Source organism: Odocoileus virginianus, chromosome 3, assembly GCF_023699985.2.
Source record: "Odocoileus virginianus isolate 20LAN1187 ecotype Illinois chromosome 3, Ovbor_1.2, whole genome shotgun sequence".
In the NCBI taxonomy this organism is placed as follows: Eukaryota; Metazoa; Chordata; class Mammalia; order Artiodactyla; family Cervidae; genus Odocoileus; species Odocoileus virginianus.
Window position 1 is genome coordinate 39,473,702 of NC_069676.1, and position 70,950 is coordinate 39,544,651.

At 45.3% G+C, this 70,950-nt stretch overlaps 2 protein-coding genes, 1 long non-coding RNA gene, 2 other non-coding genes and 1 pseudogene across 16 annotated transcripts in view; 4 read left to right on the forward strand and 2 right to left on the reverse strand.

Annotated features, from left to right (window-relative positions):
* The window catches only part of ZNF672 (zinc finger protein 672), an 8,967-nt gene extending 4,182 nt beyond the window's left edge, over window positions 1–4,785 (forward strand). For all 7 annotated transcript variants that reach the window (XM_020891914.2, XM_070465223.1, XM_070465226.1 and 4 more), the window contains 2 exons: window positions 633–739; window positions 2,237–4,785. In XM_020891914.2, coding sequence (XP_020747573.1) covers window positions 2,464–3,861 — 1,398 coding nt within the window. In that variant the 5' untranslated portion in view covers window positions 633–739; window positions 2,237–2,463 and the 3' untranslated portion in view covers window positions 3,862–4,785. The remainder of the gene's footprint in view (window positions 1–632; window positions 740–2,236) is intronic.
* Window positions 4,786–5,305: 520 nt separating this feature from the next.
* ZNF692 (zinc finger protein 692) lies at window positions 5,306–13,609 on the reverse strand. Of its 6 annotated transcripts, none has more exons than XM_070465222.1 (13): window positions 13,499–13,609; window positions 12,637–12,824; window positions 12,323–12,354; window positions 11,782–12,045; window positions 11,189–11,237; window positions 10,969–11,091; window positions 10,465–10,686; window positions 10,300–10,377; window positions 10,125–10,203; window positions 8,607–8,721; window positions 6,279–6,380; window positions 5,926–6,025; window positions 5,306–5,783 (listed from the first exon to the last, which is right to left on the reverse strand). In XM_070465222.1, exons 2-13 carry the CDS (start codon window positions 12,810–12,812, stop codon window positions 5,486–5,488), a joined length of 1,638 nt encoding a protein of 545 aa, XP_070321323.1. In that variant the 5' UTR covers window positions 12,813–12,824; window positions 13,499–13,609; the 3' UTR covers window positions 5,306–5,485. The 6 variants fall into 6 exon arrangements, with proteins under 6 accessions (XP_070321323.1, XP_070321322.1, XP_070321321.1 ...); XM_070465221.1 differs by lacking the exon at window positions 13,499–13,609 and adding an exon at window positions 13,323–13,425; XM_070465220.1 differs by lacking the exon at window positions 13,499–13,609 and having other exon boundaries at window positions 10,465–10,683; window positions 12,637–13,267.
* A 16,332-nt stretch (window positions 13,610–29,941) lies between these two features.
* On the forward strand, window positions 29,942–54,549 carry LOC139032378 (uncharacterized). The gene is made up of 3 exons (XR_011484902.1): window positions 29,942–30,354; window positions 46,094–46,225; window positions 54,248–54,549. It is a non-coding gene; the product is annotated as an uncharacterized lncRNA (long non-coding RNA).
* TRNAL-CAA (transfer RNA leucine (anticodon CAA)) lies at window positions 30,317–30,422 on the forward strand. The gene is made up of 2 exons: window positions 30,317–30,354; window positions 30,377–30,422. It is a non-coding gene; the product is annotated as a tRNA-Leu (tRNA).
* TRNAE-CUC (transfer RNA glutamic acid (anticodon CUC)) lies at window positions 30,705–30,776 on the forward strand. Its single transcript has one exon. It is a non-coding gene; the product is annotated as a tRNA-Glu (tRNA).
* LOC110132582 (nucleophosmin-like) lies at window positions 38,508–39,461 on the reverse strand (annotated as a pseudogene).
* Window positions 54,550–70,950: the final 16,401 nt, after the last annotated feature.

The following is a 70,950-nucleotide window of genomic DNA, read 5'->3' on the forward strand; positions in this document are numbered from 1 at the left end:
GAAAGCGGTAGACTGGTAGAGGGTTTGATCCCAGAAATTTGGCCTGAGAGGTGCCAGGGTCTCCAGAGACACTCAGGTGAGGGGGAACACTCACTAGGACATAAGCCTTGCTTTCCTTGGCATTTGGGATCAACCACTGACCCCTGAGAGGTTTTATTCACACGAGAGCAAACATTCCTTTGATTTTGACCAGTTAGAATCAGCAACCCAAGCAAGTGTCTGGGCTGAAAACTCCTTCTAGGAGAACCAAGAGACTCACTCTAAAGTCTGCTCTCAGGTCTGCAGAGGTCTCTTGCTCCTAATTACAGATTTTGTTTAAAACTCTTTGAATAAGATGACAAGGATTTAAAATATTCCTGTGCACCCCTCCCCCACCCCATCTCCAAAAACAAGTATGGGCTGGGGCAAGTTGGGGGGATGTCATAGATGAAACATAATTTAGAATGTAAATAAATGCTGAAGGTGAGTGAGTGATCTGTGATATTCTTCTGTGTTAAGTTTTTTATACTTGAAAATATCCGTTTAAAAAATACTTCTCTTCCAGGAAATGTTCCCTTCTTCTCTCTTCTTGCATCTGTCCTCTCTGCTCAGTTTAAAATCACATTGTCCCTCTTATTTTATCCCTCCTGCAGGGCACAGCACACCCTGCTCCAGAGGCACAGAGAGAGAACATCCTACATCAGCCACTCCTGCCCAGTAGTACGGAGGGGAGCAGAAGCTTCAGAGCCCACTCCTGCAGGTCTGTAGCTTAGCTTTAAAGGCTTTTTTAAATTGACTCCATTTGCATCCAGAAGATTAGAACCCCATCTGTGGGGTGTTTTAACCACAGCTCTGGAAATTTAGAGTTGCCATCTGCTAATAAGAAAATGACTGATGACTATTGTTTACTTCCTATCTCTGATCTGTTGGGTGACATAGCTGTAATTGATAGTGGCTATACCTGTCTCCCATGTCCCACTGAACTGAACTGGGGACAGAGCCATGGGTCTTGAGGCAGTCAGTGGTGAGGCCAGTCAGGTTAGGAGAGCAGCCCCATTTGTGCTTTAGATAGAGGGCACAGGAAGTTCTGTGCACAAATGCTGATCCTGCTCAGGGACAGCCATCTGGGCCAACTTGTCAGAAGGATTCAGGGATACCATTTGAGGTAAAGAGAATAGCAGAGCAGATTTCATCCCCATAAAGGGGCTTCTTTGCTACTTCAGGTTCTCAGACCCTTGGAGCTGGGGTAGTGAGGAAAGTCTGCAGAATGTTTGCAAACAACTTGGATGCCCTAAGAATTAGAAAGGATTTTCCTTCTTCCTTCCCCACCCTCCCTAGAAATTTGAAAGGCACTTCTTCAGTAATGGGCTGTCCTTGTGGCTCAGCTAGTAAAGAATCCGCCTGCAGTGTGAGATACCTGGATTCAATCCCTGGGTTGGGAAGATCCCCTGGAGAAGGAAAAGGCTACACACTCCAGTATTCTGGCCTGGAGAATTCCATTGACTACAGTCCATGGGGTTGCAAAGAGTTGTACATGACTAAGCGACTTTCACTTCATTTTCTTTAAGAATACCATCAACTTTTGATAATATTCTTTTACCCCTTTCCTGGGTCCTGAGTTGCTTCGCTTTCTTAAGGTTAGGCCAGGGAACTTGGAGACTGTGCCCTGGCGTGGAGTGACTGCTTATCAGGTGCTGTCCAAAGCCAAGGAGCAATACTTCCGTTTTGTCAAATACCTTCCCTTGCTCAGGTCCCAGCCATTCCTGAGCCTGTTGCCTGGGCTGCTGCTGCTTGAGGGGGTTATGCTTCACCACTTCCAGTCTAGGCCTGGCTCAGTTCACATTGGTTACTCAGGAAACCCTGAGTCTTTGGAAGAAGGCTTTGATTGGTTTAGGCCTAGGGGACTTCTCATTGCCCATCCCTCCTTGGTCATTTCCTAGTGCATCACCAGGCTAGGATCCCTGGTCTAAGGCTATAAAACAAGCTGGACACTCTTCTTCCTCTTCTGAGCACTGTACTGGAGGCAAACTTCCCTCTGAGTCCCTCCTGCCCTTCCTAGTGGCACAAGGACACACCCCTCCCTGGCCTATATTTCTAGGACTCCCATGGTTTTGCCTCCTCTCTTGGAGAATGGAATTCAAGAGATGACCTAACTGAGGGAGCTACAGAAAATAGGAAGCCTGTGCTTGACCCTCCATCCCCCAGGGTGTAACTGTCATAAATGTTGCTGGAGCTCACAGTGACCTTCTCTCTGCAGGCCTCATGGTACATGGTAAACCTAGCTGCGGCCCACCTCTGAAACAGCCACAGCACCTGCCATGAGAGAAGGAACCCTGGAATCTACAGACCAATTTTCCAGGTCTCTCCCCTTTCCCTTTGCTACTGTTCCCTTTCTATGCCTTAAAAATAACTCAGATGGAGAAGGTGGACTCCAGAGTATGAGTGGCACTCTGCACCCTGAGGGCTCCCAGCCTGGCCCTCACCATGTTCGCTGTCTCAGAGGTGGCAGCGGGCAGACCTTATGGGTGCAGTGAGTGTGGCAAGAGCTTCCGCTACAGTTCAGTGCTGCTGCGGCATGAGCGGGCCCACAGTGGTGACAGCAGCTTCCGCTGCCTAGAGTGTGGTGAGCGATGCGCAGAGGCCTCAGACCTCCGTGCACATAGACGCGCTCACGCGGGCCAGACGCTCTACATCTGCAGTGAGTGTGGCCAGAGCTTCCGCCACAGCGGCCGCCTTGACCTGCACCAGAGCGTACATAGACGGCGCATACGCTCCTGCCGCTGCCGAGCTTGTGGTGGATGCTTTCCACACCTCCCGGCTCTGCTGCTGCACCGGCGCCGCTGGCACCCTCCCGAGAGGCCCCGCCGCTGTCCGCTATGCCCTCGAGCCTTCCGCCAGAGCGCGCTGCGCTTCCATCTGGCACGGGCGCACCCATGGGGAACAACTACTGTGCCTGCTGACACACTCCACCGCTGCACACAGTGCTCTCGGGTCTTCCGCAGCGGCGCTGGACTTCGGAGCCATTTGCGTGTCCACGCAGCCAGGAGCCCCAGTGACTCCACACTTCGGCAGCCAGGTGCTCCGGACACACACCAGTGTGGTGTGTGTGGCAAGAGCTTTGGCAAGAGTTCCACGCTAACGCGACACCTGCAGACGCACTCCGGTGAGAAACCTTTCAAATGCCCGGAGTGCGGCAAGGGCTTCCTGGAGAGCGCCACACTGGTGCGCCATCAGCGCACACACACGGGCGAGAAGCCTTACGCCTGCGGCGACTGCGGGCGACGCTTCAGTGAGAGCTCCACGCTGCTGCGCCATCGGCGCAGCCATCAGGGAGAGCGGCCACATGCCTGTGCCACATGTGGCAAGGGCTTTGGGCAGCGCTCTGACCTGGTGGTGCACCAGCGCATCCACACAGGTGAGAGGCCCTTCCCATGTACTGAGTGCGGCCGCTGCTTCAGCGACCGCTCAGACCTCACAAAGCACAGGCGCACACACACAGGTGAGAAACCCTACCGCTGTGAGTTGTGCGGCAAGTGCTTCACATGCGTCTCCAACCTCAATGTGCACCGGCGCAACCATGCTGGCCACAAGCCCCACAAGTGCCCTGAGTGTGGCAAGGCCTTCAGTGTGGGTTCCAAGCTGGCACTGCACCGCAAGACGCACCTGGGCGAGCGGCCAGCGGAATGTGCAGAGTGTGGCAAATGTTTTAGCCACAGCCGCTCCCTGTCACAGCACCAGCGAGCTCACAGGCGTGCTCATGCCTCCACTGCTCCTGCTGCCGCTGCCACTCAGCCCAAGGCCGGCACTGCACTCATAGTTGCTGGGCAAGCAGGACAGGAAAAGCCAGGGCTTTTTTTGCCTCAGTTGAGAGAGACTTATTGAGACTTCTCTGGAGTGGGCTAGACAAGCACTCATACAATGCCACAGAGACGGTGGGACAACTCGCAGACAGAGGTCTGTGGAAAGACAGCATGGCCTATCACCTTTCTCCATCTCTTGGTAGAACTTCACCTGGCTTCTCACAGCGCCCCTACACCTACGACCCTTGTCAGCTCTTTGCCTGTTCTCAGTCCTTCCTTCTCCCCCTCTGAGGTGTAGGTGCAGTGAAAACCTCTCAGACCCCACGAGTAGCACAGCATCCAAGTATTGGTGTAACGAATCCCTGCTGCTGTGCTCTCAGGTCTTGCCTGTCTTCCCATCATTGTTCTGTCTTCTCTTATTCCATCTCCTTTTTGCAGCCTGAGTCCCCTCTACCTTTTCTTTCTGGGTACTTTTGGTATCCTATCTCTTCAGGTAATGACTATAGATGTGGCTAGTCACATTCCACCAGCCTTGTGGTCTTCTCACCTCTTCCTTTCACTTGGCTGTTAGTCTCTTGCTGCTTTTTCCCTCAGCTTCTGAGAGATGGGAAATTTGCAGAGAAATAGTGGAAGAGCTCACTTTTCTGAAAGATATCTCCACATCAGAAGCACTTAGAGAAGTGCTTCACAGCATGTAAAGGTGGGCATGAGCCCTCAGCATGGCTGCCCACCTGTCTCATGGGACAGACCTGTTGGTGTACAGATCAGGGTGCTTCTCAGGATAGTGTTCTCCAGGTAGGGGACATTAGCCTGGGATCTAAGACAAGACCACATGGGTCCACAAAGCTGGGCACTGCCAAGTGGAGTGAGAGTGCTATGTACAAGTCACACTTGGAACCACGGGGAAACAGCTCCACAGAGGCCACAGTGCAGGGTTGAAAATTCCCTGGAATTGGCCATTTTTTTTTCTTGCAGGTGGTGAAATAAAGAATTGTTTTGAGTTCTAGATGCCAAGAGCTCCCTTTGTTAAACCTGAGGCTGCTGTATTCGCAGACACCAAGAGTCACCCAAGAAATAGGCCCTTTCAAAAATCAAGGTGTCTGGTCCCTTCCCAGGCTACCTCAGCAACCTTGGATGTATAGGCCCCTCATTTTTTCACTGGAAGGCAAGACTCTTCAGGGGTCCCTATACATCTGGTTGTCTTGGTTGACAAGGAATACAAATGTGGCCCAGAATCACATACCTCTAATCCTTCTCCAGCCCATCCCTCTGGAATGACCTAGTGATCACACCCTGCCTTACTTGAAGGCAAGAGTGTGTGTGACTCTCCACAGAAAAAAGGGAAGCCAAAGTGAATTCGGAAAGAAAACTGGGTCCTCACAGTGGGGGCCGGTGGGGGACTGCAGAGAGAGGAACAGGGCCTGCACTTAGGGTGCACTCAGGCACATTCCAGCAGAGCCTGTTTCTAAAAGAATCAAGATTTCTGTACCTCAGGTGCCAAAATACTCACTCTGCCCACACAGGTCTATGTAAAATACTGGGTTTATTCTGTCCTTTAGAAAGACTCAAGTAGCCTGGCTCCCCTAAAATCCGGTCTTGCCCCTGCCCTGCATTCCCCATCACCCCAGTTCCTGGACACCAGGCATCTGGCCCTTCTTGCTCCTTTCCAGTCCCTGGATCCCCCAAATTCTGGGGAATACTTGCTGCTAAGGGAGCAGCATGGGAGCCTGGGGAGCCAGAGAGGACCTGGATCCTTCACTGGTCCCCAGGGATGCAGAAGCCAAGATGCTGGAACAGGACTCCAGTGGACCAGATAGTTCTTGTGGGGCCAAGAGCAAGGCTGGGTGGCTTTTGCTGCGATGAGCTGCAACACTGTCTGGCTTCTCAAAGCGCTTGCCACAGAACTCACAGGGGAATCGCAAGGCAGCCACTGTCTCTGCGTGCTTGCGCCGGTGCCAATTCAGGGATGCCTTCTGGCGGCAGGTAAACCCGCAGATCTCACACCTAAACCAGGGGGAGCAGAGTGAGAGAAGGTGCCTCAGCCCATCTTGACTTCCCCAGGGGTTCCTCCTGGTCCTAGCTTCCCAGGTGTCCTTCCAGCACCTCCCCACTTCACCCCACACCAGGCTCCCTTTCCCACACTCACTGTAGGGGTTTCTCTCCAGTGTGGATGCGCCGGTGGATGACCAAGTTGCTGCTGGTGCGGAAAGACCGGGCGCAGAACTCACAAATGTAGTCTCGGGTGTCTGTGGGCATATAGGGTATAGCCAAGCATCCATCCCCAAACTGAGGCCCTCCTTGGCCCACCCCTTCCAGTCCTCCAAAGGAGTACTGTCTCTATTTAGTCTGCATGTCTCACTCCTCCCAGCCCCACAACAGTGCCCTGTGACCTGACAGACACCCTGTGGGTATCAAGAGCCAATCCCCTCTCCTTTCTCCCTGAACCCGCCTGCCAGCTCTAACAGCACCTGCCCATTGCCCATCTCCAGCAGTTCTCACAGGCCTGGTATGGTTTTTCTCCTGCACCTCCTGCAGCAGAGGAGACAGCCATCCTTTCCATGGCATCCTGTAGTCTTCTGCCCAACCACTGCTCTGTATATCCTGCCATCAGACCACACACACATGTACCTATAGCCTTCATCCCCATCACTAACTTGTACTCCACGCAACTCCTGCTCCAGGCTCTCTCCTCAGTCACTACCACTGATGTCAATTTGTTTTCTACATGTCCAGCCCTCACTCTCCTGGTTCCCAGACCCTTACTAACCTGGCCTCCCCACTCTCCTCAGCCACCACTCCCAGGTTATGCACCATCACTGCACCATGTAGAAATCACAATTTCAAGCATCCTAGTTCCAGTCATCCTTTGTCCTGTTACAGTAATCCTACAACTCCAGGCTGCCAGTTCAGTGGCCCACTGCCTTCCCACTGTCTCCCTCCCTTCTCTGTGACGAGTCCATTTCCAAGGCATCTTCATGGCCTTCCTTCACTTCACCTGTCTCTCTTTTCCTCAGCTACATTTTCCTGGTTAAAACCCAACTCAGGATAAATACAACACTTGGTTGCTCCAGGCCTGCATATGTGTGTTGAGCAGGGCAGACAACCAACTCCCCGATACCCCACCTTGGGCTCTACTTTCATACACAACTACAAGTCTCAAGCCTCCCCACTGCCCTATCACAGTACCCCTGCATTTCCTTGGTCAGTTCACTCTCCCACTTTCTAGAGTCCAGAAGGGCATTTTGCACATGACCTCCTCTTTCTACCAAACTCACTCAGCAATAACCTCATTTTATAAGTCACCCAGAAGAAAAGAGCCAGGAAAGAACGCCCACATCCTCCCCTCACCTAATCCACCAGGCAACTTGCTTTCTGTGCCCATATATGTGAATAGTTCCTGCTTCCCTGTGGCTGCCTTCCAACTGTGCCCAGACACACCCCCTCCTCACTGACTTAAGGATGCCCAACCCTGGCATCAGCAAGCCTTTCCTCTCTGTGGGATCATCTCTGTATGATCCTGCCCTCCAGCTTATACCTACTTCTCTGCTTGCCTTCACAGCAAAACTCCAAAGAGCTGTCCGTACTTGCTGTCCTCACTTCCTCAGCTCTTCTCTGCTCCAGACCCACCCCCTGCTGGCTGCTATCTCCCTTGTCACATGCCATTTTGTCATCTGGTCAAGGATAGCTTTCCACTACCCTATCTGGTGGCCTGTCCGCATCCTCATCTCACTCAGCTTGGCAGCACTGGCATAGGTCACCCGTCCCTCCTCCCTAGAGCACTTTCTCCACTTGGCTCCTCGGATACTGCTCTCCAGCGGCCTCCCCGGCCCCTCTGTAGCTGACCTTCCCACCTGCCCTGCTCAGACCTCTTCGCTACCTATGTTCACTCTCTCCCTGTAGAAACACTCCACCCACAGCTCTAAACACCACTCAAGTGCTCATGATGAACATTTTTTTCTTTTTTACCCAACAGCTCTGAACTTCAGATTCATGTTTTCTAGAACACCTGATTAGCATGTCCCAAATAAAATGTCATGTCCCTTTCCTGAAGCCTGCTTACGTGTCATTTTCAGGGAATCACATCACCTTCTATCCAGGTGCTCAGGCTCGAGGCTTTTTCCAAGTCCTCTGACTCTACAGTCCTACCCATGGACAATCTGTTCTACCCACAGTAGCCCGAGCTCCACCTTCACTCACTCGTCAGTCTCCAGCTACTTCTCACCAGGTTGCCATTACTGTGCTGCACATTTCTGCAGTCCCTCTATTCTTCACATGGCAGTCACAAAGCTCCTTTTAAAATCAGTTGTGTCCCTCCCTCCAACATACCGGTGCCCATCACACGTGGCCAGGAGCCAAGCCATTGTGAAGATGGTTTTGGAGGCCTCTACTACCTATTTGACCTCTCTTCCTTTCTAACCTCCTGTCTTCCTCTCCATCCTGGATCATGCTTGGAGATGGCAGTTTAGGATCCTCTCACGAGCTGCCTGTGGGTATGGCTAAGCCTCCATTCTCTCTTCACTTAGGTCTTTGCTCAAAGCACCTTTCATAGCTCTTTGTGGCCCAGTGTCAGTAGAGTAGACATCTTACAAGGTGAGTACTGCCTGCTTTACTCACTGCCGAATCCAAGCACTTATAACAGTTTAAAGCAGGCAAGATCTCAACAGAAAGAGAGTGCGGGATGAGTGTGGGAATGAAGAGTTATCCCAGGGCAATGTGACAAAACCTGCAGATAAGAGGTGATGGGCCTCGTGGGGGAGGGGAAGGTACCCACAGGGGGAGGTGACAGGACCCACAGTGGGGAGATGAGAAGGCATTTCCACAACTCACCACTGTGCAGCTTCACATGCTCCTTCAAGTGTTTCTTAAAGTTAAAGGACTTTCCACAGGCCGGCTCTGGGCAGGAGAAGGACTTTTGGTGGATGTGCTGGTATTTCTTGTGGTGCTAGGGAAGGAAGCACATGGTTTTCTCAGGGAGACCACCAGAGCTGACCCAGAAGGCAGGCTTTTCTGCCCTCTTCCTTAGCAGTTCTTGTCACCGCCTCACCTATGGTCCAGTCCTCACCTATACGTGAGCACCCCAATCCCATCCCTTCTTGATACCACCCTGCCCTTACTCTGCCCTGCCCTCAACTTCCATTATCTCACCTTCTTGTCACAACGTCACCCTGCAATGCCCAGTTCCCTGAACAAAATGCAGTTCTGCTGACATTCCTGGTTCCCTAACTATATATTTGCCATCTGCCAGGGATAAGAACACATTTTGGGTGGTTATGATTACTCTCCTTGATATCAATATCAATGCCCAACAGTGTCTCTCAGATGGCCTACATTTTATTAATAGCTCACCATGGGATTATATCATTTTCTCCTAAATGTGCTTTGGAAACACACTCTCTCTCAACTTGGAACACTTTTAAGGGTAGTGTGTTCTTCAACCTTAACTCCCCAAGTATTTCTAGGAAATATTTCTCTTTTTATCTGGTCTAATTTTCACATCCTGGCTCACTAAGCTGCATGGGCTTTCCCTTTCTCCATAATCCCATTTCCCCATATTTAAACTACTGCTGGGAGCTACTTCAGTCTCCTTCATTAATAGACTCAAATATGTTTGACTAGCCCTGCTGTTCTTATCAAAGGCCTAGAGCTTTGCAACCACCTGGGAACCTTCCCCTTCTCCCAAATCCCATCCACCCAGGCCTCACCACCCCTCTGGTCTAGGGCCCCCCAGCCTCAGAACCCTGTGAGAGCTCTCGCTGAGTGTGGGGCTTGGACCCTTCCGTCTCTGTGCCTCAAACCTCTCCTGTAGTTAGGCTGAGGACAAGACTGTCTCCTAAACCACCCACATGAGCGAGCAGAGCAAGGCAGCCCAATGGACTGAGGAACCCTAGCACCTTGACACATTAATGAGAAGCCTTCGGCAAGGCTTAATCTTTCCGTGTTCCTTGGTTTCCTCATCTGCAAAGCAGGAATAGTATCAGCGCCCACTCCACAGGAATGTTGAGAAGATCAGGAGACTCGACACATATCAAGTGCTTAGAACAGTCACCAGCACCTCAAAAGCCTGAGGAATGCCACCATTATCTCCGTGTGGCCAACAGAGGGCCTGTGCAACAAGCACAGTGGCAGCAGCTGTGCCCCTGAGGCTTGGTTTCCTGCCTTATCTCCCCGTCACCTGGACTAGTGGTTACAACTGTAGGCGAGCTCTGTACATCCATCCCAACCCCTCTCTCCCTGGCTCTGAATTCCCTCCACACCCCAGGTTTCTTTACCTCAGTTTCTCCTTCAGCCCTCCTCCTCCACCCACGAGGCTACACAGAATCCAACCTGTACCCCTCACATGCTCACATTCAAATACTGCCGGTTTGAGAAGATCCTTCCACAGCCAGGGAAGTCACAGGGCAGCAGCTCTCTTCTGGCAGCTTTCCTGAGGGAGGAGGAGAGGAAGCGGGAGGACTCGTGCAGGCGCTCCCCCACCTCCCTCCTCACCCTTCCCTACCCAGGACCCTTTCCCCAGTCCTACCTAATTCTCTTGGGGCCAATCTGAGCAGTGTCCTCATCCCATGCCGAGGCCAGAGCAGACTGAGCCTGACTCCCAGGGCTATGGGCAGCAAAGAGGGAGCGGAGGGCCTCGAGGGAGGGCCATGTCCCAGGACGCCCCTGCCCTCTGTCTCAGCCATCAGGTTACCTGGCCAGGGGCTCAGTCTGCTGGTCTGCTTGAGGGGTCCCCCTGAGCTCTGGCTGTATCCTGACTTCTACAGGCCTAGGAGCTCCAGAACCCAAGGAGGATGCTGAAGAGGATGGCGAAGCAAGAGGAGCTGGGACGGCTGCAGGGGCCGGGGGTATCTCCCCATCATTAAGTGCATGGGTGACAGGGGAAGGGGGTGGTTTGGGGACATCTGGCTCACTGCTGAAAGGAGAATGAAGAGGAGGGCATTATCTCATGGATCCTCAGCCAGCCCCAGCCCAACCCCAATCCCTAAATTGCAAAGATCCCAAAGTCACTTTCCACCCAGTTCAAAATCTCTAGTTCTTTCTGCCTTCCCCAAAGCCTACCCTGCCCTCTCCACCAACAAGCCACTCCCTGATGTCTGCAAAGCAAAGCTCTGAGTGCCCCCTGCCCCAGCTACCACCCACCCCCCACCCCCGACTAGCCCACTCTGTTCAGCATCCTCCCTCAGCCCCAACTTGCTCATCTGGGGAGGAGCTGTAGGTCCAGGGACTAGCATCACTGAGCATTTCCTCTTCATCCTCCTCTTCCTCTTCCCCATCTTCTCCGAGGGATGGGAAGGTCTCCGGTGGGGGTCCCGCACCCCTGCAGGTCCAAGGAAGGCAAGTGTGAAGTCCTGCTCCCTCACTTCCATTGTCCACCCAGGTCTATCTTGTCCCCCTCTCCCCAACCCCAGACTCACCTGGGCATCCTGGCCTCCTGAGCCCTCTCATCACAGTTAGATTCCAAACCTGTTGGCACAGATAAGGTGAAAAGGGAAGGAATTCTGTACGGGAGGGATGAGGACAGGTGAAGTTCTAAGACCTGAAGTGGTGGGAAGACTCTTAGGAAGAAGGAAGAAGGGGCACAGGCTACTGGAGTGGGAAAGACTGTTTGATTTTAGAGATGGTACATTTCACATGACCCAAAAAAAGAAACAAGTATAAAAAGGTAAACTGTGAAAAGTCTCCTTTCCAATCCATACCCCAGCCACCTCAGTCTTCCTGTAGGTAACCTGTTTTCCTATATGCCCTTCCAGAAATTTTTATACATTCATAAGCACATACAAATAAACTCCTTTCTTCTCTTATTTATCCACCAATGGTGACATACAATACATCCAATTCTGTATTCTGCTTTTCATACCTAAAAATATATTGAGGATATATTTCCTTATCAGCATAGAGTTTTTCCACTGAGAAAGGATCATTTTTGAAGAATGGGGTTCTGAGTTACACAATAGGGTTCTGAGTTCCCCTCTTTTTTTCTCCATAACTCTTCTTTCCCCCAGCCTACCTGCAGGCTCCTGCCCACTCCTGGCCTCTGGGCACCAGCTCCTCTCGTCAGTACTTGGAAGAGGGGTCGGATTTGGCTCCTCTGGAGATTTGGGGCCTGAAGAGGGGCCCCAGGAGAAGGTGTGGCCGGCTGAACACTCCCACACAAGCCCCCCATCTTGGCCCCCAGGTCCCCGCAGCCCAGGAACCAGGCTGCACTCTCGGCTGTGAGCGTGAGATAGAAGCACCAGATACTGCAGTCCCTTGGGGGCCACAGGCTCAGGACCTAGAGCAGTAAAGGCAACAGTCAAGGGTGAGCTGGGAGGCCCTCTCCTCTCATCCTGAAGGGCCACATTCACAGCCCTGTACCCCAACCCCCTGCTCCCTTCTCCACAGGTGGCCCCTCTCAGCTGTCCAACTCCCCCCATCTCTTCCCAAACTCACTCAAGGCGCCCTCTGATCCAGTCCCCTTAGGGAGGGTGTTTCTAGGTCACACCATTCCCTGTTGCCCCCTCTTCCCCCTCCGGCTCCTAATTCTCTACCCCCAGCCATTCCCTACCCACCTGCACAAAGAACACAGCCTGAAGAAGTGTACCTGCCAGGGGGACAAGAGGCAGGTCAAGTGAGGGCCCATGTGGCCAACTGCCCCCGGCTCTGGCCACTCACACACTAAGGGGTCCTCTATCCTCTGGGGACCAAGAGGTGGGGGAAGACCGTGGGAGCTCACAAACCACCCTGGCCTTGTTTCTGAAACGAGAAATCTGCCAGTGGCAAGGAGCAGCAGGACCACACTTGGTGTCGGGGAGAGGGGACGGGTAAGGTGCTGGGTGTTGTAGCCTGGGTGCCCTCCCTCAGAACCCCTGACCCGGGCCCTAACCGGTCCAACAGGAACTTGGCCAGCTGCGAGTGCAAGGAGAAGCCCAGCTGCTCCTTGAGGAGGCACCACTGCTCCATATGGCCACCCAGGCGGATGCGGCACTTGCTGCGGCGCGCATCCAGCTGCCGTCGCTTCTCCCGCCGCCTGCGGGACGCGTCCGCAGGGGAGGCCGCCATGAGTACCAGGCCCTGCGGGGTGGAGGAGATGCTGATCAGATACGGGTCCAGAGGCCCCAGCTCCACCCTCTGCCGGGGCCTCAGTTTCCTCATCGGTGAATTGGGGCAGAACCAAACCACTGCAACAGCATTCGCCGCCACCGGGTCCAAACCAAGTCTGCTTACATGTCAGGGCGTATAAACTAGTGCTAGGGAGTGGGTATCGTGGGGGTGGGAGGTACGTGGACAGCATCAAAGTCAGAACGGCCTGATCCCCGGCACACTGAGGGCAGAACTGGAGCTATGGGGTAAGAAATTTTCAACCAGGGCGGAGTCAAGGGTAAGGTAACAGTTTTATATTGAAAAAGGCCTGAGTCTTTACTGGTAAATGAGGGACGAGGTCGTTTGCACTGGAAGAGCTCCTCACAGTTGGGACGACTTGGGTAAAGCCAGGGCGGGGGGCGGGGAGAGGGGCGGGGGGTCTGGAGGGCACCCCCCATTCCGTTCTGGGCCGCCCCACTGAACACTCACACTGCGTCGGATGGACCAATTCCTAAGGCAGCTTCCCGGGCGCCCAGAGCTCCCGCCGCGACCCACCCCCACCCCGGCCTTACCTGAGCGCCCCCACCCGCCCTCATCCCGACTGCGCCTGCGCCTCTCCCATGTCGCGCGCAGGCCCGGAGAGCGGCGGGAGGACAGGGGCCCACCTCGCGCGCGCCGCCGGTGTTTCTCTTTTAAGAGGAACCCGTCCCCCTTCGCGTCGGTGACTCTAGCCTGGAACTGGCTCCGGGGCTTGCGGGGGAAGGGAAGAGAGGGAAGGCTGATTGCGCGCGCAAGCGCATTGGCCGCTCAGCGCAACGCCTGCTGGGAGCCGTGGTTCCCATACAAACTGTTCACGTTCCTGGCTAACCGTGCAAAGGTTGTGGAAGGTCGCTGCCCCGGCGAGCTCCTGTGTTTGGTGGCCAAAGACTTAGGGAAATGGAGTTTATAGGGCCAAGCCCTCCTCCCGTGCGCCGACTCCAGCCCCTTCAACTAGCCCAGGGATGTGGCCTCTGCAACCATCTGTACTTTGTAGTTCTTCTTTCTCCCGCCCAATTCCCTGTTCCCCGACAGAAGTCACCTGGAGATGGGAATGGCAACCCACTCCACTATTCTTGCCCGGAGAATCCCATGGACAGAGGAGCCTGGCAGCCTGCAATCCATGGGGTCGCACAGAGTCGGACATGACTTAAGTGACTGAGCACGTACGCACGACAGAAGTCATCCGAAAATTTGCCCAGATTTGCTGTGGACTATTCCGCACTTCCGTTCTCTTTTCAGTTGACTCCAGTGGAGCTTTTCTCTCTACCAAGCTATTAGAACGGGCTTTGTCGACGTCACCTGGGGCAGTCACTTTGTTAAAGGCAGTGGTCTGTTCTCTGCTTCTCTGCTGCTGCTAAGTCGCTTCAGTAGTGTCCGACTCTGTGAGACCCCATAGACTGCAGCCCACCAGGCTCCTCCGTCCCTGGGAGTATTCTCCCTCCAGGCAAGAATACTGGAGTGGGCTGCCATTTCCTTCTCCAATGCATGCATGCTAAGTCGCTTCAGTCGTGTCTGACTCAGTGCGACCCTATGAACAGCAGCCCACCAGGCTCCTCTGTCCACGGGATTCTCTAGGCAAGAATACTGGAGTGGGTTGCCATTTCCTTCTCCATCTCTGCTTCTCTACCCTTAAAGCAATATCTGACAATGTAGATACTTCCCTCCATGACCCCTCTCCCCTCACAGAAGTTTAGCTTCTGTGACTTCACACACACCTGGTTTTCCTCCCTCCTCCCTGGCTCTTCCTTTCCTTTGTTGGATCTTCTTCAGAGGATTAGCTTGGGGTTTTTCCGTGGACCAAGTCCTCTCTCTTCTGGCCTTTTTTCTTCTTGTTTCATTTATTTGGCCCCTCAGCTTTAAAGGGCTTCCCTGGTAGCTCAAATGGTAAAAAGTCCACCTGCAATGCAGGAGACCCAGGTTCCCAGTAAATGTTACCATCATCCACCCACTTGTTCAGAACAAAAACCTCAGAATCATCCTTGACTACATCATCTAGTCCTGCTGATACTATCTGCAAAAATTTGTTGTGAATCCGATCATTTCCAGCTTTTTTCACTGCTAAAACCTTACTCCAGGTCACCTGTATTAGTTTTCTGTAGTTGCTGTAACAGCTCCACAAACTTGGTGGTTAAAAACAATAGACATTTTTTTCACTCATAGTTATGAAGGCCTGAAGTTAGTATGAGGTTGTCATCAGGGCAATATTTCTGCTACAAGGATTCTAGGGGAAAATCCTTTCTTGCCTCTGGTAGCTTCTGGTGATGAACTAGCAATCCCGAGCCTGTGGCCACATCATTCCAATCTCTCTCTAGTCATGTTGCTGCCTCTCCTTTTGTCTGCATCAAATCTCCCTCTATTTCTCTTTTATAGGGACATTTGTGAAGGTGTTTGGACCCACCTAGAAAATCCAAAAAAAAACAAAATCTTAAGACTCAATATTAAAAAAACTAAGATCATCTGGGGCCATGACTTCATGGCATATAGAATGAGAAAAAGTGTAAGCAGTGACAGATTTTCTCTTCTTGGGCTCAAAATCACTGCAGATGATGACTACAGTCATGAAATCAGAAGATGCTTGCTTCTTGGAAAGGCTATGACAAACCTAGACAGCATATTAAAATGCCAAGACATCGCTTTCCTGACAAAGGTCCGTATTTGACTATACGGCTATGGTCTTTCCAGTAGTCATGTAAGGATGTAAGAGTAGGACCATAAAGAAGGATATGCGAAGATGAATTGATGCTTTCAAACTGTGGTGCTGGAGAAGACTCTTGAGAGTCCCTTGGACTGCAAGGAGATCAAACCAGTCAATCCTAAAAGAAATCAACCCTGAATACCCATTGGAAGCACTGATGCTGAAACTCCAATACTTTGGCCACCTGATGTGAAGAGCCGACTCATTGGAAAAGACCCTGATGCTGGGAAAGATTGAGGGCAGGAGAAGAAGGCACAGAGGATGAGATGGTTGGATGGCATCACCAATTCAATGGACCTGAACTTGGGCAAACTCCAGGAGATAGTGAAGGACAGGGAGGCCTGGTGTGCTGCAGTCCAGCAAAGAGCTGGAATCAACTTAGCAACTGAACAAAAATAACAAAGATAATCCAAATAATCTCTCCATCTCAATATCCTATAACAATCATATCTACAGAGTGATTGCTAGATTGATTTGCTTCCTTCTGCTCTTACCTGCACAAGACAGGAAGGAGGAAATCTCCTGCTTAAAACATTTCATGGTCACCAGTGCAATCCAAAACCCTTACTATGACATTAAGGCCTGTGTGGTCTGACCTTTGGCTGTTTCTCTGGCCTCCCCCACCTTTCCTCACTTTGTCCACTCTGTCCTACTAGTCCCACTTTTTTTAAATTTTTTTTTTACTATTTCTCAAATGTACCAAACATGCTGGAGAGAGTCGCTTCTCTCTGGAATACCCACTCTCCATCTCTTCATGTGGTTGTTTCCCTTATGTAAATCTCAGCTCCAAGATCACCTACTCAGATCCTTTTTGTCATTCTCTGCCCACTTTGTCTATTTCCTTCACAGCACTTCTAGTTCTCTGAAATTATTTATTTGTGTGTTTGTTGTTGGTATATGGTGATTGTTGGCTATCCCAGGCTTCTCCTCTGCAGCTTAGACAGTCAAAATGACATGGTATCCAATCATAAACTACCCTTTAGGATGAATCCAGTATGTCCTGCTTATATCATACTCTTGAATTATGTTACCAATGACTCAACATGGTATTTGTCTGCCTAATATAAGGTTGGAGGAAAGATCACTCCTATATTCCAGATACTTTACTAATTCATAAAGATCCTTCATTAATCCAAAGAACAGGACTCCACAGGGGACAAACAGGAAAAAAAATATTTTCTTTCCTTTCATGGTCCCTTAGTAGACATCTGCAAAACACTATTTTCTCTTTTCCATGGATGAAATTACAAACAAGTTTAATAATTCTTGGTTACTCTTAGATAATAATAATAAAAAGTCCCTTACTTGACTTGAGACTCAGGCACACTCTTGGTTCTCTCAGTCTGATATGGTTCAAAATTACAAAGCTCTAAACCCCTTAATCCTCCAGTAACCCTCTCCAAACAAATCCTTTTTTTCCCCTCTCAATCTTGCTTCAGTTTCTTATATCATTGAAGTAAGGGATGAGCCAAGCCTCTCAACAGTCACCCTCCATTGTAGGTACTGAAGACAATCACTAACTACTTTGGCATGGATGGGAAGAGGGGATTCTCTATATTTCTTCTCTGCCTTTATTTCTTAGCCCAATCTGCCTTCAGTATTTAGCCCAATCTAAGAATTCCATTTTATCACCCCATTTCAAAAGTCATGATTAAATTTGAGCTTTTTGTTGCTTTAGCTCTGTTGAGTTACATAGACTTTACAGCCTCTTGAAACTGCCAGTTGCTTTTTTCATGTTAAGTTCCTAAGTCTCCCAATGAACTTGTGAGGAGGCTTAGGGGTTCATGTGGGGAGACATTACATTTATCCTCATGACGTTTATTTTTTTCTGGATTCTAGATGGCACCATTACTTCCTTTTTATCTCCTGCTTTGGGAAAAGCTCTATCTGATATTATTATTGTACACTCTGAGTTCTCAATATCTTCTTCTTTCTAAATAGAAAAATCACCTTCCACTCCCCTGGTTCAAGGAGAGCCAAATTGCTACAGCCTTGATCTGAAATCCTGGCTCAAAGTGGAGAAGGGAGACTTCCCTGGTGGTCCAGTGGTTAAGAATCCACCTTCCATTGTAGGGGATGTGGGTTCCATCCCTTGTCAGGGAACTAGGATCCCACATGTCTCAGAGCAACTGAGCCCACATCCTTCAACCAGAGAGAAGCCTGCACGAGCAACTAAGACCCAACGCTGCGGCTGCTGCTGCTGCTAAGTCACTTCAGTCGTGTCCGACTCTGTGCGACCCCATAGACGGCAGCCCACCAGGCTCCCCCATCCCTGAGATTCTCCAGGCAAGAACACTGGAGTGGTTTGCCATTTCCTTCTCCAATGTGTGAAAGTGAAAAGTGAAAGTGAAGTCGCTCAGTCGTGTCTGACTCTTAGCGACCCCATGGACCGCAGCCTACCAGGCTCCTCCATCCATGGGATTTTCCAGGCAAGAGTACTGGAGTGGGGTGCTATTGCCTTCTCCGAGACCCAACGCAGTTATAAATAAATAAACTTAAAAAGTGGAGAAGGAGCACTCCACAGGAAGTTTATGCCCTAAATTTCAGAAGACCCACCGACACTATTAGCCTATTCAGGCCCCAAGTCTGTGCTAGAGTCCTACACCCCACCCTTTGTCTCTCTCTCATCCAATCAGCGTCTGGTATCTGTTTTCTTCAGCCAATTAGCTTCTCCAGGAGCTCTATCCGTTTGTCTTCTTGATCATCAGTGGGCGGTGCCTTTGTCCTGAGCCCAATCACACCAGAGAGTGGCCCGCCACTATCTTCTGTGACGGCAAGTGGGCGGGGCGGGACGATTCATAAGAAACCAGCCTGCTATCTGGAAACTTAGGTCGCAGCCCAGGAGGGCTGAGGACATGAGCCGTAAGAAAGCTGGCACCCGGGATACTTATCCTCTGGAATGTTGCAGCAGCACGGATGGTTTCCGCCGCTGCGGCAGGGAGCGCGGCGGAACACACAACGCCGGTCGCGGAGAGACATTGTGTTGCAGGTGCTGAAACAGCCCCTATCCAGGGACGCCGTGGTGATACTGCACGTGTTGGAGCGGGATCTTTTCAACCAGATCGCGCGCGAGGTGACCCGACGAAGTCAGGAGGGTGCGGACCTACGAGGCGAGCGCCGGACAACTGCGACTGCTGAGATCGGCTCCACCCTCCGGTCGCTCCTGTCCTCGAGAGCTGCGCTTCGTGCCCGCACCACCTCCTTCCTGATGCGTGGCCGGCGGGTGGCCCGCGCGCTGCCCGCGCTAGTCCGAAGGAGTGGGCTCCGCTTGGGGTCCCCCTAGGACAAGCCCCGTTGCCGAATGCTTGCGGAAAATCGTGGTTTTACAGACATAGCTAGCTTATCATCCAGGCTGTAGCAGATATACGTGCACCTAGACCTTTGGTGTGTTGCTGAAGAAATGAAGGTGTTTCCAGAGTAAATACCAGGAAAGGAAGAAACATTTGTAAATCAGGCAAAAATGTCATGGACTCGGGAAAAGTTCCAAGCAAACGTGAGGTTAGAACCCAGGCACCTGTACCAACCTTATACCTCACCCCCTGATGAAGATGGAAATAAAGGGAAAATCTGAACTTGGCGTTTTATATGCTTCTTTGTGGGGTGGATGTGATGGGTGAGGAAAGCTCAGATAAAGATAGGGTTCCTCTAATAGAGGAAATGTCCTGTCTCCTCCTCTCCATCCCTAGAGAGGCTCCCTCTAGTTATCTTCATCCCTCTTGGTTATCTTCATCCTCTGTACCTGGATGTGCTGTTGCACTTGTGTATTCAAATGTAAATGAGAGATGAAGAAGCCAGAATGGCAAGTAGAGGATGCTGATTAAAGCACTAGCCATCCAAGTCAAGCTTACTAGCAGAAGAGGAGCCTAAAATTAGGACTGAAGGGTAAAGAAGAGTCTTTCCCCACCCCTAGATAGGCCCCCTACATGTTTCTACTGTTTCTTGGCAAGCTAGGACTCTCCATTTAGAATTCCCTTTTGATTTTCTCTCATCCTACTTCACGTCATGGGTTTATTCTTTCTCTCTCATCTCTGTCCTCTTATTCCTATTTTATTCTCTCCACTTACTATCACTTCTGTTTTACTTCTAATTACCCATTTTCCTTCCTTTCTGGCCTTCAGCTTATTCTTGCCCCCTTTTTCTTTCTGTATTTTCACCTTTTCCTTGTCTGTCTTTCATCTTTTTTCTCTGTACCGAGAAAGTTTTACATTTGGGCTGAAAAAGTTTTACATTTGGGCTGAAAATGTAAAGCCCTATTTATTTAAAAGGCCTGGTAAATGAGGAAGAGAGGTAACCTGCTAATAACCCCAGGAATAAAATAATGTGAGAAGTGTCTTTGGTAGGTGAGGATATGTGTTGGGAAAAAATTTAGTTGTAAGGCCTGTCTCTGTTTATTCCAACCCTTTCCCTGGGTTGTACAGACACCCAGCATGATGTCTAAAACAAAATGCTTGCTCCTCAGCCCTCTCCACAGGAAAACCCAAGTCTGGCTACAGCATCTGTTGAGATGACTATTTCAAGATAATTTGTTAAAGTCTTGATATTTTGAAGACATTAATTTCAGACTAGAAGGCAAAATGAGCTCCTGGTGAACACTGGATAAAGCAGATAGGATCCGAAAGTTGCTTGGCAGCAAGAAGTGAATGGTGTTCAAGGAGCATACATGAAAATTTTTGGAAACAAATGAGGTGGTTCACATCTCCACTGAGACTTAAAAATAAGTCTGTATTTTCTTGGTACACTCTAAGATCATGATGACAGAATGAACAATGACATGGGGTTGGGGGGCTGTTGCTTATGGGGAATGGCTTGTAGTAAACATTCCCTTGCCATGTACCCCACTGTAGTATGACATGGAGAGAGCAGGAGAGATGGCAGAGCACTGTGGGAGGCTTTTTAAAAGTTATTATAAGACTCTCTTTGTAACCTGAGCACCTAGACCTACTGAGCCCCATTTGTTTTTCCATTGCTAAGTCACGTCCAACACTTTGTGACCCTATGGACAATAGCCTGCCAGGCTCCTCTGTCCATGGGGTTTTCCAGGCAAGAATACTGGAGTGGGTTGCTATTTCCTTCTCCAGGGGATCTTGCCGACTCAGAGATCAAATGTGCATCTCCCTCATTTCCTGGATTAGCAGGTAGATTCTTTACCACTGAACCACCAGGGAAGCCCAATGAGTCCCCTACTCCCTGCCTACACCATGTACTGGGACCTAGGAGATAGCAGATGTGATAGTGGTGAGTCCTCCAGGATCTCCAAAGCCATTACTAGCTGAAGGTCTGGGCCTTGCTGATATATTAAAGCTCAGTTTATCTTGGAAGAATATTGTCCTAAGAGGTGGGCAGGATACGGGAAAGAAATGTCAAAGGAGAGCAGAGAAACAACTGGAAAGCTTGAGGGGAGGATCCTAAGGCATTAAGGAGGCAAAGTTCCAAGATCAGGAAAAAAAGACCCCCTCTAAATCGGATGACTCTGACCCTTCATTATTGTTCCATCCTCCACCCCATAAATCCTACCCTGCCCTATGCTCACACCACCTCCTCCTTAGCCTGCCCCCAATTCTTGCTCTGCCAATCAGCTCCACTTAACCCAGCTCCCCATAACAAGGTAAGAAGACCCCATAAGTCCCATGGCATTGTTATCTTGTATTTGTGTATCTACTTCTAGGAGGTCAAACAGCAAGAATGCAGCCCAGTGAAGCTAGAACCAGAGCCATAAAGAATTTAAATGCAAAAATAAAACCAAATAAATCAGTGCTTTTTAATTACAATTATACCCTGTCAATCATAAACAATGTCAGTGATAAAACACTTCTCCAAGGTAAAATCTCCTAGTAGTCTAAATTCTAAATAACTGTAGATTTATAGTTCAGTTTGTCTATCTCAAGATCCTTATGCGTCAAGCTTTTGAGTTGCTCTTTTGTGACCCCATGGACTGTAGCCTGCCAGTCTTTGTCCATGGGATTTCCCAGGCAAGCATACTGGAGTGGGTTGCCATTTCCTTCTCCAGGGAATCTTCCTGGCCTGTGTCTCCTGTATTGGCAGACAGATTCCTTACCACTGAGCCTCCAGGACTTCAAGTAGCACATTCTTATTTGTCCTTTAATAAACATATTGGGCTCCTCAGGTGGTGCTAGTGGTTAAGAACCCACCTGCCAATGCAGAATTTAGTCAAATAACTCTAAAGCCTTTCTTAGTACTGCCCAGACAGTCCTAAAAAATGCATCTTCTTGCTACCTGGTAATATTTTAGCTCCTCTCAGAAGGTATTCTAGGTATTTCAAGTATCTTGCTCTAACACCACCTCTCTTTCTAGTTCACTCCTGGTCCACTCTTGACCCTACTAGAATTCCAGCCAACACCTTGTCACTGACCCAATCCACCTCTATCCTCCCTCTTCTCTTTGCCCAGATTCCAGCCCAGGTTCTACCATTGTAGCCATTCCCTGGCCACACACCCTTATGTCCCTGTCCCCTTTCCTTCAGACTTAATCATTTGGCAAGAAGCCTTTGCTACTGTCCTTGTAGCATTTATATGGGAATGTGAGACCAACCCTTTCCTGGGCACAACAGCTTGCCACTTCCCTACACCTCCATCCCAGCCATGTCCCTCTTTTCTATAACCAATTTTCTCACAACTTTAGGGATTCTTAAGCTGAGATTCCAGTGGAGAGAATTCAGACACCTATGAGTTTTAAAGGGAAATAGTTTATATATCTATCTTCAATAAACTCTGGCTAAAATTGAGCATCTCCTTCGATTAACCATGGAGACAGCAAACCACAGTAGGACTTACTGTCATGAGTAAAAATCATAGATACTTTCATACCACATTACAGTTGCAGGTATTTCAGGATGTCATTTATACTTATCACTAACTCAAAATGCTCTGTATCTTGTTATTTAATGTGTTAATAAATAAGCACACATATTACTATACCACAAATTAATTTTAGCATTTTTATAACAATTCCAACATAATTAGTTTCCTTTGTAACCCCATGTATTTTGTCTTATGCATTTAAAATCAATGTAAGGGAACTTTCTTGACATGATCAAAGGCATATATGAAAATCCCACAACTAAGAACATAACCAATGTGGAAAGACTGAAAACCTTCCCCGTTATATCAGAAACAAGACAAAATGTCCATTCTCACCATTAGTCTTCAATATTGTGCTAAAAATTCTTGCCAAAGCAATTAGGCAAGACAGAGAAATAGAATGCACCCAAATTGGAAAGGAAGAAGTAAAACTTGCTGTCATTACATATGACATGATCCTGTATGTTAAAAATCCCAAAGAATACACACACAGAGAAAGAGACACTACTAGAGCTAATAAAGTTTAGTTTGGCAAAATTGTAGAATACAAGATAAAAACACACAAAATTCAGTTGCGTTTCTATATACCAGCAATACCATTTACAATAACCCCCAAAGAATAAAATACTTTTACATAAATTTAACTAGAAAGGTGAAAGACTTTTTACATTGAAAACTATAAAACATTGCTGAAAAAAATTAAAGGCTTAAATAAACGGAATGATACCTCATATTCATTGCCTGGAATACAATATTGATAAGAGTCAAAACCACCCATAGTGATGTAATCTGTAACAAAATTTCTTTTCTTTTCTATTTTTCAGAAATAGAAAAGCCAGTTCTCAAATGTATCTATAATTACGAGAGCCCTGGAATAACCTCAATACTCTTGAAGAAAAAGAACAAAATTGAAGGACTGATACTCCCTGATTTCAAAACTTATTACAAAAGTACAGTAAAGGTCATCAAAGCAGAGGGGTACTAGAATAAAGGAAGACATATAGACTGCTGGAATGGAACTGAGACACCAGAAATAAGCCCATCTATCTAGGGTCAATCAATTTTGAACTATGGGGAAAGAACAGTCTCTTAAACAAATGGTATTAATATAGCTAGACATCCAAGTACAGAGAATGAAGTTGAATCCCCTACCTCATACACACCAAAATTAACTTAAAATAGATCAACAATGTAAATATGCGATAAAATAATGAAACTATTAGGAAAAAACTAGGGATAAATCTCTATGACCTCAGATTTGGCAGTGGATTCTTAGGGTACCAAAAGCATGAGCAACAAAAGAACAGAAAAATTACTTGTAATCAAAATGAAAAAATTTGTGCATCAGGGACATTATGAAGAATGAAAAGACAGGGCTTCCCTGGTGGTCCAGTGGTTCAGAATCCACCTTGTAATGCAGGGGACACTGGTTTGATTCTTGGTCTGGAAAGATCCTGTGCCATGTAGCAACTAGGCCCATGTGCCACAACTGCTGAGCCCACACTCTGGAGCCTGTGAGCTGCAACTACTGAGGTCACACACTGCAGCTACTGAAACCTCTGTACCTGGAGCCTGTGCTCAGCAACAAGAGAAGCCATGGCAATGAGAATTCCACGAGCCACAATGAAGAATACTTCTTGCTCACCACAACTAGAGAAAGCCCATGTGCAGAAAATAAAATAATCAAATCTTTTTTAAAAAAATGAAAAGACAATCTACAGAATGGGGAAAAAAAAACACTTGCAAGTCATACAGATAATAAAGGTCTAGTATCCAGAATACACAAAGAACTCTTACAACTGAATAACAAAAAGACAAACAACTCAATTTTTAAAATGGACAAAGGAATACACATTTCTCCAAAGAAGACATACTAGTGAAAAACAAGCACATGAAAATATATTAATCTTTGAAAGTCACTCAGTGGTGTCCAACTCTTTGCAACCTGACTACAGTCTGTGGAATTTTCCAGGCCAGAATACTAGAGTAGGTAGTTTTTCTTTTTTTTTTTCCAGGGGTTCTTCCCAGCCCAGGGATTGAACCCAGGTCTCTCACATTATGTGTGGATTCTTTACCAGCTGGGCCACCAGGGAAGCCTGAAAATATTGGAGTGGGTAGCGTATCCCTTCTCCAGCAGATCTTTCCAACCCAGGAATCAAACAAGGGCCTCCTGCATCACAGGCAGATTCTTTCCCAGCTAAGTTACCAGGGAAGCCCATATTAATCTTTATGGAAATGCAAATCAAAACCATAGGAAGAACCACTTCATACCCAGTAAGAGTGGCCATACTTTTAAAAAGGCAAGGGGAAAATTGGAGAAACTGGAACCCCCATATGTGGCCAGTGGGAATGTAAATTGTTCAACAACAGTGGAAAACAGATTCCAATGACTCAAACAGAATTACCAATGACTCAGCAATTCTATTCTTAGGTATTTAGCCAAAGAGTTGAAAATAAGTACTTAAGCATGTGTACACACAAGTTTATGGGAGCACATTCACAAAGGCAAACATTGCTCAAATGTCTGGCAACGGACAAATTGTGATCTATCTATACAATGAAATATTATTCAGCCATAAAAAGGAATGAAGTACTGATATATGCTCCAATATGGGTACATACTTCCTTGGTGTGTGTGCTCAGTGAAAGAAACCCTGCCTGAAAGATCATATAAAATATGATCATATATAAATTCCACTTACATGAAATAATCAGAAGAGGTAAATTCACAGAGATACAAAGCAGATTGATGATTGCCAGGGGCTAGATGAAGGAAGGAATAGGGAATGCTGAGGACTGAATTGCACAATCCCAAATTTACATGTTGAACCCCTACTCCTCAATGTGATGATATTTTAAGATGGGGCCTTTGGGAGCTAATTAGATTTAGATAACATCATAAGAGTGCAAAAACTTCCCTGATGGCTTAGAGGGTAAAGTGTCTGGTCGCAATGCAGAAAACCCACGTTCGATCCCTGGGTCAGGGAGATACTCTGGAGAAGGAAATGGCAACCCACTCCAGTACCCTTACCTGGAAAATCCCATGAACAGAGAAGCCTGGTAGGCTACATACAGTCCATGGGGTCGCAAAGAGTTGGACATGACTGAGCAACTTCACTTTCACTTTCCCTTTCATAAGAGTGGGGCCCTCAGAAGCATAAGAACATAAATTTTTATTATGCCACATAGTCTTCAGTGTTTTATTGCAGGAGCCCAAGCTGACTAAAACAGGGAGTAACTGCTTAACAGGTACAAAGTATCCTTTTGGAATGATGGAAATATTTTGGAACTTAGAGATAGTGGTTGTACAACATTGTGAATATATTAAATGCTACTTTGAATAGTTAATTCTATGTTACTTCTATTTCTCCTCAGTTTTTTTTAAAAAAACCAAACCCTAGGGAAGTAGGCCTCACCACATGGCCAGAGGTGTCCAAAGAAATGCTGAGGAGAGAAACAACACTGGATCATTGCCATCAATACAACATGCCATGTAATGTCACACCATGAAATAAATCGAAACCTTGATTCTGTGGTTTCCTGCAGCTAGCATTCCATATTGCTGATCCCCTTTAAGGTAGAACATCTCCCAAAAGGCATCAGTATGTCCTGTCACCATCTCCAGTCTCTCCTCCAACCTCACCAGAACCCTCACCCACTGCATTCTCAACTTACTCCCCTTGGCAGCATTGGACTTTCGATCACTTTTTTTCTCCTCTACCTTATTTCTCCATGTGGCTTCTACAAACCACAGTCTCCTCTTTTTCTTTCTTTCTCACTGGCCATTCTTTCTCAGCTTTCTATGCAGTTTCTTCTTCTATCTCAACTTACTGGAATGTCCCAGGGCTCAGTCTTTGGCCTCACTTTCCAAGTGAGCTCATTCTGTTTTATGGGTTTTTTTTTTTTCTTTTGCCCTTTGCACACACAGTATCTCAGTTCCCTGACCAGGGATCCAAACCGTGTTCCCTGAAGTGGGAGCATGTAGCCCTAACCACTGGACTGCCAGGGAATTCCCTGTTTTATGGCAGGGATACAGATAAGTACAATTTATTGGCTAATGAGTTTCCACTTTTATATCTCCCACAGTACTTCAGATGCTTGTATCTATCTACTTGACACCTCTAATAGGCATCTTAAACCTGAAGATCAAAAACCATATTCTCCCTCCACAATCTGCCTCCTCCCTGGCTTCCCTACTGGCCAATTGCTCAGGCCCAAACACCTCTAATTACATGCCACTTCTTTCCTTCTTGTGCATCAATAAATCTTATTGACTCCACCTTCAAAATAGATCCAGAATTTGACTGCCTATCACCATCTGGCCTGCTGACCCTGGTCTGTCCGAGGGAACTTGCAGTAGCCTCTCTGTTCTCAGACTGTTCTCTCTGCTTCATTCTTGTGCTGTCTCATCTACTGTCCATGCAGGCCCTATCTTACCAACGTCAGCTCTCCTCTTCACTCAGTGTCAGTATACAGGCTGGAACCAAGCAGTCCCTGCCACGCTGTCTGTTTTGCATTCTTTGCTGGACTTTGCATATGCTCTTCGCTCTCCCCACAGATATTCTATCTGGTCGTTCACTGACAGTCTACTCAAAAGCCACATCCTGAGAGACCTTATGAACCACCTACCTCTCCCTCTACCCTTCTTTCTCTATTTTTCTTTACAGTACTTATTACCCCCCCACATGTAATTATTTTGTTTACTTTCCATCTTTCTTTCCTGGAATGTGAGCTTCTCAAGCACAGATAAATATTTTGTTTTCTTCTCTTGCTGCATCCACGGTCCTTACCCTCCAGGCTCTCAGGACTTTCTGGGTGAGCTGGAAGGAATGAAGGCTGATTAAGCATGCTGAGGAAAATTCAGCTAGCTCACTGGGGTCCATGAGAGACTGTGAGGTAAGGTCAGACTGGCCAGAAGTTCCTGAAGGCCAATTAGACCACCAAGAAATTAGAATATTATTGTCAGGGTTGTTGAAAGCATCCCCCCCTTCTCTCAGTGCTTATGTCCTCCCTTCAGTGAAGGCTCCAACATGAAAGAAAAGATTATCTAAAACTTGGAAATGGAAAAATATTATTAGTGACAAAAATTCCCACTTTGACCAAAATTTAGCAAGGCTCCTCTGAGCCCTCTTTTCAACTAAACCTTGATCTTGGGCTTCCAGGCTCTGCCTTGTAGGGTCTATTTTAATAAGAATCCTGTTAGGATTCTAGTAAAAATCTCCTTACCTTTAATATCTGATCACCCTCCCACAGCTAAACGAATTCCTCATCCCCCTCCCTATCTTCCAGGTAATATATGATGACCCTGGCCTGCCTTCAGCAGAAATCTTATTAAATCAGTTTAGCAAGAATCTCTCTACTCTTGATGTCTCCTCATAGCGATTTTCCATCCACTGACCCCACCCTGCTCCTTAGCTATAAATCCCCACTTTTCCTTGCTGTATTTGGAATTGGGCCCAGTTCTATTATATATGGTCTCTTTTCTTCTACTACAATAGTTCTTGGATAAAATGTGTTCTTACAGCTTTCACTGCTGTTCGGCTCTGATTCTCTTGGACACAAGGTACCCTTACAGTGTAAGGCTTGGCATTGTCTAGCACTTCTTTGGGGATTATCTGATTCCATGTGCACCTTTGACTGGCTTCTATTGACTATTTTAGAGTTCTGTATGGGTAGAAATTAACCTGTAGAAAATCGACAGTGATCCAAAGTGTTTCTGTGTGGAAGCAAGGCCAAAGATTCCTATGTATCACAATACAAATAAAATTTGTGAAGAGAGGCACCTGATTTATTTCTGGTTAAAAAACAAAAACAAAAACAAAAAACCAACCCCAAGGTAGAAACCATACCTTAAATATCATACCCTTGATAAATTAACCCATCTCACATCTGTTAGCAATCTCTTTTCAAATTCCCTTGTCTGACTATTAAAAAAAAAAACTCTTCAAAATCTCCTTTGAATTGGTTATAACATCATACAAAGACCCTCATTAATGAGTTGAGTAAAATCTTGATACATGCGTCACTCATTTATTTGCTTGGAATCATGTGTTTTACTTTTTGAAAATTATTTTTAGAAAAAGGCAGTGAGATCTTACTTGATCATCACAGTCTAAAAATAGACCTGCACCATGCCATTGCCCTGCTTTTGTTTTGTCCTCACAGCTTGTATGTTCCTTTGGGCTGACTATCCCCTTCACTAGCAGTCAGTTTGCCAGGGTAGGGACCTCCTCTTTGTTCACTGCTGTATCAATTTCCCACAAAGGACCATCTAGTCAAAGCTATGATTTTTCCAGTAGTCATGTATGGATGTGAGGGTTGAACCATAAGGAAAGCTAAGCGCCGAAGAATTCATGCCTTTGAACTGTGATGTTGGAAAAGACTCTCGAGAGCCCCTTGGACTGCAAGGAGATCAAACCTAAAGGAAATCAACCCTGAATATTCATTGGAAGGACTGATGCTGAAACGGAAGCTCCAATACTTTGGCCACCTGATGCAAAGAACTGACTCATTAGAAAAGACCCAGATGCTGGGAAAGATTGAAGGCAGGAGGAGAAGGGGATGACAGAGGACGAGATGGTTGGATGGCATTACCAACTCAATGTACACGAGTTTGAGCAAGCTGCAGGAGATGGTGAAGGACAGGGAAGGAAGCCTGGCCGTGCTGCAGTCCACAGGGCCGCAGAGTGAGACAGGACTGATGGACTGAACGACAAAAACATATCGATTAAGACTCAGTGAATAAATGAATGAATGAGTGATTGAATGGTATGTTGTCTGGAGCACAAGAAGCAGGACTTCCCAGTTGATGCTAACTTGATATCTTTGCTCTCTTTTGTTAAAACTGTCCCCCCTGAAATCTTTTTCAACTAGGCCTGACTTTGGACTTTCAAGCTTGTCTCTATAACACCCAATTTTAGCAGAAATCCTGCTCAGTATGTTTCACCAGAATACCCCATCCTTGATATATTATCACTCTGAATATATAATGGGGTTCCTGGTCCTCTACCAGGTGATATCTAATATCCTGGTCTACCTTCAGCAAGAAACCAGTTAGATATCCTTTTGGACAGAATCCTCCCCCCGCCCACCCCCCACCGCCGCGCCCTTAGTAATTTTTCATCCACTGAATGCACCCTACCTCTCTCTCTGGCTATAAATTTCCAGTCTCGCTTGTTGTACTCGGAGTTGAATTCAATCTCGCCTCTCCTACTGCAAGACCCTGATGCAGTAGTAGCCATACATATCTTGATTGCTATCCCCCACACCACCCATTTAATAAAGTTCTCCTTACAGTGCTTTAAGGAGTGTCGTGAATGAGTAGTGTTCTTCTTTAACACTGATAGCCCCCCATTATCTCTAGCCAGGACTGGGTGACTTGTTAGAGGAGGAGATGTGGGTCTTAAAAGGATGGGTATGCCAAAGACAACAAGGCAGAAAGCCCTAATAATTTGGAAGCAACAGCAATCACTGTTGCTTCCTCTGTGGCAAGCTATTTCCATACGCTTTCCTTGTATTCACTCAACTAGCCAGTTTTCCCCAGCTAGGGCCAGGCATGTGCGGTGGGAGCCTGGGATCTGGCAGTGGCGGGTCGCCCGATGGGCAGAAACCTGGCACTTTCTTTTTGCTTTTGCTATTGTAGTTTCCTTCCTTTGCTGGGTCGGATGGTCACTAAACCCTCTGGTTTTCTAGCGGGATTGTCCTTGCTTCTTGACTCGATTTTCCTGCCAACCGGAGAGGCTAGGCAGTCGGCAGGAACTGCAAACCCGGCATTTTCCAAGAGTTTTTTCGCAGGCAGCCGCAGGCGCCCAGCGAAAGGTTCTTCTCCGCCCGGACCTGGTGGATCCGCCGACATCCTGCACAGTGGGGCGGGGCAACGCAGCAGGCTGTCGCAGAAAGCAGGCCGTTCCAGAACAACTTCTTTCCAGCGTGTCAGGATGGCCGAGTGGTCTAAGGCGCCAGACTCAAGGTGTGTACCTTCCCCAAGGGCATTCTGGTCTCCGAATGGAGGCGTGGGTTCGAATCCCACTTCTGACAGGCGCGTTTTTGCAACCTTTCGCGAACGTATCCAAGACCATTTCCCGTTAGTGCTGGCGGTTTTTGTTTTCTGTTTCTGAGACAGCGGCCATATTCAGACTTTACGTTGCTCCGGTTCGTCATTATCTGTTTTCTTCGGCTTTGCAGCGGCCGAGAAACCGGTCAGGTGGAAGAGGGAGGCGGTATGAATACCGGAGTTTCTAGTAACCGCATTCAGCAACCCAGTTTACGTCACATTTTATACAGTTAGTCTAGCTTACAGTAGAAGGCTCTCCTATGTGTTCCCTGGTGGTCTAGTGGTTAGGATTCGGCGCTCTCACCGCCGCGGCCCGGGTTCGATTCCCGGTCAGGGAAAGTGCTTTTGTTGGCTTTTTTTCTTGTTGTTTCAACTTAATGCCAAAAATACAATATTGGTTACCTTTCTGTTCAGGAGAACGTAATTACCAGAGGCGAGGATTATGCTGGTTAAGGAGTGCCAGCTGTCTGTGAATCACTGTACTATACTTACGATACCTTAATTAGGAAAGGAAGAACAAGGCAGACAGCACTAACTGATCCCAAAAGAAAACTCTGATTCTGCCACAAGTGCCAGGTCTTCCAATGCCCAGGGTTAAAACAACAACAAAAAAACAAAAGTCCCCCGAATACTCAAAATGATATTAGAATGACCGATGTCACCTAGAGGGGGCTCACTGCTCACGACTCAGGCAAGTTTTACTATAAAAAGGAGTCAGGAAATTCTTCCTACCCCAACACGTTCCTTTCTATTTTGAAAGTAAACTGAAATAAGTAAAATAATGACATAACGAACACCGGTGTTCTTTCTACCTACATACGACATAGGTTAATATTTTGCCACATTTTCTCTTTCTCGCTAGACATAATCAGAGCTTCCTCAGTCTCCCACCCGTTTGAAAGTTGCATACATTGTTACACTACTGCATGTCACACTTGAGAAAATCAACATTAACTTGTCATCAGATGCCAGTCCACATTTGAATTTACCCTAATTGTTCCCAAAATATCCTTTATAGCTGCTTTTTAAATTTTTTTATTCTAGAAATTTCCACTGCTCATTTTTCTGTTGTGACTCCTGTGGAAAATAATCTATTTTAATAATAAAAACTCTTCAGCCATATTTAAGTTCTATCTTTTTAGTATTTGTATAATATTCTGACCCTCTATGCTTAATTTGTTCTTTTTGAAAGTATTCATTTCTCCCTGAGTATCTTTTCTAGACCTCCAAGCCAAACTGTTAGGATATAGCCTACCTCCATATTAGTTACAGCTTGGCTTACCAAACTACCCTTGAACAAGTAATTTTGCCTCTGCTTTTCTCTTTCCTAGCTGTTGGCTTTTATTTTTTTTTCCTTTTGGTAATTCAGTGTCGTGTGGAGTATAGCATAGCAAGTGATGACTGGTGGTCAGGTTGAGCTGAGTGCAAGTCCTGACTGGACTTTTCAGAAGGCAAGCTGTCTATTCTCTCTAAGCTTTAGTTTTCTCATCTGTAAAGCTGGCCAATCAAAGGATGAGTAAGAGAATGAAATTTCATCTAACCTTTAAGTTTCATTTTGAAATTTTCCCTCCTCTTCAAAAGGAATTGGAAGGAACCTAAGTATATATGTATACATATGTTATGTGTGTGTTTGTGTGTGTGGGTAAAGAATTTAAAAAAGCTGGGAAGACATATACTAAATGTAACTGATTTTCTATAACTGGTAGGATTATGAAAATTTTTAATTTTCTTTGTCCTAATGTCAGGCATTTGCTGATCTTTCTACCATGAGTATGTACAATTTATTAGTAGAATAATAATACAATTTATTTGAAAAATTTCTCACATGTTATACAAAAATCAATTCAAAATGAGTCATAGATTTAAATGTAACACTTAAAACTATAAAACTTTATGAGAAAACATAGGAGAAAACCATTAAGACCTAGTGCTTAGTGAAGAGTTCTTAAAAATGACATGTAGGAAAATATTAAATTGGACCTCATCAAAATGAAAAACTTATTCTGCAAAAGACCTTAAGATGATGTAAAGACAAGCTACAAACAGAAAAAAAAAAATTTGCAAACCACATCTCTGACAAAGGGCTCATATCTAGGATGTATAGAGAACTCTCAAAACTCCATGATAAAAAAGTAAACAATCCAATTAGAAAATGAGCCAATGGCAGGACAAGACATTGATGTTCAATGTTGTTGAAGTGCAAATTAAAATCACAATGAGATATCACCACAAGCTTTTCAGAATAGCTAAAATAAAAAGCAGTGATAAGCAAATGCTACTGACGATGACAAGAAACTGGATCACTTGTTCATTGCTAGTGGGAATGTAAATGGTATAGCCATTTAAGAACGAGTCTAGCAATTTTTTTTTTTTTAAGGAAACTAAACATGCAGTTACTATATGGCCCAACAGTTACATTCTTAGGCATTTATCCCAGAGCAATGAAAACTGATATTTACACAAAAACCTGTACACAAATGTTCAAAGCACTCTTATTTATAACAGCCAAAAAACGGAATTGAAATGCCCTTCAAAAGGTGAATGGTTAAACAGGTGGTAGTACCACCATACCATAGAATATTACTCAGCACTAAAAATAAATGAACTACTGATGCAGGATATAAGTTGGATATACCTCAGGGAGTTATGCTGAGTGAAAAAGTCAGTATCAAAAGGTCACATACTTCATGATTTCATTCACATAACATTTTTAAAAAGAAAAATTATAGTGATAGAAAACCGATTACTGATTGATAGGGCTTGGAGATGTTGGGAGGTAGGGAGTGGGGCAGAAGTGACTAAAGAGGCATAGCAAGAGGGAAATCTTTGCGTTGATGAAATAGTTCTGTATCTTGTTGTGGTTGTAGTTAGAAGAATATGCACATGTGAAATAATAAAATACCTAGGAATAAACCTACCTAAGGCGACTCAATGGACTTGGGTTTGGTGGACTCTGGGAGTTGGTGATGGACAGGGAGGCCTGGCATGTTGCAGTTCATGGGGTCACAAAGAGTCGGACATGACTGAGCTACTGAACTGAACTGAAGGAGACAAAAGAGCTGTATACAGAAAACTATAAGACACTGATGAGAAAAAAAATAAAAGACATTAACAGACAGAAGATATATCTTGTTCTTGGGTTGGAAGAACCAATATTGTGAATATGACAATATTATTCAAATCAATCTACAGATTTAAGGCTGCTGCTGCTGCTAAGTCACTTCAGTCGTGTCCGACTCTGTGGGACCCCATAGACAGCAGACCACCAGGCGCCCCCGTCCCTGGGATTCTCCAGGCAAGAACACTGGAGTGGGTTGCCATTTCCTTCTCCAATGCAGGAAAGTGAAAAATGAAAGTGAAGTCGCTCAGTCGTGTCCGACTCCTAGCGACCCCATGGACCGCAGCCTACCAGGCTCCTCCATCCATGGGATTTTCCAGGCAAGAATACTGGAGTGGGTTGCCATTGCCTTCTCCAGATTTAAGGCAATCCTTCTCAAACTGTGGCTCAGCCAGTAAAGCATCTGCCTACAATGTGGGAGACCCGGGTTTGATCCCTGGGTCAGGAAGATCCCCTGGAAGAAGGAAATGGTAACCCACTCCAATACTCTTGCCTGGAAAATCCCATGGATGGAGAAGCATGATAGGCTACTGTCCATGGGGTTACAAAGAGTCGGACACGACTGAGCCACTTCACTTTCCTTTCCTTTTATCAAATTGTCAATGGCATTTTTTCACAGAACTAGAACAAAAAAGGTCACAATTCGTATGGTAAAACAAAAGACCCCAGAATAGCCAAAACAATCTTGAGAAAGAAGAATGAAGCTGGAGGAATCAACCTTTCTTATTTCAGACTGTACTACAAAATTACCACAAGGGCTTCCCTTGTGGCTCAGCTGGTAAAAAAAAATCCGCCTGCAATGCAGGAGACCTGGGTTCCCACTCCAGTATTCTGGCCTGGAGAATTCCATGGACTATAGTTCATGGGGTCACAGTCAGGCACAACTGAGCAACTTTCACTTTCACAAAACTACAGTGATCAAGACAGTATGGTACTGTCACAAAAACACAAATGTAGACCAATGGAACAAGACAGAAAGCCCAGAGATAAACTACACCCCTATGGGCACCTTATCTTTGACAAAGGAGGAATATACAATGGAGAAAAAACAGCCTCCTCACAAAGTGGTACTGGGAAAACTGGACAGCTACATGAAAAAGAATGAAATGAGAATACTCCCTAATGCCATACAAAGGTAAACTCAAAATTGATTAAAGACCCAAATGGCTTCCCAGGTAGCTCAGTGAGTAAAGAATCTGCTTGCAGTTCAGAGGACCCAGGAGGTGTGGGTTTGATCCCTGGGTTGGGAAGATCCCCTGGAGAAGGGCATGGCAACTCACTCCAGTATTCTTGCCTGGAGAATCTCACAGACAGAGGAGCCTGGTGGGGTGCAGTCCATAAAGTCATAGAGAGTTAGACGCGACTGAGCACACAAGGATACTATAAAACTCTTAGAGGAAAATGTAGGCAGAACACATTTTCACATAAGATCCTCTATGACCCACCTTCTAGAGTAATGGGCAAGAGAGTTCCAGAAAAACATCTATTTCTGCTTTATTGACTACTCCAAAGCCTTCGACTGTGTAGATCACAATAAACTGTGGAAAATTCTGAAGGAGATGGGAATACCAGACCACCTGACCTGCCTCTTGTGAAACCTGTATGCAGGTCAGGAAGCAACAGTTAGAACTGGACATGGAACGAGACTGGACTGGTTCCAAATAGCAAAAGAAGTACATCAAGGCTGTATATTGTCACCCTGCTTATTTAACTTATATGCAGAGTACATCATGAGAAATGCTGGGCTGGAAGAAGCACAAGCTGGAATCAAGATTGTAAGGAGAAATATCAATAATCTCAGATATGCAGATGACACCACCCTTATGGCAGAAAGTGAAGAGGAACTAAAAAGCCTCTTGATGAAAGTGAAAGAGGAGAGTGAAAAAGTTGGCTTAAAGCTCAACATTCAGAAAACTAAGATCATGGCATCTGGTCCCATCACCTCATGGGAAACAGATGGGGAGACAGTGGAAACAGTGTCAGACTTCATTTTTTGGGGCTCCAAAATCACTGCAGATGGTGACTGCAGCCATGAAATTAAAAGACACTTACTCCTTAGAAGGAAAGTTATGACCAACCTAGATAGCATATTAAAAAGCAGAGACATTACTTTGCCAACAAAGGTCCGTCTGGTCAATGCTATGGTTTTTCCAGTGGTCATGTATGGATGTGAGAGTTGGACTGTGAAGAAAGCTGAGCGCCGAAAAATTGATGCTTTTGAACTGTGGTGTTGGAGAAGACTCTTGAGAGTCCCTTGGACTGCAAGGAGATCCAACCAGTCCGTCCTGAAGGAGATCAGTCCTGGGTGTTCATTGGAAGGACTGATGCTGAAGCTGAAACTCCAGTACTTTGTCCACCTCATGCGAAGAGTTGACTCACTGGAAAAGACCCTGATGCTGGGAGGGATTGGGGGCAGGAGGAGAAGGGGACGACAGAGGATGAGATGGCTGGATGGCATCACCGACTCAATGGGCATGAGTTTGAGTAAACTCCGGAAGTTTGTGATGGACAGGGAGGGAGGCCTGGCGTGCTGCAGTCCATGGGGTCGCAAAGAGTCGGACACAACTGAGTGACTGAACTGAACTGACTGAATTAAATTCAAATGCTTTCGGATAGCAAAGGAAGCCATAAACAAGATGAAAAGACAAGCCTCAGAATGGGAGGAAATAATTGCGAATGAGCAACTGACAAAGGATTAATCTCCAAAATATGTAAGGAGTTCATGCAGCTCAACATGAGAAAAACAAACAACCTGAACAAAAAATAGGCAGAAGGCCTTGATAGATATTTCTCCAAAGAAGACATCCAGGTGGCTAATAAACACATGACAAAATGATCAACATAGCTTATTATTAGAGGAATGCAAATCAAAACTACAATGAAGTACTGCCTCACACTGATCAGAATGGCTATCATCAAAAAATTTACAAATAGATAATCTTATGGGAGTTCCCTTGTATGTTATTTGTTGTGTTTCCCTTGTTGCTTTTAACATTTTATCTTTGTCTTTAATTTTTTTCAGTTTGATTACTGGGTGTCTCGATGTGTGGATTTATCCTGCCTGGGACTCTGCACTTGCTGGACTTTGTTGACTGTTTCTTTTCCCATGGTAGGGAAATCTTCAACTATTTTCTCTTCAAATATTTTCTCAAGTCTTTTCTCTCTTCTCCTTCTGGGACCTTTGTAATGTGAATATTGGGGCCTTTAATGTCCCAGAGTACAATTTTTTTTTTTCATTCTTTTTTCTATATTTTGTTTTGCAGCAGTGATTTCCACCATTCTGCCTTCTAGGTTATTTATCTGTTCTTCTGCCTTAGTTATTGTGCTATTGATTCCTTCTAGTGTATTGTTCATCTCTGTTTATTCTTTAGTTCTTCTAGGTCTTTGATAAACATTTATGGCACCTTCTCCATTTTTTTCCCCCATGATCCTGGGTTATCCTGGATCCTAGGTCCCCCTGGCCCTATCATTATTTTGAATCCTTTTCCTGAAAGATTGCCTATCTCCACTTCATTTAGTTATTTTTCTGGGATTTTATGCTATTCTTTCATCTGGGAGATAGTCCTCTGCACTTTCATTTCAATTAACTTTCTGTGGTTGTGGTTTTCATTCTGGAGGCTGCAGGATTGTAGTTCTTCTTGCCTCTTCTGTCTGCCCCCTGGTGGATGAGGCTGATGAGAGGGACTGTTGTTTAGTCGCTCGGTTGAGTCTTGACTCTGTGACTCCATGGACTGCAGCAGGCCAGGCTTCCCTGTCCTGCACCATCTCCCATAGTTTGCTCAAACTCATGTCCATTAAGTCGGTGATGCCATCCAACCGTCTCATCCTCTGTCATGCCCTTCTCCTCCAGCCTTCAATCTTTCCCAGCGACAGAGTCTTTTCTAATGAGTCAGCTCTTTGCATCAGGTGGCCAAAGTATTGGAGCTTCGGCTTCACCATCAGTCTTGGTGCTGGGGAAAACTGGAACTTGTTCTGGTGGGCAGGGTCCCGCTCAGTAAAACTTTAATCCGATTATCTACTGATAAACGGGGCTGCACTGTCTCTATTAGTTGCTTAGCCTGAAGTTATCCAGCCCTGGAGTCCACAGGATCTATGGGAAACCTCCGATAAGATTGTTGTTGTCTAATCGCTAAGTCCGCTAAATATTGGAGGAATAGGAAATACTTCAGTATCAATATTTCCAACAAATATTCAGGGTTGATTTCCCTTAGGATTGACTGGTTTGATCTTGCAGTCCAAGGGACTCTCAAGAGTCTTCTCCAGCACCCAAGTTCAAAAGTATCAATTCTTTGGTGCTCAGCCTTCTTTATGGTCCAACTCTCACATTCGTACATGACTACTGGAAAAACCATAGCTTTGATTATATGGACCTTTGTCGGCAAAGTGATGTCTCTACTTTTTCATATTCTGTCTAAGTTCATTAAAGCCTTTCTTCCAAGGAGCAAGCATCTTTTAACTTCTTGGCTGCAGTCACCATCCACAGTGATTTTGGACCCCAAGAAAATAAAGTCTGTCACTGTTCGCATTTTTTCTTTGTCTATTTGTCATGAAGTGATGGGACCAGAAACCAAGATGTTAGTTTTTTGAACGCTGAGTTTTAAGCCAGCTTTTTCACTCTCCTTTTTCACCTTCATCAAGAGGCTCTTTAGTTCCTCTTCACTTTCTGCCATTAGGATGGTATCATCTGCATTTCTGAGGTTGTTGATATTCTCCCAGCAATCTTTTTTTTTATTATTAAAATACTGAGTTTATTTTACATGTATATTTTTGTCTCCCCACTGTTTCCATCTGTCTGACCACCACTACTACTATTCCTATCATAACATTCCATACATACTTAAAACCAAGCAAAGAATGGAGTTCCATCTTTAAAAACTAAAGAGGCATTTTGGACAACACATACTTGGCAATGGAACGTGGACAACATTTGTCAGACCTGATAGGGAAAGTTCTCATTCTGCATTATAAAAAAGACAGCCAGATATCAACTGTTACAGAAATTAAATAAGATGGAAAATTTTTAACAAAGTGTTTAAACTATTTTCTTAAAGAGACTTCTTCCACTGCCAGAGATCTTGAATAGCCTCCTGGTCAGTCACCTGGAAACAATTCTTCACATAATTGATAAACTTGGCTTCCACTTTGGAAAGGAAACCACCTTTTTCTATACTTCCTTGCATTTTCGCTTTAATGTCTTCTACAGAGCTAGATCCTTTCAGTGTTTTAGGTGCTTTTTCCTGTTTTTTTTTTTTTTTTTTTTTTAAGGATTCTTGACCTTTTGATCTTGGTGTTGACGGTTTTGAGTCTTTTCCATTCTGGTTCAACTTTTGTGCATTTTTGACTGGAGTATCTCATACAGATTTCTTTACTGGAGCTTTTTCTTCAACTTCCTCATCAAAATCATCATCATCTTCCTTTTTCTTCTTCTTCATCTTCATCAGCAGTAAGCTTTACTTTTTTCTGCGGAATCTTGCTATCACAGAACACTTTCCAGATATACCTAGGAGTTTCACATTCTCCTCCTCTTCATCTTCTGACTCTGCATCTTCCTCCACAGCTACTAAGTGCTGTCCACTGATATGCACAGGCCCTGAACCACACTTCAACTGTAAGACCACAGGTGATATAATTTCAAAGCCCCCAAGGAAAGCTGTTGGCTGTATAGACATTTTCAAAGTTGCCAGTGTTACTTTAATTGGGCTGCCTTCATAATTCATTGCCTCTGCTTCAACAATGCATAATTCATCCTTTGCTCCAGCCCCTAAACTGACCATTCTTAAAGATAAAGATAAATGTTCATCATTATCCACCTTGACGTGATAATCTCTGTCAGCCTTTAGTTCACAACTGAAAAGATAGTCTGGAGCCTCAGGGTGCTCATGTCTATCTCCATTGAATCCTCCATGTGTTGGCGACACGCACTTAAGTGGGAGAGCATTTTGAGCATTTTCTTGCTAGCATGTGAGATGAGCCCAATTGTATGATAGTGAACATTCTTTGACATTGCCCTTCTTTGGGATTGGATGAAAACTGACTTTTTCCAGTCCTAGTGGGCACTGCTGAGTTTTCCAAATTTGCTGGCATATTGAGTGCAGAACTTTCACAGCATCGTCTTTTAGGATTTGAAATAGCTCAGCTGGAATTCCATCACCTCTACTAGCTTTGCTCATAGTGATGCTTCCTAAGGCCCACTTGACTTCACATTCTAGGATGTCTGGCTATATGTGAATGACCACACTATCGTGGTTATCTGAGTCACTAAGACCTTTTTTGTATGGTACCTTTGTGTATTCTCGCCATCTCTTCTTAATCTCTTCTGCTTCTGGTAGGTCCTTATCATTTCTGTCCTTTATTGTGCCCAGTTTTGCATGAAATATTCCCTCATATTTCTAATTTTCTTGAAGAGATCTCTAGTCTTTCCCATTCTATTGTTATCCTCTATTTCTTTGCATTGTTCACTTAAGAAGGCTTTCTTTTCTCTCCTTGCTATTCTCTGGAACTCTGCATTTAGTTTTGTATATCTTTCCCTTTCTCCTTTGCTTTTCACTATTCTTTTCTCAGTTATTTGTAAATCCTCTTCAGAAAACCATTTTGCTTTCTTGCATTTCTTTTCCTTTGGGGTGGTTTTGGTCACCACCTCCTGTACAGTGTTATGAACCTCTGCCCATAGATCTTTAGACACTATCATATCTAATCTCTTGTATCTATTTGTCACTTCCACTGTATAATCATAAGGGATTTGATTTAGATCATGCCTGAATGGGCTAGTGATTTTCCCTACTTTCTTCAATATAAGTCTAAATTTTGCAGCAAGGAGCTCATGATCTGAGTCACAGTCAGCTCCAGGTCTTGTTTTTACTGACTTTATAGAATTCCTCCATCTTTGGCTGCAAAGAATATAATCAGTCAATCTGATTTCAGTATTGGCCAGCTGGTGATGTCCATGTGTAGAGTTGTCTCTTGTGTTGTTGGAAGAGGGTGTTTGTTTTGACCAGTATGTACTCTTGGCAAAACTCTTTTAGCCTTTGTCCTGCTTCACTTTGTACCCTAAGGCCAACCTTGCCTGTTGCTCCAGGTATCTCTTGACTTCCTACTTTTGCATTCCAATCCCCTATTTAACTCCCCAAGTTGTAAGTAATTATTTTATGCATGCTAAGTCACTTCAGTCATGTCTGACTCTTTGTGACCTAACTCTTTGTGACCCTATGGACCATAGCCCACCAGGCTCCTCTGTCCTTGGGATTTCCGAGGCAAGAATTCTGGAGTAGGTTGCCATTTCCTTCTCCAGAGGAGTCTTCCCCAACCCAGGGATCAAATCTGCATCTCTTAAATCACCTGCACTGGCAGATGGGTTTTTTACCTCTAGCACCACCTAGAAAGCCCTGTTAAGTTAATCATATTTCCATTATGGCTTGCAATTATAATTATCTTTTATTTTTTGACTCCTGTTAATTGAGATAGCTGAAAAACATCTTTTACTGTTGTGATTATGTATCTTTGTTTTAATACCATTGTATCATGACTAGTCAACAGAAAATAATAGAATTCTATATTGCTGAAACTACCATTTAATAGAAAAATTTGTAATCAGTTTTTAAAATCCAGATGCAGATTAGAATTATCTTGGATATTTTTGAAAAAAACAAATGCCCTGGTATTTTTTTTTCTCCAAACCTCCAGATGTGATTCTAATGAGCAGCCATGTTTAAAAGCAACAGGACTGTATGATTATCTTTTACTTTTATGTAATCTGTTTTTGGTTTCCCAGGTGGTACTAGTGGTTAAGAACCTGCTTGCCTAATGCAGAAGACATAAGAGATGTGGGTTTGATCCCTGGGTCAGGAAGATGCCCTGAACAAGGGAATGGAAACCCTTGGTCACTAACAGTCGGACACGACTGAGGCAATTTAGCATGCACAGTATAGGTTTTGTTCAAATTTCACAAAATATTTTTAGTGTCCATGATTTGTTTTCATACCATATTCAAGATTCCACATTGTATTTAGTTGAAATGAGCAGCTTTAGCTGCATGCAACAAATTCTGATAAATTCTCTTTTCATTTTGTTTTTACAAATATTTTCTAATGTTTCTTGTTATGGCTTCTTAGATACACCCATCATTTAAAAGTGGACATTGAACTTCCAAATACATGGAGTTTTTAAATTAATTTTGATATTAATTTTTCATTTTGACATTAGTTTTTCACTTAAATGCTTTCTTCTCTGCAATCACCCTCTGTGTTATTCCAGTCTTTTAATCTTCTTGAGGCTTTCAATGGCTAAGTTAGATTTCTCTTGGTAACTGTCACATTACAGTTGAAAAATATGTGGGTTATTTTCAAATATCTTTTGATATTGTGTTCTAACATAGTTCTACAGTGATAGAACAGATTCTGTATGATTTTAATACCTTTAGACCATGACATTTTTGCATCTTGTTTTATGTCCCTGGATATGTTCCAGTGTCTCCTGGTTATAGCCTATGGGAACTTGAATATAATTCATACCCTGCTGTTGTGTGAAAATTGTATAAATCTTAATTATATTGAATTGGTTAATAGTACTTTTCAGGTCCACTGTATCCTTCTACTTTTTTTTCTGTCTGTTCATTCTATTAATTTTTGAGAGTTTGATATTGAAACTCCAACTAAAAACCTTAATTTACCTACTTAAAAGTAATGTTAATATATAATGGAGCTATATGTAACTTTGTTCTGTATTTTCCAAGTCTCTTGTAAATGTATTATCATGCTTTCATAATTTAAAAAATTAAAATTAAAAAAAAGCTGCAAAGAATAAATGCTAGAGAGCCTGTGGAGAGAAGGGAACCCTCTTGCACTGTTGGTGGGATATAAATTAATAGCCATTATGGAGAAGAGTATGGATATTTCTTTAAAAATTAGAAATAAAACTACCATATGACCCAGCCATCCCACTACTGGGCATATAACCTGAGAAAAACATAATTGAAAAAGACACATGTACTCCAGTGTTCATTGTAGCACTACTTATAATAGCTAGGACACACAAGCCACCTAGATGTCCATTGACAGATGAATGGATAAAGGAACTGTGGTGCACGTACACAGGGAATATAACTCAGACATAAAAAGGAATGAATCTGAGCCAGTTCTAGAGAGGTGGATAGATCTATAGTCTGCTATACAGAGTGAAGTAAGTCAGAAAAAGAAAAACAAATAGCATATATTAGCACATATGTATGGAATCTAGAAAAATGGTACTGATGAAACTATTTGCAGGACAGAAGTAGAGACTCCACATACAGAACAGACTTGTAGACACAGGGAGAGCAGGAGAGGGTGGGACAAATTGAGAGAGTATAATTGAAATAAATACATTACCATGTGTAAGATAGATAGCTAATGGGAAGTTGTACAGTGCAGGGATTTCAGCCTGGTGCTCTGTGACAACCTGAAGGGGTGGGATGGGGTTAGAGGGGGGAGGAAGGTTCAAGGGGGATGGGACATATGTATACCTATGGCTGATTCATGTTGATGTATGGCAGAAACCAATATGACATTTTAAAGCAATTATCCTCCAATTAAAAAAAATTTAAAAAGAATATGCACATGCAATAAAACTACCAACACACATTGTATTAATGTCATGTTCTGATACTGGTATTATATTACAATTATGTTACATGCAACCATTGGTGAAAATTGGATGAAAGGGACACAGGGACCTGTCTGTACTGTCTTTGCAACTTCCTAGGAAAAGGAGTACATCAAGGCTGTATATTGTCACCCTGCTTATTTAACTTATATGCAGAGTACATCATGAGAAATGCTGGGCTGGAAGAAGCACAAGCTGGAATCAAGATTGCCAGGAGAAATAGTAATAACCTCAGATATGCAGATGACACCACCCTTATGGCAGAAAGTGAAGAAGAACTAAAGAGCCTCTTGATGAAAGTGAAAGAGGAGAATGAAAAAGTTGGCTTAAAGCTCAACATTCAGAAAACTAAGATCATGGCATCTGGTCCCATCACCTCATGGGAAACAGATGGGGAGACAGTGGAAACAGTGTCAGACTTCATTTTTTTGGGCTCCAAAATGACTGCGGATGGTGACTGCAGCCATGAAATTAAAAGACACTTACTCCTTGGAAGGAAAGTTATGACCAACCTAGATAGCATATTAAAAAGCAGAGACATTACTTTGCCAACAAAGGTCCGTCTGGTCAAGGCTATGGTTTTTCCAGTGGTCATGTATGGATGTGAGAGTTGGACTGTGAAGAAAGCTGAGCGCCGAAAAATTGATGCTTTTGAACTGTGGTGTTGGAGAAGAGTCTTGAGAGTCCCTTGGACTCCAAGGAGATCCAACCAGTCCGTCCTAAAGGAGATCAGTCCTGGGTGTTCATTGGAAGGACTGATGCTGAAGCTGAAACTCCAGTACTTTGGCCACCTCATGTGAAGAGTTGACTCACTGGAAAAGACCCTGATGCTGGGAGGGATTGGGGGCAGGAGGAGAAGGGGACGACAGAGGATGAGATGGCTGGATGGCATCACCGACTCCATGGGCATGAGTTTGAGTAAACTCTGGGAGTTGGTGATGGACAGGGAGGCCTGGCGTGCTGTGATTCATGGGATCGCAAAGAGTCGGACACAACTGAGAGACTGAACTGAATTGAACTGATGAATCTATAATTACTTAAAAACATTACTTGCTCTCTGCATAATGGATGACATTAGCCCTCAGTCAGGAAGAAGCCCACTTCTGGCATTATACCTTACAAACACTATCATCTGTCACTTATCACACTTATTTGAACATATAGTCCCTACTATGGACTGAACATTTTTGTTGCCCCCAAAATTCTTATGTTGAAACCTACTCCCAATATACATATATGGCCTTGAGCATGTTCCTGGTCACACAGTTGTCTCCATCCAAGATCTCAGCTTCCCTTAAAATTAACAGTCATGGGAGATGGAGTAGACATGGGGAGGGTAGGTAGGGGTAGACTCAGATTAAAGGAATAATAGAAGAGCCAAGGACCCCAGATGAGGCCCTTGGAAATCGAAGGCCTCTCTGACTCTCAGCATTCAATTCTATAATTATTCAGATGCCAGTCAGAATGTAGATAAAATACTTAGTGATAGCCTTAAATTTAATGAATGCCTTACTGTTTTAATCACTACTATATCATATGTTGCTGTTTTTGAGACATTACCAATAAATCCAAGATCGTGGGTGGCCAACTATTAGAGGGATTCTGTTCCTGGGCCTTATATGGCACTTCTTGGTTGACACTTTTTGAAAAATGTGGAGATAAAATCAAAGAGTGGATTTTGATGCTATTCCTGGGTGGCCATGGTGACCAGAATTACTCTAATTTCTAATGTCAAGAAGTTGACTATAGCTCCATTATTTTTTAATTGAAGTACAGTTGATTTACATGATCAATTCAGGTGTAGCTATAGCTCCATTTTTTTTTAATTGACGTATACCTGATTTACAATATTGTTTCGGGTGTAGCTATAGCTCCATTTTGGAGTGGGGTTCTTTTGGATCTCTGGGGCCCTTTGTCAAAGCCAGGCCCACAGCCTCTTGTATGTTCTGTGCTGTCTTGAGCCCTGATTTGATGGCTGTGTCAGTCCAGCCATGAGGCAGGTTTGTGTGCTCACCAGCAAAGTGGACCCATCCAAGTTCCTGGGCATAGTCCACGTACTGGTAGGGAGTTGAAGAGGGCAAAACCACCCATGGAGTGGGAGTCCTGGCTCCAGTGCTTGATGATGGAATAGGGGCACAGGGCCCGCAGCTCCTCCTTGGAGAGGTCATGGGTGTGGCCAGGTCATCCAAGACAGCATCAGCTGCCTGGGCATGGTCCGGGGCAGCAAAGAAAGAGGAGTTGTCTTCCATGGTAAAGGAGGCGAGGATGACCCCTGTGCCATCCGGGAAGGTATGACGGGTAGTGGATAAAGAGGAAAGGCTGATCAGTGCCGGACTCACCCCCAAAGAGGCCTTCATGCTCCCAGAAACTCTGCATGCAGGCCAGGAACACTTTGATGACACTGCTGCAGTGGATGAATCGTAGTGCATTCTCCTTGCCATGGGATAGAGGTGGCTGGAAACGGAGGAGCTGGGCAGGCTTGGCTGTGGTGGCCACAATCATGCAATCAGCAGTCAGACGTGCCCTGGGTTTCAGAGGGTCAGGCGTTTGGTAGGTGATGTGCATGTGATCTCCGTATGACTCCACCTCTTCTGGTGGCGAGTGGAGCTGAACTGTCCCGGGCAAGAGAGCAGCATGCAGGGCATGGGAGAGCTGGTCAAAGCCCCCAGTGATTTCATCGAATCTGAGAGTGAGCAGGCAAGGGAGAGACAGGAGGAGGAATGTTGATGGACAAGGCTAGGCAGAGGATGGGCCATTTGGACTGCACAGAGGCTAAGCCCTCTAATGGACCTTCTCTGATGTCCCCTCCTGAATATCTGTAGCACTTTTTTTTTTTAGTAGTAGGAATCAGGTCACAGAACTCTGAGGGAGAGTGAGTCTCGGTTTCTTTTCTTTTTGCAGCTTCAGACTATCCTGACAGTGACCAGGGGTTTGATGGTTGGAGTCTGGAGTTAGTACCCCTGATTCATCATCCTTGGCTGAAAGACAGTGAGGCACCTTGTAAGGACCCTCATGTCTGTAACCAGAAAGCAGGTGAGGCTTAGAGCAAAGCAGATCTGTACCTTCCTGATGTGACTGCCTCTTAGTCAGAGGTTCTCAAAGTGGGGCTCTTAAACAAAAAGACAGAAAGCAGCAGCAGCCCCTGGAACATGTCAGAAAGGCATGTTCTCAGGTCCTAGCCCAGATGTGCTGAATCAGAGATTCGGGGTAGGGCTCAACCTTTTGTGTTTAACAAGGCCCCTAGTGATTCTGAGTTCATTGGAGTTTGGAAACCCCTGCTTTCCCACTTGCCCATTTCTTTTGGGATTTTTCCACCCAATTTATCTAAGCTTTCTACCAGTCCCAAAATGTCCTGGTTAGTAACTGGCTCACCCATGCCCATTTCCCCATTTCACCAGCCTGTTTCCCATCGGGAATCCTGGGAGAAGAAGATGAAGTTACACAGGATCTCTAAGAAGGTGTGGTAATAGCCACCATACATATTCATTAGGTCCTCCACCATCTGCAAGGTCCCACGGCTCAGGTTCCCTACTGTGGTCAGGTATTGCTGCAACCAGCCAACCATGTCCAGGGGGAGAAGGCAGGGGATCTGGAAGCCAACACGAGAATCCTTGCTTTGCATCCAGGGACAAGGAGAAACAGAATTGGACAGAGTGGTGTGGCCTGGCCATTCAGCCAGGCTCCTGCGGGCTGCTGTGTGTCTGCCTGGCATACTGGGCTCTGACAGCCTCAAAATGTTCTTCTTGGCCCTAATAATAGGAAAACAGCTAACTCTCTGTGCTACTTCTCATGTATATACACTCTGCAGAGCCCTTCACTTGTATGAGCCTCATATAATCCTAAGAAGTAGCTTAGGAGGCCTGCCAGCTGTCCCTGTTCCAGGGGCTCTGTCTTTGCTCCCCATAGATTTATTTGCATCTGCTGGCCTCTATCCAAAGGCTGAACTGCAGGCCTCTTTGGTACTACACTCATGGCAGCAGGGCCACGAGGGAACAGAGCCACCATTCTTGTGGTTTGTCCATCACACCAGGCTTGTCCTCTATTTTGACCAAGATCTCTCTCACTTTGTCTGAGTTCTGTGGTCTCAAGGCCCAGGAGGTGGCATGAAGAGCACAATGGCAGGGTCCTCTGGTCTTATCTTCCCCGGAGGCCATGTTCATCTTTCCCAAGTCTCTAGGAAGCATTTTCCACCACCCTGCATTCTCCGTGGAGCAGAACTCCCTTTTAGGCTGACCCTTCATGAGGTTAACTGGTGCCAATTCCTGGTGCCAGGGCTCCTACCAGACACTGCATCATCTTCGATGGATACTCTTTATTACCATTGTTAGCAAACCTACTAGGCCACTTTTGACTTTTCAAGGTGCTCTCCCATCCCAGTTATCTTTTAGGGTCCTCCACATGGGCTTCTAAGCAGAGCTGTCTGTGTCATTATGCCCAATATATAGAATGAAACATTGAGGCTGTGAGTTGGGGTCAGATCCAGCCCTACTGACTTACAGGAAAAGATTCTCAATCATTACTATTTGTCTTGGCCTTGATGTTGACTGCTAGTTCAAATTGTGTGTTCTAACTGTGTGTTCTTAGATTCCTTCTATTTGATATTCATTAATCATAGGGCTGAACCTTCATCAAAGTGTTTATGTCTCTCCTGCATGTCATCTTGCCTAGAACTCTCCTTTCACTGTGCAGCCTGGCTTATCTAAGGCCGTACTCCTACCCACACACCAAGTCAATATTTCCCCTGCCCTAACTCATCCAGGGTCAGGTACCAGGCAACCAGAGACCATGCCTACAGCCCAAAGCCCATTGTAATTATTCAAACCAGCCAAATCTAAGCTGTTTACTCTGTCCTACCTTGCCTCCCCCTCAGGAACTCCAGTAAAGGTTGTGGTCTGTGCCTTCTGCTTGCTCCTGTCTTCTGCTTCCTGACCATCCCAGTGCATCCCCAGGGCCTTGTATGCTGTGTTGTGTTCCCTTCTCTCTGAAACTATAAGTAATAAATTTTACCAGTGGCATTAACCTCTCCATGGCTACTCATCACTTCCAGAAACTAAAATCCTGAGGGTACAAATGAGATTTCTACCCATGCCCCCAGTCTTCCTTACCCGCCCACACTTTTCCCAACCATACCTGTGGCTGTAGGGTGTCCTCATGGCACCCAGACCCATATACCACTGTGCTCCAGGCATTCTGTGGGTCTCTATTCTGCCACCCACACACCCTGAGGCCTCCAGGACAGTCACCTAGAAAGACGGCCCTTTCCAAACCTCAGTGAGGATGGACACACCCCCTCCTAGCAGGCTCTCACAGCCCTCCTTCCTCTCCCCCAGATCTCCCCCTGTTATAGAGTCAGACCATCCGGTTCTCCTAGCCCTTCTACCCCCGTCTTAAGCCCTAGACCCAGTTCCCTGTCCCAACTCTCTGAGGCTGTCCACCTCCCTCTCTCCCAAGTTCCCCACGCAGGACCCTCCCAGATCCTATCCCACATATACCGGGTGGCCAGCATCCTACAGGGTCTTGGCAACGGTGAGCCCTGCCATGCCTGCCCCAATCACCACTATCTGTTTCCTTTCCGCCATCTGCCCCAGCCCATCTTGGGTCAGCCGCACCATCTCTTCATACTGGGGGTCCTCAAAGCACCTGATAGGTTGGCTGTTGGAGGCCTGAGTCCCCAGGCCCAGCACAGACAGGAGGGTGAGGGCCAGCCACACCAGGCACATAGCTGTGGAGATGGCAAGCAAACAGCTGAGGACCAAGATGTCTTGCTAGTATTAACACTGGTGTTGCTTTGAGGAGTGTTTATATTTCTAGACCTGTGATGCAACATCCTGGCACTCCCATACCCTTCTTTCCCTACTGGAGGGTGTCTTAGTCACCAGGACTACCAAACTGCCCCCAGCACCCCAAGTGCTGAGGCTGAGCACTGCCCCCTCACTTCCCCCGCTCAAGGAGCCTTGCCCAGGGTGCCTGCCCTTGGCCAGCTGTACTGTCATCCTTGGCCAAGCCCTCAATCCAATGTGGGGGACAGGTGAGGTGGACCTGTGCACCACATTGGATGCCCCATTTCCCCCTTAGGGTTGATAGACTGTTGGTTGTGGTGAGAAGACCCAACTCACTGGCTGTGGAAGGGCGGGGTGAAGATAGAGAGTATAAAGGTATCATTTAATAATCTCAATAGTTTTGAGATGTACTCGGTAGGGTACCAGCTTCTCAAGCCCTTGAGAGACATTGTAAGGCCCTTTCCTAAAGACGGTTCATTGAAGTTAAACTTTGCCTGATTGTGAGCCTGCATTATCACACTTGCCTTGGACAGGGTTCCATTAATTCTGGCTCATATGTTTCCTCTAGGAGCCTACGGAAGATGTGTTTTGTGACTGTCATTTTCTTATTGTTGTCCTTGTTGAAACTATTATCTGTGTTATGGGCTGAATTGTTTCTCCCCACCAAGTCCTATGTTGTCATCTTAACCCATAGTACCTCAGAACATGACTGTATTTGGAGAGAGGGCCTTTAATGAGATGATTAAGTTAAAATGAGGCCATTAGGGTAGGCCCTATGCAATCTGACTGTTGTCCTTATAAGAAGAGGAAATTTTGAGACACAGAGACACCAGGGATGTGTGCACAGAGCAAAGACCACGTGAAGACATAGAGAGAAGGCACTAGAGGTCTCAAGGGAACCAACTCTGTCAACACCTTGAACTTGGACTTCCAGCCTCCAGAAATTTCTGTTGCTTCTGCCACCCCAGTCTGCAGTATTTTGTTGTGGGGGCCTGAGTAGACTAATACACTTTGTTACCAAGTTTCCCTCTGTATCTTTCCCTACAGTATGGAGGAGTCTGATCCTCCCGTCAGACTTAACCACCATATACCTTTAAAAATGTGTATTCATTATTTTTTATAAGAATCCACACATCCAATGTATGACTGTACCCTTGATTCCCACCTCAGGATTTATGTTTCATTTGGGCCACCTTTCTTCCTTCATTTGTGACTGTGATGGTATAGTGGCATTACAGAAAAAGAAAGCATAGAAGGACAAACTATATGTGCCCCCACCACCTCATTCTCCCACCCTGCTCCACTCATCACCTTTGACAGTTTTCTGCAATTCCTTCTGTTCTGGCACAGAGTAAGATAGGAGGCAGTTCCTCAATCTCCATTTTGGACCAGAAATTAATCCCTTTTGTACATAGCCTGGCTTATACTGGGCACTCGACATGCTTGTAGCATGCAGAGGTGGATGGAGGGACAGATGGACAAGTGGTTAAAAAATTGGGTAGACAAATAAATGAGCAAATTTGGTGGCAGAGGAAAGAAAGGACATATGGACAAATGTTTTGGGCAAAGGCTTCGTACAAAGGCTCTCTCTACGCTCTGCATTTCCTTGCAGATTTCATGCTTGGGGCAGTGCCCAGCCCAGACTCTCTGTCCTTTGGTCTACCTGTCTAAAGCTTGACTCCATTTGCCTTGTCTCTCTTGCTCTCCTGAGGGCCTCCTGTGCTTCTCCAGCCTCTTTCTGAGAACCCATGTGCCGGATTTTATAATTTATTTTACTTTATAATTTCTTTTAAACACGTGCATTTCAGAATTCAGCCTTCCTCCACCCTCAGCCATCTACCTTTTCTTCAAGAACAAGAATGGAGCTTATCCCTTCTCCCTTCCTTGCTGTGAGAAGTGGAATCTGACCCATCCTGAAGTCATAAGTTTTGTCTCTTTGCCTCCTTATCCCCTTGTGAGATTTACATTCTAACCAGAATGCCATATTGCTGGAAAACGGTGCTTAAAATGGTAAGCAATTACCAGCATCTTGCTCAGCCATTAAAAAATCAGAAGATGCACAGCTGGGCCTTCTAGGAAACATAAGTGCTTTGAGTGGAGGAAATTTGCATGGAGTTACTCCTACTTTCCTATCAGCTGCCTGGCCCTCCAAAGTCAGTCCATTGGGGTAGAGGGCTCCTTCTCAGCAAAAGAGGAGAATAGAACAATACATCTTTGAGCTAAAGGAGCTGCTCAAATTATGCAGCTGAGCCCTCTTATTTCACCCAGAAGGAACCAGACCAGGGAGTCTGTGTTGGCCCTGGTGCCAAGAGGTATTCATTGTTGGCCACAGTAAGTTGACACCAGCCCCACAGCCCTCAATCCACTATTTACCCTCCTGAGCTAATCAACTACTACCTTAGAGATCTGCTGCATCTTGTCTCTGGGGTGGAGACACCGCTTAGTAGCCCAGACGCCTTCCCTAGGAGCCAGAGGCCAGGTCTGCCTTATCCTCTGTAGTCACGTTCCACACCTGGCGCAGCTGCAGCCTCATTGTGACTATTTGCTGTATGGGTGAATAAATATGTAAATGAAGTATAGATCATCCTGCATCTTCAAAAAAATCTTCCTCATTGTCCCCTCCAAAATATATGTCAGATGATATGTTTCCATTATTGGTTTGGAGAGTAGGCCAGGGACAGGGCAATGGGGGAGGCTTAGGGCAGTGGGGGAGGCCCCGTCTAGAGCCCTGGCCTGGAAGGATAGCTGTGGGTACTCACAGACTCTGAGTATGGTTCTTGGGTCCCCAGAAGAGAGCTCACTCCAACAGCCCAGTCCTCATGTGGCTCAGGTCTGTCTGAGACACGTGGTCGGGGTTAGGAGGTATATTCTCTCCTGCCTTTGAACTTCCCAGATCCCACTCTTTGAATTGCACCGGGATTCCCTAGTGGCTCAGATGGTAAAGAATCTGCCTGCAGTGCCTGAGCCCTGGGTTCCATCGCTGGGTTGGGAAGATCCCCTGAAGAAGGGAATGGCTACCCACTCCAGTATTCTGGCCTGGAGAATTCCATGGACAGAGGAGCCTGGCAGGCTACAGTCCATGGGGTCGCAAAGAGTCGGACATGACTGAGCAACTTTCAGTTTTACTAGGGCCTGGGAAGGTTGCTGGAGAGGAGAGGCTGAATGGGGGGTAATCAGGAAGAATCCAGGGCTCTCTTCTCCACCAGCCCTCAAACCTTTCTCCTTGCCTCCCTCAACCTGGACTGAGTGAACCCTTGACCTTCCAGTGTCCTTGGCTAGAAACCCCGAAGTAGATTTGAGTCCTCCTTCCCGCTGAATCTTCATCTCCAGGGTTTTCAGCCCCCTCAGCTCTGCCTCTCCAGGGCCTCTCACTGGCCCCCGCAACTTCTTAGCTAAGTCTCCCCACCCCCGACCTGGCCAAGATGCTCTCTCCACATCCCTCACAATGGTCACTTCCCCAGGCTCTCCCCACTTCTGTCCCTTGGCTACCACCAGAATGACAGTTCTAAACACAAGTCAAGTTATGGCAGCCCCTTGACTTAACCTCCCTTACCACTGCCTGCTCAGTTTCTGGGATACTTTGTTTTTATTTCTACTAGCACTCTAGTTTTGCATCAGTCAGTGAGTTCAGTCACTCAGTCGTGTCCGACTCTGCAACCCCACGCTGCAGCTGGCCAGGATCCCGGTCCATCACCAACTCCCGGAACTTGCTCAAGATTGTAGCCACCCCAAGAACTCTCCAGCTCATTCTTTGAGGTCCTGTAGGATTTAGAATATTTTTCTTGAGCACTGTGAGACTTTCTTTAACTTCAGTTTAGTTCAGTCGTTCGGTCGTATCTGACTCTTTGCGACCCCATGAACCGCAGCACTCTAGACCTCCCTATCCATCACCAACTGCCAGAGTCTACCCAAACCCATGTCCACTGAGTCGGTGATGCCATCAAACCATCTCACCCTCTGTCGTCCCCTTCTCCTCCTGCCCTCAATCTTTCCCAGCATCAGGGTGTTTCCCAGTGAGTCAGTTCTTCATATCAGGTGGCCAAAATGTTGGAGCTTCAGCTTCAGCATCAGTCCTTCCAATGAATATTCAGGACTGATCTCCTTTAGGATGGACTGGTTGGATCTCCTTGCAGTCCAAGGAACTCTCGAGTCTTCTCCAACACCACAGTTCAAAAGCATCAATTTTTCGGCACTCAGCTTTCTTTATGGTCCAACTCTCAAATCCATACATGACTACTGGTTATGCATGGTTATGCCTTTATCTACTTGGCTAGCATGTGAACTACATGATATCAGAAACTTGCTTGTTTATCTATGATGTCTAGTGGAGGGTGGGTATGTAGTGGTGCTCAAAGAGTGCTACATCGGTGAATGCAGGAATGAGGTGTGGATTTGTGTGCCCATTGCGGTCAGCAGTGAGGTCAGAGAATCTTTACATATCACTTGTCTGAATTCAGGCAGTGTTCTTGCTCTCCTTTCCACCTTTCCTTAGACTTGGATCCTCCCACAAGGGCCCCCTTGTCACCCCCTACGTACTTCAGGATTTTCAGGTTAGATTTCCCCACTGGGGTTTTACTCTGGGTGTGAAACTTGCACTTCTTCCTCTTCTGGGTTCCTAGTGTATTTCTGTTTTTCATGCACACCTCCCCACTTCTGGGACTCAGGCCTGCTCTACTTCCTACAGTCCTCTCATTCTGAGAACTGTCACCCTCTTCTGTCCTGCCCTTTGCTGAGTGGTGAGAATTCAAGATTGCCTAGGTTACAGTAGGAACACGAATGTCAGGTGCAGTCTGGGCTGGAGAGAAGGGGTGGGATTTGACTGGGTAGAAAGTAGATATTGGTGAATGGTAGGGAAATGTGTAAATGTGTCAGTACCTGTTCCTGGCATACCTCCCTCTCTGTTCTCTGAAACCCAGAGCCAAAGGGGTGCCCCAAGCGTGGCAGTGTTATAGCAATGTGCTTGCCAAGCTGTTCAGCTGGGAAGCTGGCATCCTGTTTCAGACCTTTCTAATAGCTTCCCAAAGTGCCCCAGTTCTACCACAACTCTTATGCATGTAACCAAAGATCTATTGCTGCTGCTAAGTCACTTCAGTTGTGTCTGAATCTTTGTGTCCCTATGGACTGCAGCCCGCCAGGACCCTCTGTCCTTGGGGTTTTCCAGGCAAGAATACTGAAGTGTTTTGCCATGCCCTCCTCTAGGGGATCTTCCTGACCCAGGGATCAAACCTGCATCTCTTACAGTTCCTGCTTTGACAGGTATGCTCTTTACCACTAGTGCAACCCAGGAAGCCCAACCAAAGGAGACAAATCTGCAAAGTGCTGGAGATCTTTGAAGACAAGCATAGTGGCAGCCAGTGGTGAGGGTAAGCCTCTTATTCTGGTGGATTTTATCCATTTTGTTGATTCATTTTTTACCCATTCATTCAGCACATCTTTACTGAATACCCTACTAAAGTGTCTGGGATCCCTTAGGAAAAAACACATAGGACTTTCACAAGAGAATATGCAAATGAACAGGCACCATAATTAGTCATCAGGGAAATATGGATTAAAGTCCCAGTGAGATTCTTCTTCATATCCACGAGCCATTAGAGATAGTTGAAATCAAAAGCCTGACAGTAGAAAGTTCTGGCAAGCATATGGAGCAACTGGAACTCTTATATGGCATTGGTAGATGTGTAACTTGGTACACATTATCTACTAATGCTGCATATGTGTATACCTTATGATCTGGAAATTTCACTCCTTAATATGTATCCGTAAATGAGTACATATGTCCACCAAAGATGCAGGAATGTTCATAATGGCCCTAAACTCACACAGATAAAATGTATATATGAAGTACATATTCATACAATACTATTCAGTAGGAAAAAGCGATTAAACAAAGAAAATAAAACAAATGACTGATAACACTTCACAACCAACATGGGTAGATGTCACAGACATAAAAGTGAGCAAAAGAAATATGCTATATTATTTCATGTGGGCTTCCCTGGTGGCTCAGTGGTAAAGAATATTTCTGCCAAAGCAGAAGAGTTCAGTCCCTGGGTCAGGAAGAGCTCCTGGAGAAAGGAAAATGGCAACCCACTCCAGTATACTTGTCTGGGAAATCCCATGGACAGAGGAGCTTAGTGGGCTACAGTCCACAGGGTTGCAAAGAGTCGGACATGACATAATGACTGAGCAACAACAACAAAACTATTTATGAAAGTGAAGTGAAAGTTTCACACATGTTTAAAAAGCATGCAGAACTAAACACTGGGAATGAAAGTAACAGTGGGGATTACTTCTTGAGGGTATTGTCTGGAAAGCAGCACAGGAGAACCTTCTGGGGTGAAGGAAATGCATTAAATCATCACCTGGGTGATTGTCACTCAACTGTAAAAATACACACAACTTCATCAACTAAGATATCTGCACTGTGCTGTATATAAATTATACACTAGTAAAAATGTAAACAAATTTTAAATCATGAAGTACCTATGTGCTAAAATTAAATTTTTTTTCTAAGCTAGAAAAAAGGAGGAGAGAGGAAAATAAAGTAACTATGTAGTATGTCAAGTGATGAAAGGCATTCTGGAGAAAGAGAGGAGGGCACAGGGCAGGAGGAGATCTGGGAAGGGGCTGGAACCCAGAGGGAAAGGATGAAGAAGTCAGGGGCGGGGCTGATGGGAATTCAGGCTGACATCTACTGAGAACCTCCCTGTCCCACAGTCCACCTTCATCACTTCTTGGACCTGATGAAGGCCTTAGAAGCCCTGAAGTGAAGTGAAGTGAAAGTCATGTCCGACTCTTTGCGACCCCATGGACAATATAGTCCGTGGAATTCTCCAGGCCAGAATATTGGAGTGGGTAGCCTTTCCCTTTTCCAGGGGATCTTCCCAACCCAGGTCTCCTGCATTGCGGGTGGATTCTTTACCAGTTGAGCTACAGGGGAAGACCAAGAACCCTGGAGTGGGTAGCCTATCCCTTCTCCAGCAGATCTTCTCAACCCAGGAATCAAATCAGGGTCTCCTGCATTGCGAGCAGATTCTTTACCAACTGAGCTATCAGGGAAGCCCTTAGAAGCCCTAGGCACTGACAAGCGAAATTATCAGTATAACGTTGCCAAACTGCAACAGAAGAGAGTTCAACAAAATTCTGAGTTTTGTTTATGTTTTAAAAATATCCACTATTGTAAATAGTGCTGCAATGAATATTGGGGTACATGTGCCCCTTTCAATTCTGATTTTGGGGTGTATGTCCAACAGTGGAAATGTTGGGTCATATAGCAGTTCTATTCCCAGTTTTTTTAAGGAATCTCAGGAAAGGAGACAGAATTTTTGACTCAGTGGAAGAAGGTAAGGATGGAATATTTGAGAGAATAGCATTGAAATAGGTACATTATCATATGTAAAACAGATGACCAGTGCAAGTTCGATGCATGAAGCGGGGCACCCAAACCCAGTGCTCTGGGACAACCCAGAGGGATAGGGTGCAAAGGGAGGTGGGAGTGGGGTTCAGGATGGGGGGGACATAAGTGTACCTGAGGCCAATTCATGTTGATGTATGGCAAAAACCATCACAATATTGTAAAGTAATTATCCTCCAATCAAAATAAAAATTAATTGAAAAAACATATACATATATTAATTGATTAAATTCAATTCTTGCTTATAAACCAACAAAAAAATAACATCCACTACTGGATTGTTGGGGAACCCTCATCCTCTTTGGCAGGGTGCCTCCGTGTTGCCAGGGCCCAGGGTGTGGGTTTAGCATCACTCTTGCTAATCTGGCTTTGAGGTTCTTTCTCTGACTTGCCACCCACGCACCTGGAGGCAGGTCCTCATTACTTTTGTTTCCCGGTGAGGAAGCCAAGGCTCACGGGAAGGAGTCCGGGACTTAACTGAGGCCTGATTGTGTTGGCTTGCATGTGTCTGAGCTGAGGATGATTCCAGCACTGCCTGGCTTCTGAGTATGCACTGAGCTGTGTTTCCTGGGGGAAATCCTTGCAGGTCTATAGCCTGGAAGAAATGTGACCAACATTTGACTCAAGCCCTGGTACGGCATTGACAGAACAGGTGTGCACACAGACACCACATACAGGAACACATCCGAGCGAGACAAGCAAGCAAATTAGCTCTCAAGAGTAGTCAGTGCTGAGGCAGGGCTGCCACAGAAGCCCAGGCCTGAGAGGTGGCCTTCCCTTCAGAAAGGTGGGGACCAGGCTTGTAAGGTGTGTCTTGCCCCCCATGTTCCCCACAGCTGGGGCCTGACTATGAAGGCTAGGGCTGCCAGCTTCCTAGGCACTTGGGCCTTTGTTGCGGGGTGAGCTCTGCTTGGAGGGATTCTCTTAACCTTGTCAAGCATCCTGGACTTGTCCTCCAGTTTACTCAGAGCTTGGGAAGTCTGTCCTGGAGAGGGGCTTCTTTTGGGGGGAGGTCTGTGCTAGAAGAATCTATGCTGGGACAGTATCCTGGGGGCCTAGCCTGGGGAAGCCTGTACTCGGGACTCTGTTCTTGAGGGGACTGACTGATCCTTTCTTACTTGCCATCTGCTGCTCAGGGCAGAGGCCCCTCAAAGTGTGGGTTGAAGATGAATTGTTCATAGTCCCCTGAGGATTGAACCTGCTCACTGTGAGCAGGGCTTGTGGCGGCTGGGAGGTGATGAGTTCAGGTCAGGGAGGATTCAGGAGCTAGAAGGAACAAGACATTGAGCCAGGGAGACATTGGGTAAGGGAGTCCTGCCTGCAGTCCTGTCCTCCACCCCCTGCCCTTTGCCCTCTTTCTGTACCCACTCAGTCCCTCCTCCACCCCTTGCCTTGGGGTGTGAGAACCACCTGAGGGGAAAGCTCACGCCTTCTGTATCCCACACAGAAGTAGATGATCACGTAGCCATGCCTTTATGCCTTCCTCTTGGTGGAGTTCAGAGTGAAACAGATATGGTGGCTTGGCTATATGGGCCTTGCACCTACCTTCCCACTCTCCTCTGCAAGCATAATACAGAACTTCAAAATCTGCCTGCAATGTGGGAAACCTGGGTTCAATCTCTGGGTTGGGAAGATCCCCTGAAGAAGGGAAAGGCTACCCACTCCAGTATTCTGGCCTGAAGAATTCCACGGACTGTATAGACCATGGGGTCGCAGAGTCTGACACAACTGAGCGACTTTCACTTTCAAAAACTGCACGGAGAACTTTGAATGGGTAGGACAACAGGGGAGGTGGAGAGGAGAAAGAACATGGAGTCAGGAGGAGGGCTTGGCACCGAGCAGAAACCCTGACTTTGTACAGCTCCAGACCCACCCGCCTCAGACCCTTGTGCAGGCTGACTGGATCACCACGGTCATGCATGCCTCTGAGACGTCCTCCTCTGTCTGTATCAGCTCCCAGGGAAAAGGTAGACAGGCTGTTCTTGAGGCCACCCCAGGATCATCTCACCCTTGTGAGGTGAAATGATGGCCTGCAGGGAGAGGGGTCCCTCCTTTTGTCACAGATGGGGGACCAGTCCCATCCCAGCCCAGCCCTTGTACCAGCTCATCAAGAGTGCCAACCTCAGGAAAGATATGGCCAGGAAGGCATGTTGGTCCAGACAGAAGAGGACCAGGCCTCAGGTCAGGGGGAGGTGAACACATCCTCTTTGGGGATGGCAGGCTGGTTAGAGGAGGGGTTGCTTACAGGGTCTGCCAAGTTCATCCTAAAAGGCTGTACCATGAGAGAAGGTGAGGGACCACCCACCTGAGAGTCTGCTTGAGGTAGGGCATGTGCACAAGGTCAGGGCCTGAGCCGAGCTGTCAGCGTCTGGGAGAATGGATGGAATCAGAGTCTTGTACAAGGATATACCCATTGTGTTCTCATGCCACTGGGCTTCCTGGTCTCACTTCCCCCTGCTTTTTCAGGTCTCCACTGACAGGCCCTACTGGAGTGAAGGGAGAAAAGGGTGGGATCTCAGGACTGTTAGCCAAAAGCAAATGCTAAGGCTTGTTTCCCTTCTCTCAGCAGACACTTGGGAAGAAATCCTTTTGATGCAGTAGGTGCATCTGCAAGAGTGTGCCAATCAGTGACCCAGCAAGAGCAGGCCACCTAAGGCTGAGTGGGTGGGGCAGGCCCTTGGTTTCTACCTCCTACCAACCCTCTCCACCTAGCTTGTGTGCTCATTTCCCAGCAAATCTTGCTGGAAGTGGGTTGGACTCCCACGCATGGCTTATCTCTCCGTCCTGAAGCCTGGTCTTCCTTCTCCCAAAAACTGAACACGGAGGAAAACTTCTGGTTTGACCAGCAGCCGTTAGGTGCCCCTTGGAGGAATGAGGCGGCTCAGTGGAAGGTCCATAAGTTGAGTGGAGCCTGTGGCCCAAGCTGTATCCTGCCCTTGCCTGTGAGTCTTCGTGCTGCTCTCTTCCTCCTGGAAACCCATCTCTCTTACGCTTTCACCCCACCTGTGCATCTGGGGTCAGTGTCATCTTCCCCGTAATGCGGCAGGTGGGAGGGGGTTGGAGGAGATGGCTGGAGCACCTGCCCATTGTCTTGCTTGGCTCTGAGCTTGGCTCTTTTGGGTTTGCTGTGTGTCTTGGTCATCACACATGTACAGGCTATTGTTTCTGAACCCCACTTTGCCTTGACATGAGAAGATCCATGTCCCCACACACTTTGAACTTCTAATAAAAACTGCCAGTGAACTATCATAGTCTACGAACCAGCTTGTATATTTGGCACAGGTTTTCTACTTGGCTCCATTGATTCTAAAATACCATCTCTCCCATGTGGAGTGCCATTCCTGACCCTGAGGCGCTCAGGCAGCAAGGCTGTGCGTGTATCCTATGAGGTTCTCTGTGCGCAGAGGCGAAGGCTCCGAGGGGGAGATAGAGGGACTGGGAGGTGAAGGAGAAGGTTACAGGGAGGGAGGGCTAGAGGGAAGAAGAAAGGAGAGAGGGAAGGAGAAAGGGGACAGAGGGAGGGAGGAAGTGAGGAAATGAGAAAGGAGGGAAGGGGAGACAAAGGGAGGGAAAGAGGGGCAAAATGGTAATATGGATGTCAGGTACTTTCCAGATTTGGACACATGGATTCAAAGGGCAGGCACATAACAGTGTTTATTAAATCACTGAAAAGAACAATGAAAAAAAATTCCTGCCTTTGAGTAGTTCCTGTTTGCATATAGTAGATAGCTGTATTGAACAATAGCACCACGATTCATATTCCTTCATTTTGTCACTCTCAAGAATGCCTGCTTACCTGTGGAGGACAGGCCCTGTGAATACAGTGGTGAATAAGGCAGGCAAATACCAGGGGTCCTATGCAATTTACAAAGCAAGGAGGGGATAGAAGGGGTGGTTCCAAATTTAGGTGAAATAGCCAAGCTGGGTGGCTACCTGGAGTGTGTGGTGGAGGTGTATGTAGTAGAGATGTGGAATGATGGAGGAGCGTGGTGGTGGATGGTGAAGGAGGTGTGGATGGTGGAGGTGTGTGTGATGGATCTGTGCATAGTGGAGAGGCGTGGTAGAGATGTTGTTTGTGGTACTCAGGTGCCCACGCAACAAATATCCTTCCTGGTGCCTCTGGTGGTGGTCCCATCCTGAATCAGTGACCTTCAGTGCTGATTCATCCAAGCCTGAAATGAGCCCAAGGCCATTTTTCCCACCTTTCTACACCTTCCTACCTGTTGCTCCAGTGGTCAGTTTTCTCCCCAGGCTCACCCCAAGCGTGTCTACCTTCCTGTGCTTCAGAACACCTAGCCTGATGGAGTCAGTACTGATTTTAAGCCTTAGGGCTACCAGGGGGATATTTTCAAATATAAGTCCGAGAAGGGCCAACTCTGCTTGCCTCCCTAACCCCATGCCTCTTCATTTTGATCAGAGAAAAAGCTAAGGGCCTACAGAGCCCTCCAAGGCCCACAAAGCTCTGTCCCTGTTTCTCTTCAACTTGGTCTATACTCTCCTCCTCTTTTGCCTTTAGTCTCAAGCACACAGGCCTCCTGCAGGTCACTGAATAGCTCAGGCTGGCTCCAGCCTAAGCCTGTGGATGAACTGTTCTCTCTGTCTGAAATAGTCCTCCCTATGTTTGTTTCCCAGCAGTCCTCACCTTCTGTGGTCTTTGCTCAAATGCTACCTTCCCAGTCACACTTTCTATGACCACACACCTGCTCCACTCTTCACCTGTCTCCTGCTTTATTTTCTCTAAAGTACTTGTCATCTTCTCATAGCCTGTGCATTTATCACCTCCCTCTACAGAAAAGAAACTCCACAAGATCAAGAAATGCCATTTTGGTCATTGTTGTATCCCAGTTCTTGACACATTGTAAGTACTCAGTAAGTTCCTGTTGAATGGAGAACTCTAAATATTCATTCAATTTGAGACCGCAGAGGAGCTTTTATTTTCAGAGCCTTCAAGACAGAGGGAGCTGAGTTGTGGGGACCTTCCCACTTCTCAGTGACCTTCCACACCTGAGATTCTCCTGCAGAAATAGACAGCATTACATTTACTCCAGTTTGGCCTGTCCTTCTCTGGCCAGGCTGCCATTTGGAATTCCCAGAACACAAGGTGTTCTTCATGCAGTGTCCCCATTCCCCATCACACGACCCCCTCCTTGGAGCCCAGGTACTTGAGTATCTCTGGTTCTTGATTAGCAGCTCTGTTTGGCGAGGTGTGGGTGGTGAAGAGAGGGAGTGATAGTTAATTATTTCTCTGGGATGAGCAGGAGTAACATTATCTTACCATCCTGTGCTGGATTGTGGATGTAAGTCTTTATTGCTGGAGGCATTTGTGCTTTTTGTATTGAATGGAGAGATGGCAGATTTATGCAACCACCTGTCTGTTTCATGGTATGTGGGTATGTTTGTGGAGCTAATGCAGAGATGTTTGTGGTTGTCTCATTATTACACCTGGGAGCATGTGCCTTCCTTTAATCTCTGACTGGATGTAGGTCATAGGATATACAGATGAGTGCACTTGGATGGGATGCGCCTACTAAATTCTGCTGTATGAACCCAGAGCTTTGGAGTTTATCGCCCAATCCATGGAGGAATCCAGGCAAAGGAGAGTCTTTCTCTCTCCTCCCAAACTCTATCATAATATGTGAGAGTATTCTATTTACAACTAATGTGAAATATAAAAATGTGGAAATTAGTATGAAAAATGAAAGTGAAAGTTGCTGACGCTTTCCGACCCCATGGACTATACAGTCCATGGAACTCTCCAGGCCAGGGACTAGAGTGAGTAGCCTTTCCCACAATTAGTTTACTAGGTGATTATTCAACTTAACAGTTATCTTATTATCTCTTGAACAAAGTAATTTAGTTAATTTATTTTTTATTGAAGGATAGTTGCTTTACAGAATTTTGTTCTATATCCCCTCCCTTTTGACCCTCCCTCCCGTCTCCCTCCCCATCCCACTCCTCTAGGTTGATACAGAGCCCCTGTTTGAGTTTCCTGAGCCATACAGCAAATTCCTGTTGGCCATCTATTTTACATATGGTAATGTAAGTTTCTGTGTTACTCTTTCCATACATCTTACCCTCTCCTCCCCTCTCCCCATGTCCATAAGTCTGTTCTCTATGTCTGTTTCTCCACTGCTTGTCTGTAAATAAATTCTTCAGTACTGTTTTTTTAGATTCCATATATATATGTTAGATATTTATCTATCTCTTTCTGACTTACTTCAGTCTGTATAATAGGTTCTAGGTTCATGCACCTCATTAGAACTGACTCAAATACATTCCTTTTTATGGCTGAGTAATATTCCATTGTGTCTATGTACCAAAACGTCTTTATCCATTCATCTATTGATGGACATCTAGGTTGCTTCCATGTTCTACCGATTGTAAATAGTGCTGCAGTGACAATGGGAAACATATGTCTTTTTCAATTTTGGTTTCCTCAGGGTATATGCCTGGGAGTGGGATTGCTGGGTCATATGGTGCTTTTATTCCTAGTTTTTAAAGGAATCTCCATACCATCTTCCATTGTGGCTGTATCAATTTTTATTCCCAATAGTGCAAGAGCATTCCCTTTTATCCACACACTTTCCAGCATTTATTGTTTGTAGACTTTTTGATGATGGCCATTCTGACTGGTGTGAGGTGATATCTCATTGTAGTTTTGATTTGCATTTCTCTAATAATGAGCAATGTTGACCATCTTTTCTTGTGTTTGTTAGCCATCTGTATGTCTTCTTTGGAGAAATGTCTGTTTAGGTCTTCTCCCACTTTTTTATTGGGTTGTTTGTTTTTCTGGCATTGAGTTGTATGAGCTGCTTGTATATTTTGGAAATTAATCCTTTGTCACTTGTTTCATTTGCTGTTATTTTCTCCCATTCTGAGGGTTGTCTTTTCACCTTGCTTATCGTTTCCTATTTAAAGCAAAAGCTTTAAAGTTTAATTAGGTCCCACTTGTTTACTTTTGTTTTTATTTCCATTACTGTAGGAGGTGGGTCATAGAGGATCTTGCTTTGATTTATGGCATCAAGTGTTCTGCCTATGTTTTCCTCTAAGGGTATCTTTATAGTTTCTAGTCTTACACTTAAGCTTTAATCCATTTTGAGTTTATCTTTGTGTATGGAGTTAGGAGGTGTTCTAATTTCATTCTTTTACTTGCAGCTGTCCAGTTTTCCCAACACCATTTATTGAAGAGGCTGTCTTTGCCCCATTGTATATTCTTGCCTCCTTTGTCAAAAATAAGGTACCCATAGGTACATGGGTTTATTTCTGGGCTTTCTATCTTGTTCCATTGGTCTATATATCTGTTTTTGTGCCAGTACCATACTATCTTGATGATTGTAGCTTTGTAGTATAGTCTGAAGTCAGGAAGGCTGATTCCTCCAGCTCCATTCTTCTTAAGACTGCTTTGGCTATTCGGGGTCTTTTCAGTTTCCATATGAATTGTGAAATTTTTTGTTTTAGTTCTGTGAAAAATGTCACTGATAATTTGATAGGGACCACATTGGATCTGCAGATTGCATTTGGTAGTATGGTCATTTTCACAATATTGATTCTTCCTACCCAGGAACATGGAATATCATTCCATCTGTTTATGTCATCTTTGATCTCTTTCATTAATGTCTTATAATTTTCTGTGTATAGTTCTTTTGCCTCCTTAGGTAAGTTTATTCCTAGATATTTAATTCTTTTTATTGCAATGGTGAATGGGATTGATTCCTTGATTTCTCTTTCTGATTTTTCGTTGTTAGTATATAGAAATGCAAGTAATTTCTGTGTACTGATTTTGTATCCTACAACTTTGATAAATTCACTGATTAGCTCTAGTAATTTTCTGATACTATCTTTAGGGTTTTCTATGTACAGTATCATGTCATCTGCAAACAGTGAGAGCTTTATTTCTTCTTTTCTGATCTGGATTCTTTTTATTTCTTTTTCTTCTCTGATTGCTGAAGCTAGGACTTCCAGAACTATGTTGAATAATAGTGGTGAAAGTGGACACCCTTGTCTTGTTCCTGACAAGGGGGAATGTTCTATGGGGGAATGCTTTCAGTTTTTTCACCATTGAGAATAATGTTTGCTGTAGGCTTATCATATATGGCCTTTACTATGTTGAGGTAGTTTCCTTCTATGCCCATTTTTTGAAGAGTTTTAATTATAAATGGGTGCTGAATTTTGAAAAGGCCTTTTCTGCATCTATTGAGATTATTATATGGTTTTTATCTTTCAATTTGTTAATTTGGTATATCACATTGATTGATTTGCATATATTGAAGAATCCTTACATCCCTGGAATAAACCCAACTTGATCATGGTGTGTGAGCTTTTTGATGTGTTGCTGAATTCTGTTTGCTAAAATTTTGTTGAGGATTTTTGCATCTATGTTCATCAGTGGTATTGGCCTGTAGTTTTCTTTTCTTGTGTTGTCTTTGTCTGGTCTTGGTATCAGGGTGATGGTGGCCTCATAGAATGAGTTTGGAAGTGTTCCTTCCTCTGCAATTTTTTGAGTTTTAGAAGGATAGGCATTAGCTCTTCTCTAGATTTTTGATAGAATTCTCCTGTGACGCCATCTGGTCCTGGGCTTTTGATTTTTAGATTTTTGATCACAGCTTCAATTCAGTGCTTGTAACTGGGTTGTTCATAATTTCTATTTCTTCCTGGTTCAGTCTTGGAAGATTGAACTTTTCTAAGAATTTGTCCATTTCTTCCAGGTTGTCCATTTTATTGCCATATAGTCTCTTATAATCCTTGGACAAAGTAATTTAGATCAACACTTACAAAACATTGCAACACTATTCAGTTTTTAAAAGTTTATTTATTTCTAGTTGAAGGATAGTTGCATTACAATATTATGTTGGTTTCTGCTGTACATCAACATGAATCGGCTATGGACATACAAATGTGTCCTCGCTCTTGAACCTTCCTCCCACCTTCCACCCCATCTAAGTTGTCACAGAGCACTGGGTTTGAGCTCCCTGCATCATACAGCAAGTTTTCACTGGTTGTCTGTTTTACATATGGTAAAGCATATGTTTCAATGATAGACTCTCAATTCATCCCACTCTCCCCTTCCTCCTCTGTGTCCACAAGTCTGTTCTTTATGTCTGCATCTCCATTCAGTTCAGTTTAGTCCTTCAGTCATGTCTGACTCTTTCAACCCTATGGACTGCAGAATGCCAGGCTTCCCTGTCCATCACCAACTCCTGGAGCTTGCTCAAACTCATCTCCATTGAGTCGGTGTTGCCATCCAACCATCTCATCTTCTGACACCCCCTTCTCCTCCTGTCTTCAGTCTTTCCCAGCATCAGGGTCTTTTCTAATGAGTCAGTTCTTTGCATCAGATGCCTGAAGTATTGGTGCTTCAGCTTCAGCACCAGTCCTTCCAATGAATATTCAGGACTGATTTCCTTTAGTATTGCCTGGCTTGATTTCCTTGCAGTCCAAGGGAGTCTCAAGAGTCTTCTCCAACACCACAGTTCAAAAGCATCACTTCTTCAGCTCTCAGCTTTCTTTATGGTCCAATTCTTACATCCATACATGACTACTGGAAAAACCGTAGCTTGAACTAGATGGACCTTTGTTGGCAAAGTTAATGTCTCTACTTTTTAATATGCTGTTTAGGTTTGTCATAGAGTTTCTTCCAAGAAGCAAGTGTCTTTTAATTTCATGGCTGCAGTCACCATCTGCAGTGATTTTGGAGCCCCAAAAAATAAATTCTCACTGTTTCCATTGTGTCCCCATCTATCTGCCATGAGTGATGGTACCAGATGCCATGATCTTTGTTTTTTGAATGTTGAGTTTTAAGCCAACTTTTTCATTCTCCTCTTTCACTTTCATCAGGAGGTTCTTTAGTTCTTCTTCACTTTCTGCCATAAAGGTGGTGTCGTCTGCATATCTGAGGTTATTGATATTTCTCCTGGCAATCTTGATTCCAGCTTGTGCTTCATCCAGCCTGGCATTTCACATGATGTACTCTGCATATAAGCAGGGTGACAATATACAGGCTTGATATACTCCTTTCCCAATTTGGAATCAATCCGTTGTTCCATGTCTGGTTCTAACTGTTGCTTCTTGACCTGCATACAGATTTCTCAGGAGGCAAGTAACGTTGTCTGATATTCCCATCTCTTGAAGAATTTTCCAGTTTGTTGTGATCCACACAAAGACTTTAGGGTAGTCAATGAAGCAGAAGTAAATGTTTTTCTGGAATTCTCTTGCTTTTTCAATGATCCAACAGATGTTGTCAGTATGATCTCTGGTTCCTCTGCCTTTTCTAAATCCAACTTGAACATCTGGAAGTTCTTAGTTCATGTACTGTTGAAGCCTAGCTTGGCGAATTTTGAGCATTACTTTTCTAGCATGTGAGATGAGTGCAATTTTGTGGTAGTTTGAACATTCTTTGGCATTGCCCTTCTTTGGGATTGGAATGAAAACTGACCTTTTCCAGTCCTGTGGGCACTGCTGAGTTTTCCAAATTTGCTGGCATATTGAGTGCAGCACTTTAGGATTTGCTTGCATATTGATTAGCATCATATTTTACGATATGAAATTGCTCAACTGGAATTCCATCACCTCCACTAGCTTTGTTTGTAGTGATGTTTCCTAAGGCCCACTTGACTTCACATTCCAGGATGTCTGGCTCTAGGTGAGTGATCACCCCATCATGGTTATCTGGGTCATTAAGATCCTGTATAGTTCTTTTATGTATTTTTGCCACCTCTTCTTATTATCTTCTGCTTCTGTTAGGTCCATACTGTTTCTGTCCTTTATTGTGCCCGTCTTTGCATGAAATGTTCCCTTGGTATCTTCAGTTTTCTTGAAGAGATCCCTAGTGTTTTCCATTCTAGAAAGGAGGAGGCAGTCATCTCCATTGCTTCCCTGCAAATAGGTTCATCAATACCATCTTTCTAGATTCCATATATATATGTGTTAATATGTGATTTTTTTTTCTCTTTATGACTCACTTCACTCTGTTTAACAGGCTCTAGGTTCATCCACCTCACTAGAACTGACTCAAATTCATTCCTTTTTATGTAAAACATGTGTAATATACATTGTATATATGTACTGCAGCTTCTTTATCCATTCATCTGGCAATGGATATCTAGGTTGCTTCCATGTCCTAGCTATTGTAAATAGCGCTGCAGTGAACATTGTTGTATGTATGTCATTATGTGTCATTTTCAATTATGGTTTTCTCAGGATATATGCCCAGTAATGGAATTATTAGGTCATATGGTAATTTTATTCCTAGTTTTTTAAAGGAATCTTCATACTGTCCTCCATAGTAGCTGTATCAATTTGCATTCCCACCAACAGTGTAAGAGGTTTTCCTTTTCTCCACAGCCTCTCCAGCATTTATTGTTTGTAGATTTTTTGATGATGGCCAATCTGACTGGTATGAGCTGATACCTCATTGTAGTTTTGATTTGTATTTCTCTAATAATTAGTGACATTGAGCATTTTTTCATGAGTTGGTTAGCCATCTGTATGTCTTCTTTGGAGAAATGTCTGAACAGCAACAATAATGTTTTCCAAAACCCTGTACTAAGTACCAACTGGGAAGTTTTCTCAGACTAGTTGTTTATTGTTAGAACTGGATTACAAATTTTTCTCTTATGGTCAAGCTTCAAGAAGTTTAAAGCATAAGCCTCTTATGTTTTACTAAAGAATAAGAACCCGTCCCAATTTTATGAAAAGAACCTGACAACATGGTTTTCAAGGCCTTAAAGCAGAGTTTGATGAATTTACCTGCCCTTGGGCATCACAGTTATCAGATTCCCTTTTACCATTTGTCTGTGAAAAGGAAGGGTATGCCCTTGGGGTACTCACACAACAGTGAGTTGGTACTCACCCTACAGGGGACCACCATCAGCCTTTAGGGTATTAATGTCAGCAACTGAACCAATGGCACATGGATACCCTCCTTGCCTTGAGTGCCATTATGGATACTACCTTTTTGGTTAAGACCTCTGAGAAAATCATTGTGGGATCCCCTTTAACCATTTTTGCATCTCATTCAGTCAAAGTTCTCTAGAATTCTCATCACACTCAACATTTCTCAGTCAGCTGCCTCACCTCATATGAAGTCCTATTGATAACCCTCTTTACATAACTACTTTATGTTGTAATATCCTTAACCCTGATACTCTCCTCCCACTATCTGATGTCCCTCATGATTGTTTAATGCTGATGGACCACTTTCTGATTCCCCATGATGATGTTTAGATATGTCTTTGAGGAACACTGACTTCTCATGGTTCACCAATGGTTCGTATTCGAAAGGAGACAAAGGTAAATATCGTGCTGGGTATACAGGAACTCTATGGACCGAGGAGTCTGGTGGGCTACAGTCCATGGGGTCTCAAAGAGTTGGACATGACTTAGCGACTACACAACAGATCCTCTTGCAACTCCTTTTGATGTTGTTAAGACAGTGTCTTTACTACGGCTGCTTCTGCTCAACAGGCTGAGGTATATGCTCTTACACAGGCCTGTACTTTAGCCAAGGACAAAGCTGTCAATTTTTATACTGATAGTAAACATGCTTTCTGCATAGCTCATGATTTTGAAATGTTGTGAAAGCAGTATGGTTTCTTTTCTTCTAGTGGAAATAAAATTTTAAATGGTCCCCATCTTCAGGAAGTATTAGATGCAATACTTTAACCTGCCACTTTCACAATTATTAAGATTCTGGGGCATTCTAAACTTGACATATTGGAAGCTAAGGGAAATCACTTTGCTGACATTTTGGCAAGGAATGCTGCCTTTAATGGGACCAGCAGTAGTCAAACCTCTGTCATAGGCCAAAGGAAAGTGATAGTCACTCAGTCGTGTCCAACTCTTTTCAACCCTATGGGCTGTAGCCCACCAGGCTCCTTTGTCCATGGAATTCTCCAGGCAAGAATACTGGAGTGGGTTTCTGTTTCCTTCTCCAGGGGATCCTTGCAACCCAGGAATTGAACCCAGGTCTCCTGCATTGCAGGTGGAGTCTTTACCATCTGAGCCACCGGGGAAGCCCTATTTCCCCAAATGATAACTTAGAAAAACTGACTAGAGGGACTTCCCAGGTGGTCCAGTGGTTAAGAATCCACCTTGCAATGCAGGGGACTCGGGTTTGATCCCTGGTCAGGGAACTAAGATTCCATATGCCTTAGAGCAACTAAGCCCACACACCACAACTAGAGAGTCGACATGCTGCAACTACTGAATCCTGCAGAATCTGGAGCCCATGGAACACAACTACTGAGCCTGAGCACCACAGCTGGAGAGTCTGTATGCACCAGTGAAAGAGCCCACATGTCACAGCAAAGATCTCATATACTACAACTAAGACCCAAGACAGCCAAATAAATATTTAAAAAGAAGCACTGGTTAGAGAAGCTCAACAATGGGCCCAAGGAAGGGAAAAACAAGATTGGAAATTGAACAAATGTTGACCTGATCAAGTTTTCTCAGTTGAGGTCAAATAATAACTCAGTTCTCCCAGAGATTCTAAACTCCCCAGTGTTCACCACTGTACACATATTAAGCCATTGGTCTACTGACAACATGATATCACTCAGTGGTCAATGTTGATGAGGGGAAATGCACAAGGTCACAGAAAATACCTACCTCACCTGCCCCACTTATATAAAATACAACCCAGAGGAACATGTTCATACTGCTCCAGGACATTTTAATTGGCCCAATGGACAATTCAAGTTCTGGCAAATGGATTCCATTCAACTTCCTTCATCTCATGAATATAAGTATGTTTTAGTCATGGTCTGTGTGTTTTCACATTGGACTGAAGTCTTCTCTTGGAGACAGGCTATGGACCTCTTCTGTGGGCTAAAGTCCTTGGGAAAATTTCTGTTTACCTGGGAAACTCCTCTCAAACTGCATAGTGATTGAGGAGTAAAACCTAATTTTCTGGTTAAGTACTTTAACAAACTGTGCTGTTTGGCAGGTTTTACAACACTGCAACTGTACTTATCATCCTCAGTTATCTGGTTTAGCTGAATGCACTAATGGCATTATTAAAATTCAGCCAGCAAAAATTCATAGAGGCCTTTCCAATACCCTTGCTAAAAGCATTAACATTGGTCCTTCTAAATATCAACATCACTCTCTTATAATCTATAAACTGTCATCCTTTGTGATAGTCGTAGAATGCCCAATGCAATTGGAACGTGCTTCTTTTGACTGACAGATGATGAAAGAGATACTTCAATGCTACAAATACCTAAGTGCTTCTATTGAAAAATAACCATTTTTTTGGCGACGTGCAGTTGTTAGTCATTCAGTCGTGTCTGACTCATTGTGACCCCATGGACTATAGCTTCTGTCCGTGGAATTCTCCAGGCATTGGAGAATACTCACTCACTGGAGTGAGTAGCCAACCTCTCTCCATGGGATCTTCCAGACCCAGGGAACAAAACCTGGGTCTCCTGCATTGCAGGCATATTCTTTACCATCTGAGCTACCAGGGAAGCCCATTTTTTGGTAGAGCAGTTTTTTCACAGTGAGCTCTTGGGAAATGAAGGCCTTAAGCATCATATTATACTTTGCAACCTAGATATTTCATA

Excerpts from the sequence above, each read along its gene's own strand:
- ZNF692 (XM_070465219.1), bottom strand. The coding sequence starts at position 12,905 with ATGAGGAAACTGAGGCCCCGGCAGAGGGTGGAGCTGGGGCCTCTGGAC. Across the intron at positions 10,378-10,464 it reads CAGACTGAGCCCCTGGCCAG|CCCTGGGAGTCAGGCTCAGT; the intron begins GTAACCTGATGG and ends TGCTGCCCATAG. Across the intron at positions 6,026-6,278 it reads AGAAAAACCATACCAGGCCT|ACACCCGAGACTACATTTGT; the intron begins GTGAGAACTGCT and ends ATATGCCCACAG.